Consider the following 61,670-nt stretch of genomic DNA (forward strand, 5'->3'; position numbering starts at 1 on the left):
CCCATTTTGCCACTTTTTCAAGCTTTTTGCATTTTTCCCATCTTTTTTCTGATTTTTGCCCATTTTAGTCACTCTTCACTCATTTTTCTCCATGTTTTTGCCACTTTTGGACCATTTTTGCCACCAGTAACTCATTTTTGTTTCCATCTTTTCACCCATTTTCACCACTTTCTGCCCTTTTTTGACACTTTTCTCCCAGTATTTGCTGCTTTCAGTGCATTTTTTCCACTTCTTTTTGTCTCTTTTCTCCAGTTTTTTACTCTTTTATCCTGCTTTTTGCAATTTTTGCTCATTTTTGCCACTTCCTGCTCGTTTAAGTTGCCATTTGCAATTAAATGGCATTTTTTTTGCCAATTTTTCCTTCTTTTTTCTGATTTTTTCCTATTTTAGTCACTCTTCACTCATTTTTCTGCACACTTTGAACTCATTATTTGTTCACTTCTTACCAATTTTTGCCACTTTTCTCCAGTGTCTGCCGATTTTTGACCATTTTTGGCACATTTAACTTATTTGAATTGCCACTTTTCACCACTTAGATTGTGGCTCTTGCACACACACACACACACACACACACACACACACACACATATATATATATATATATATATATATATATATATATATATATTTTTTTTTTTTTTTTTTTTTTAAAGGTTTATTTTGGCATTGAAGTGCCTTTATTTGATAAAGGGGGACAGTGGATAGAGTCCAAACCAGGGACAAGAGCACGAACCCCGGGCCGTCTGCCTTCATGGAGCGCACCTTAACCACTCGATTACCTGCAACCCACAAATATATTTTTAAAAATGTGGCTCTGTGGTTGAGTAACACAGGTCTGGACCGTGTCTACATGCCTAAAAGCAGGGGTGGGAGGCCAACCCGAGATACAAACTGATATAAAATCTATATTTTTGTATGACTAAAGTAATTTAAAAACATTATTTCCTTTCAAAACTAGTGGAATTTTTAAGCCTTTAACAATAAAATTACACCTTTACTGCAGCCAGCCACTAGGGGGCGATTGAGATATTTTAGCTACATATCTCTAGAGCCCTCTTCATGTCTGTCACTGAGTTTGATGCTAGTATGCTGTGTTGTGATTGGTCAAAAACACATGCAGGAAACAGATCTGCTAGGTTGAAGGTTTTATTTAAACTTCAATAAAAAAGGCAAATTATAGGACGCCATATTTCTGCTCTCTCACATTTTCTGAACTTAATAATCCTCTGGGGACCGGATGGGAAGTTGTGGGGGGCCTGATGTGGCCCCCGGGCCTCCAGTTGATTATCACTACCTTAAAGCATTGTTTCATTGATGCTGCAGCGTGATTGGCTGATTAGATATGGCTGGTGTTCCTAATAAAGTGGCAGTGAGCGTATTTGTAGAACAGACCAGGTCTCCACCGTTTTGCTCCTCTTGTTTTCTCCACGACTTCTTCACCTCTAACGTCTGTGTCGTATTTTCTTCTCTCAGGGACACGCTGATGCTACGGCGCTCCTCTGGGACGTCGGTGAAGGAAAAAGAGGACGGCGTCTATTTTTAAAACAATCGTCTGTTTTAAAAAAATCACTGAGCGGCCTTCTCTATCCATCGTCTCCACCTCTTCCTGCCGTCTCCCAGCACGCCGGGATTTAAACTTTTTTTTTTTTTGGATAAAGAGAAGGTCACCATCAGCCTCGGGGCTTTGACCCACTGCCCTCCCCCGCTCCACCCCTCCTCCTCCCCCCTGCCATGTCCAACGACAGCAGCCTCCTGGGCTTGTGGGAGGCCTCCGATTGGGCAGACACCTATCAGTGCCCTCCCTCTGTAGGCGGGGCCACCTTCCTGATTGTAGCGTACAGCGCCGTCATCGCCATCGGGTTGCTCGGCAATGCAGGCCTGGTGTACATCATCGCCCGGCAACAGGAGCTGCACAACGTGACCAACATCCTGATCGCCAACCTGTCGTGCTCCGACATCCTGATGTGCGTGGTGTGTCTGCCGGTGACCGTCATCTACACGCTGATGGACCGATGGGTGCTGGGAGAGGCGCTCTGTAAGGTAAGACGCCATCTACAGACGGCTGATGAACCTCCGCCTGGGTTTGACAGCTCGCTCTACCTGTCCACAGGTGACCCCCTTCGTCCAGTGCATGTCAGTGACCGTCTCCGTCTTCTCCTTGGTCCTGATCGCGTTGGAGCGTCACCAGCTGATCCTCCATCCCACCGGCTGGTCTCCCGCTGCAGGACACTCCTACCTGGCCGTGGGGCTGACGTGGCTGGTGGCCTGCTTCATCTCTCTGCCCTTCCTCTCCTTCAACATACTCACCAACGACCCCTTCCAGAACATCAGCCTACCCACAAACCCCTTCAGGTGAGCTCACGCATCTTCTTCATCAAATCACAGGAAAATTAACTTTCCATGATATTCGAATTCTCAGAGAGGCACCTGTACACAAGGACCTGCTGGTCCATATGAGCACACAAAAGCACTCCATCTTTTTAGGTTGACAGGGGGCCTCCAGGCCTGCAGGGGGCGCACTAGAAAGACAATGAGCAAAGTCTGAGCCTTTAAGGGTTGGTTCCCAGGGCTGAATCTCAGCCTCCTCCCTAAACCCTGAGCCCTCAAGGACTTACCTGGCTGCACCTGGAAAGGGATTGGGTGCATGAGTCTGCAAGGGTGCACAGTGGTATAAAAGGGGATTTTTGCACCTTTTCTTTGTTGTTGCAGCATCAACGCTGGTTGCACCCTGCATGATTTTTGTTACTATTTTGCCCTTTTCACTTCCCTTTTAAAGAGTTTGCTAGCAGGCATCCCCAGGGATTCCCTGTCATGCATCACAGTGCTATGAACTATGGGTAATTCCCTCGCATTACGTCTGCAGATATGCCCACTCATGGAAAGGGTGCAGGCCCAGAAGTCTCATGCATGTTATCGCCTGACAGCGGGACGGCCCTCAGCCCTCACAGACTGAGCAGGAACGCGCCTCAAAGTCAGTGAATGTGTGTGCGTGGATGTTGGAACTGGGCTCAAGAACAATCTGGATGACTTTTGACCTTTGACCTTCTCGAAAAGTCAGTTCTGATCCTAGAAAGTGTTCTTAAGTCAGTTTTTTTTCTGTTTCTGCTTCCTTTGGGGATTTTCTAGCCCTGGATAAACGTGTTTGCTCCGAGCTCAGGCTCCGCTGAAGCGGACTTTATGTGGACTACATGCAGGGCAGATTTTATTTGTAACATCTCAGACCTCTGATTACTGCAGCTTTAGTCTAGCGGCTTTACAAACAAGGTTCAAAAATTCAAATGCATCTGAAAATATCCAAAGGCAAAGAGCCGAGGATAACTGCAGAATCAGAAAAGTGAGAGAGTCTTGTAATCAGTGATACTCAGCGTGGCTCTTCGGCCTCGTGGCTCTTTTGTGTCTAAATTTGAAATATTATCCTCCAGGAAACCTTAGAAATGGAAACTTTGACCTCAGAAATGATCCATGCAGTCACATTAATCAGTTTGTTTCTAACACTTATACAGCAGGATTTAGTGGTCAAACTTCACTGTCAACATTTATTTTTTCTCTCTTTATTTTCATCGCCCTTTTTTCGTTTTTTTTTTTTATGTTTAATCAATTTCTTCCATTCTAACCACTATTTTTAGCTACTTTTTGCCATTTTCGCATTTTTCATCCGTTTTAGCCACTTTCATCATGCTTTTTTGCCAATTTCTCCCTTTTTTGACACTTTTGCCCATTTAAACGGCCTTTTGCATAGAAATGCCACTTTCCCCCCATTTTTCCAACTTTTTTAGAGCTTTTTTGCCCAATGTAGTCACTTTGTACTCATTTTTGCAGCATTTTTAACCACTTTTTAACCACCTGTTACTCCATTTTTGTGACTTTCCATGCATTTTTGCCACTTCTCACCATGTTTTGTCCATTGTTTACCTACTTTACCCCTTTATCACCATTTTTTTTCACTTATTTGCCACTTTTTTTATCGTTTTTGCCACTTTTATCTCATTTTGCCCTTTTTCATCAGTTTTAGCCACTTTCATCATGCTTTTTTGCCATTTTCTCCATTTTTTGCCACTTATTGCCCATTTAAACAGCCTCTCAACAACAATTGCCACTTTTCCCCCATTTTTCCACCTTTTTTCAGCTTTTTTTGCTTATTTTAGCCACTTTTTACTCATTTTTGCAGCATTTTTATCACTCTTTGACCACCTGTAGCTCCACTTTTGTGACTTTGCACCCATTTTTGCCACTTTCACCAAGTTTTGTCCATTGTATACCTACTTTACCCCTAATCACATTTTTTTTCACTTATGTGCTGCTTTTTGACCATTTTTACCACTTTTATCTCATTTTTGCCCTTTTTCATCAGTTTTAGCCACTATCACCATGCTTTTTTGCTATTTTTCACATTTTTTGCCACTCTTAGCCCATTGAAGCTGCCTTTTGCCAATAAATGCCACTTTCCCCCCATATCCCCATCTTTTTACAACACTAGTTACTTTTTACTCATTTTTACAGCACTTTTCCACTTTTGACCACCTGTAACTCAGTTTTTGTGACTTTGCACCCATTTTTGCCCCTTTTCGTTAGTATTAGTCAATTTTCGCCCATTTAATCTGCCTTTTGCCATCAAGTGCCACTTTCCCCATATGTTTCCACCTTTTAACAGCTTTTTGCCCATTTTAGTCACTTTTCACTCATTTTTAGTGCATTTTTGCAGCTTTTTGACCACTTTTGACTCATTTTTTTGTGATTTTGCTACAGTTTTTGACACTTTTCTCCTAGTTTTGTCCATTTAATGCCTATTTTGCCCCTTTCACCAATTTTTGACCTTTTTTGCCACCTGTAACCCTTTTTTGTCACTTTTTACCCATTTTTGCTACTTTCTTACCATTGTTTCACTTCCTCTCCCCATTTTTGCCCCTTTTCACCTATTTTTGCATTTTTTCCACCTGTAACTTATTTTTATTGCTACTTCAAGCCATTTTTTCCACTTTTCACTTCTTAGATTGTGGCTCTTGCAAAGGCATTTATCAAAAATTTAGAATGGAAAGAGTTAATATTCCAGAGTGATCATTTCTGTAAAATGCAGATAGAAACAGGTTTAAAGTTATTATTTCCTGTTATGAGCAGAGACTCCGGATCATGCTTCCTGATGAACACGTGTGTCTGACATGTTTCCTGTTCCTACAGCATGAATAATCCACTCTCTGTTTTATTATTCATTAATCGTACTGTTCTTTACATGCCACTGTGCCTGAGTGGAAAACTGCAAACATTTCTGACTGTCTTTGTGTCGTTTTTTTATTTAAAGGCTGCAGAATATTTCCATAAGCTTCCACTGCAGCTCTCATTGTTCTGCAGCTCTGGATTTACAACAGTACTGTCTCCTTCTCTCTGTTAAACTGATGGATTTAGTCTCTCAGACTTTTCTCTTTATGATCCTGATTTCAGACTCAGAGGCTGTAGATGTAAGAATCTGTTAAAGCCTGTAATTACAGATAAATGCAGGCTGGAGGACTGGAGAGCTGCTCTGAATGAGATACAGTGATGCTTAATTCATTAAAAATCCTGACTTATTAAATGAAAATGAAATTATTACCATGCTGTTGTTGTATTTCTTAATATTCGAGGACAATCAGCTTTGTTTTCTCAGCTCAGCTGTGAATCACAGCGCAGTCCTCTGGACCATGATTGAATATTTCCTTACTTAAGTCTTTCTACATGGTGTACACATGAAGTGACTCAGAGAAATGAAGGTGGAATCAACCGTCTGCTTGAAAAAAAGAGAAGGAAACCAAACCTTCTAGCAGGGCTCAGGTGCTTGTTAGATGATAAATGGAGGTTAGAGTGGCCAGGTGAATAAAGGTAAATATATAAAGACCATCTCTACAGATGCATTTGGCTGAAAGGTGCCAGTTTGTGCAGTCATTCAAATATGGAGGCCTAGAGTTGAGGTCTGGAGAAAATTATGACAATTTCATGAAAATGAGTAAACCACCATCATTCCAGTCTGCTCAGAGAGAAGGAAAAAGACATTTTTATATAAACACTCATTTATAATTCCCCTGCATGTGTGTTTCCGTCTGTCAGAGATCATCTGATCTGCATGGAGCTGTGGCCGTCGGACAAACACCGTCTGGCCTACACCACGTCTCTGCTGCTCTTCCAGTACTGCCTCCCTCTGCTGCTGGTGCTGCTCTGCTACCTCAGGATCTTCCTCCGCCTGAGACGACGCAGGTCAGCGTTCACGCTACCCTCATGTTTCAGCTTTCTTAAAACTAGAGCTGGATCCTCAATATGATATGGGACTAGTGGAATCCAACCTTATCACTGCAGCAATAAAATACAAGCTCCAGACATCAAATATTGGAAAATTTATCGTTTTTGATTCCCAAAATAAAAAGAAAGAAACCCCTGCACACTGCCTGTATGGTTAAATGTATCAGCAACTTTTGTTTTAGAAAAGTTAAAGGTTTAAGTCTTTTAGTGTCTCTTTTATTTTGCAGACATTAAGATGTGTGTAGGAGTCTTCTATCCATTTAACAAAACTCCATCCTAGCAAGAATGGGCTAAAAATGTTTCTAAAAAAATGGGTATAAATGGGTTAAACGTGGCAAGAATGGATTTGAATAGTGAAAAAAAAAGTAATAAATTGGTTGAATCATGGCAAGAAAGGGCAAAAAGTGGCAAAAATGGGTGAAAAATTGCACAAACTAATTAAATGTGGCAAAAACAGGAAACTCTGTCAAAAAGAAGTTTGAGAAATGTGCAAGAAGTGGCAAAATGGGGTAAAACGGCAAAAAGAACTGGTAATTTGGGCAAAGGGTGCAACAAAAAAGTGAAAAAATGTGCAAAAGAGCAGCAAAAAAGTGGCATTAATGGGCAAACCTGGATACAAAGTGGCAAAAGTGGCAAAATGGACAAAAAATGGGCTGAGGCTGACAAAAGATGGCTGCAATAGGAAAAAGATTCAAAACATAGCATAGCAAAGACAGCAAGATGGCAGAAATGGATTAAAAGTGGCATCAATGGGCAAACTGGGTACAAAGTGGCAATAAATGGGCAGAAATTGGTTTTTTAAAAAAAGAGAAGCAGCAAAGCAAGCAGGGCTAAAAATGGCAAAACAGCTAAAATAGGCAAAGTTGCAAAAATATTCTAAATAAATGGGCAAAAAGTGGAAGAACAATGGTAAAAGGGGGGGGGGGGGGTAAAAATCAGGGCTTAAATGGGTAAGAAAGGGCAAAATTTGTTAAAACTGGATTTTTAAAAAAATAAAAAAAAGTGGTGCAAAATTAGTTAAAAGTGACTAAAAAGGGAAAATAAAGACAAAAGTGGGCTTAAGTAGGCAAAACGTTGCAAAAGGCAGCAAAAATGAGTTAAGCATGGCAAGAATGGGGTAAAATAGTAAAAAGAAAAGTGTCATAAATTGGATTACTAGTGGCCTGAAAGGGCAAAAAGTGGCAAGAATGGCTGAAAAATATCATATATTAGTTTAAATTTGGCAAAAAATGGGAAAAGACTCAAAAATAAATGGCAAGACGGGCAAAAAGATGCATAAAACAATAACAAAAGGGCAAAAAGTGGCAAAAGGTTTAAGAGGCCAAAATGAAAAAATAACAGCAGAAAAGTGGCATCAATGGGAAGAACTGGGTACAAAGTGGCAAAAATAGGCAAAAGAGACAAAATGGACAAAAATTGGGTTTAAGGTTGCAAAAACAGGTGGCAAAAGACGGCTAAAATAGGTTGAACTTGCTAAAAGATGTTGCAGAAATGGGCAAAAAGTGGCAGAAAAGTGCAAAAAGGGGCAAAATTAAAAATCTGGGCTAAAATGGCAAAAATTGGATAAAATTTGATTTTTGAAAAAGGATATAAAAAGGTAAAAGTGGCTAAAGTAGGCAAAATGTTGCAAAAAGCAGCAAAAATGGGTTAATAGCAGCAATAATGGGTTAAAATAGTAAACAAGATCGGCATAAACTGGTTTAATGGAGGCAATAATGGCAAGAATGGGTGAAAAGTAGCATAAATTGATTAAATGTAGAAAAAATAGGCAAAACTGTCATAAAGAAATGGCAAAAATGAGCAAAATGTGGCAAACAGGTGGCATCAATGGGCAGAACTGGGTAGAAAGTGATGATAACAGGCAAAAATTGGGCACAGAAAAGCAAGATGGACAAAAATTGAGCTAAAGGTGCAAAAATAGGTGAAAAAAGATGGCTAAAATAGGTTAAAGTTGCTAAAAGATATTGCAGAAATGGGCAAAAAGGGGCAAAATAAAAAATCTGGGCTAAGATGGGTGAGAAGGGCAACACTGGAAAAAACTGGATTTTTAAAAAAAAAAGGTCCAAATAGCGATGGAAAATGCACAGAAAGTGGCAAAAAAGTGACAAAAAGGCAAAAGGTAATTAAAGTAGGCAAAATGTTGCAAAAGTAGCAAAAATTGGTAAATATTGGCAATAATGGATTAAAATCGTAAACATGATTGGAATAAATTGGTTTAATAGTGGCAAGAAAAGGCAGACAGTGGCAAGAATGGGTGAAAAATAGCAAAAAGAAATGGCAAAATGTTCAAACAATTGTACAAAACAACAAGGCGGCAAAAAGGGTGAAATGTGGCAAAAACTGGGCTAAAGGTGGCAAAAATGGGTGAAAAGCAACACCAAAAAAAATTGGCATAAGATTTGCAAAGATATAGCAGAAAATGGCAAAAAGGGGCAAAAAAATCTTCTTAAATCAGCAACTTTTGGTTTAGAAAAGTTCGAGGTTCAGGTCTGCCAGCATCTCTTTTATTCTGGAGACTTTAGGATGAGCAGGAGTCGTGGAACCAGACTGTCCAGGGTCAGACCGTGGCTCGCTAGCTGTGGTAGAGTTCTGTGATCTCTAGTGAGCGTGTTTATTTGTCGTCTAACTGATCAGAGTTTAACTCGGGTGACGCTCTGTTGATGTTATTGTGCCTGAGGTCTGCTGTGGTATTTAGAGAAATGTCTGACTAAAGGCCTCCTGCTGTGTCGTACAGGGACATGGTGGAGCGCAGCCGCAGGACTCGAGGCGCCCAGAGGATCAACATCATGCTGTTAGCCATCGTCGTAGCCTTCGCTCTGTGCTGGCTGCCGCTCAACGTCTTCAACACGCTGTTTGACTGGCACCACCAGGCCCTCCCGGACTGCCAGCACGATGCCATCTTCTCCGCCTGCCACCTCACGGCGATGGCCTCGACCTGCATCAACCCCGTGGTCTACGGCTTCCTCAATAGCAACTTCCAGAGGGAGCTGAAGAGCACGCTGCAGCGCTGCCAGTGTGGAAACAGAGCGGCGGAGAGCTACGAGAGCTTCCCTCTGTCCACCGTGGCTAGCGAAGGCATCACCAAGGCAACGTCCCTGAACAGGATGGGGTCCGTGTGCGTCCCCTCGCCCAGGTTTGAGATCAGCTCGGCGATGCCGGCCAAAACGATACCAGCCATCACCTAAAGACGGGACTACCAAACTCTTTTCTACCAGAGGAGAAACTCACTGACAGCAGGCTGACTGACACTTTTCTACTTCCACAACTCTCCTCCTGAGGAAGACTCTCACTCCGGCTGTCTGGAGAGGAGGATGGAGGCGGGATAATGTAGCTAAAAATCCACGAGAGGCTAACTCTGTTTACCTGACTGTTAAAGTACACCAATATGAAGTAGAAGAGCTGCTAGAGCGGACTGATTTCCAACTTCAGCCTGGTTTATGTCAGACCAAATGGAAGATTAAGTTGGTCCATACATCCTAAAACTGACCTTTACTCACTCCAAGGAGATTTTCCTCAAACATCAAAGTCAAGATGAGAAAATCAAACACTGAAATAAAGCTGTATTTTAATTGTAAATGCTATAAAGAAAGGGAACATGTCAGCCCATTTCCAATCTATCATTTCAGAAGCATCCTGTGTGAGCCTGGAAACTTTGAAATGAGACAAGCTGCAGACACCAGGAAGGATGCATTCCCTGGATTGAGACACAGCTGTCGTGTTGTGAGCATAGTAGCACAATTTTAAATGTTTTATCTTAAGAGAGCAGATTTAGGATGCTTTCATGCCTGGAGAAGGTATTCCAAAACAATTAGGCATTTCTTCTTTGTCCAGGTTTGTCAGGATATACAGCCCATTCAAAGTATCAGTTTGGTTATGTTGCAGCCTGATGCTACAGTCAAAAATATATATTTTAATTCTCATTAATCTACACTAAGTTTCCTATCATGACAAAGTGAAAACAGAATTTTAGAAATTTTTGCAAATGTATTAAAAATAAAAACAAAAATATCATTTTAGCATCAGTATTAAAGCCTGTAAATGTAGCTCAGGCTCCTCCCACTTAGATGTTTCTATCTCTGGTGCACCCTGGACCAGTCAGTGGTCAATCACAGGGCTGACATATAGAGACAGACAACCAGGCATTCTCACACTCACATCTACGGGCAATCTAGAGTCACCAATTAACCTAACGAGCATCTCTTTGGTGGTGGGAGGAAGCAGCAGGACTAAAAGGAGAACATGCAAACCTTGCACAGAAAGGTGAAGCTGGACCCTTCCTGCTGAGAGGAAACAGCGCTAACCGCTGCACCACCGTGCAGTCTCTAGGGGAGAAATACAACAATGATTTTTATCGTCTGATTCAGAACAAAACCAATGAGCTCCAGGTGTGAAAGCATCCTCAGTCACAGGTTCCAAACTCTCCTCTCTCTTAACCCTCAGGCATCACTTTCATTTACTACCCTTTAGAGCCATAAAGGACAAAAATCTCCACTTCAAAAAACTGCTATAAATACTAAACAGATTCATATTTTTTCTGCTTTTTTGGATTAATCTCTTAAACAACTTCGGCTGTGCTCAAAACTACCAAACATTCAATCATTTTGAGTATTTTAACCCTTAAATGCCAGTTTGATTACAGGATGGTGATATTTTTTCTAATAAAACACACAAATCTAATTATTTTCCAGATAACTAATGTTGGGGGGATGGGGGTGTTTTTTTTTTAAATCAGTCCTGGGTATGTCAAACATTAGCCAAAATATTGACTTTGATGCATTTTTAGTTTTTGTGTAGCATCTGATTTAAAATTTACTACCCTTTCAAGTCATTAAGGACAAAAACGTCCCATTGACTCCCATTCAAACCACATTTTTTGATCTCATAGCCACTGCATGATATAGTCATGCATTCTGTAATGTTATGGTTTTATTATTGAGAAAAACAGTCAAATTTGTCATTTTTACTGTTCATCACTAAAATCAGCCTTTTCACCATTATAGGCCTATGCATGAAAACCCTGTCATTTCATTAGTTTTTGTGCTTGTGTTATTGAGCTTATTAGGCATAGTTTTGTGTTTTTTATAGGATATATATTGACTTCCTGTAATCAAACTGGCATTTAAAGGGTTAAAATCATGAAGATTATTCAATTATTGATTGTTTCGATTAGAACTGATGTTAATCAAAAGATTTGACCAAAAAAGAAAAAACAAATGAATGTTTACTGTTTTTATTGCCATTTTTGGAAGTGGACTTTTTTGTCCTTAATGGCTTTAAAGGGTAGTAAATTTGTTTCAGTGTTCCCCTGACCTGTTAGAGCAATTAACATTTGAAAACTTGCCAAGAAAGAAACATTGTTACCAAAAATTAGACCACATGGACCAACAGACAAAATGGTGAGCAAAGAAAAACAAAAATTTGCCCAAATGGACAAAAAAGTCCCTGGTGATGCCTGAGGGTTAAGGTTTGTCCAGCAAAATCCAAGAGCTGATTCCTAAGCAGACAAACTCCAGCTGATAACAGATCAGCATTAATGAAGGAGTAAATATGGGAACTATTGAAGGGTTGGATAGAAATGTTTATATGTAACTTTTCCAAATGTAAATGAGCTGTTCTGATAGTAACCAGCTGAGGAGCCTCAGTGTCAGACATTATGGGGACATCAGGGCTCAGTGAGAGTAAAGTCTGCCGGTGTATTTTCTATCTGACATCCACTGAACAGCTGATAAATCTGCTGACAGAGCACGCTTACCTCTGTGAATGTATTTCTAAAAACCACAGTGTAGTCTATGAGAGGCTCGATGCCACTCAGCCTTACTCTCTCTGAATGAGACTCAACTTTCTATGAATGTTCAAAAAACTGTGGACACAGCAAGCTCTGTAGCAACGATCAGACCCTACACAGGACATAAATCACAGGAAGCACCATGGAAATCAGTTTATATACAGGCTCCTGGTGCTTTTCTTTGTCTGCTTCTTCTGTTGTGTTTGTAAAATTTGATCTGAAATTTTGGGGCAAAATTTGAAAACTTCTCTCTTGAATTAAAATTCCTGTTAAAGTGGCATTTAAATATCTAAATGTTAATTTGCTGATCAGTGTCATTGTTACTGCTGTCTTTATTCTGAGTTGTGATGCAGAGTATTGATTCTCTATTTTCATATTTGATTTTTATATCTCAGTAGTTATTCTGGGGCAGAATCAGGGACTTAATTTAGACCGCTGGTCCATCAGTGAGTGTTGGCTGTTCCTTTCTTTGCTGAATCTCTGTCAGTCTGTTGCTTTATTGTGGCATTAAACCGCTGTGGATAATATTCGCCTGTGTTCTCTGGTTGACCTATACAATGCAACAAGATATCAAGACTGAAGCAAAATCATTCATTCACAAGCTAAGTGTAGATGTGGCCTTATAAAGATCAGGTGCACCCTCTGGCCTAGTCCACGTGGGTTTTATTGGACAACCTAAGGTTTTCTCAGAAATAATCATGCTAGTTAGTCCTGAATCCCCCTGGTACTACTTTACTTTTGTGTTTCGGGGCATTAACTGATGGCCAGAGGTTGGACAAACACGTATCTCCACGCTTAACCCCTCCTGGACAAACACGTATCTCCACACTTAACCCCTCCTGGACAAACACGTATCTCCACGCTTAACCCCTCCTGGACAATCACGTATCTCCACGCTTAACCCCTCCTGGACAATCACGTATCTCCACGCTTAACCCCTCCTGGACAAACACGTATCTCCACGCTTAACCCCTCCTGGACAAACACGTATCTCCACGCTTAACCCCTCCTGGACAAACACGTATCTCCACACTTAACCCCTCCAGGAAAAAACACGTATCTCCACACTTAACCCCTCCTGGACAAACACGTATCTCCACACTTAACCCCTCCTGGACAAACACGTATCTCCACACTTAACCCCTCCTGGACAAACACGTATCTCCACACTTAACCCCTCCTGGACAAACACGTATCTCCACACTTAAGCCCTCCTGGACAAACACGTATCTCCACACTTAACCCCTCCTGGACAAACACGTATCTCCACACTTAACCCCTCCTGATCCATAAACCCTCAGATCAAAGATCTTTTTGTTTACCACACTTGATTGCCCCGAAACTTCAACCTGGGGGAACACCTGGTCAGACATTGTTTTCAATGTTTCCATTACACTTGATTTTAAAAAAGTACCAAAGATTGGCGCAAATTGAGGACAAAGTGTCAAAAATGGGCAACAGGTGGCTAAAGTATGCAGAAAAGCAGCAAAAATAAGGTGAGTGGTGGCAATAATGGATTAAAATAGTTTAAAAAATGGGATAAACTGGTTTAATAGTGGCAAGAAAGGGCAAAAAGTGGCAAAAGTGAGTGTAAAGAGGAATAAATTGATTAAATGTTTTTAATGGGGCAAAAATGTCTAAAAGATGTAGGCAAGATGTGGCAAAACGGGGAAAAGTGGCTAAAAGAAGTGGCAAAAAAATGGCAAAAGATGGCTACAATAGGCAACAGGTGCCTAAAGATATTGCAGAAATGAGCAGAAGTGTCAGAAAATGGCAAACTTGACAAAAATGTGATAAAACTGATATTAAAAAAAAACAGTTCCAAAAAAGTGGTGCAAACTCTGTAAGCCAAAAGTTTCCCCTTGGATGGAGTTTTCTTAAATGTGTGTTTCTTGGTGCTGGGCAGGAATCTCGTGGGCGGGGCCTGTGGAGATGTGATGAGCTCAGGATAAACTTCAGAGAGTAAAGCTGGAAAGGCAAACAGACGTCTCCTGTCTGCAGCCGGTCACATGGCAACCTCTGACAGCGGTGGATGTGGGAGTAGGAACAGGGTCCCAGTATCGATAATAAAAACATCCTTAGTAGCAGGAGGCAATCCTGGGAGATGTAAACATGACCTTATAGGGAGTGGCTTCTCTTCAGGTTCACTTCCTCTTACTTTGAGCACATCTCACACTGAGCATGCTCAGATGCTCTAAAGTGGATGCGATGGATGACCTTTTCCATGTTACGTTCACTGAACCAAACATTTCCATCCATGTATGAGAGCTGGGAGATGATATTCAAAGCTCCAGGGAAGGCTAATCAGCACGGCTGATCAAACTTTAAATTCCTTTTTTTTTATTCATGGATAATTTTACTGTAGGGATGAGAGCTCTGTTATTCTATCATTAATCCCACGAGACATCCTCTGGTCCTGCCTGGTCTCCTCCTGCAGCAGCAGCTCTCTGGAGACGTCCGCCGTCGTCTCAGAGCTTGATGAAACTCTTCACCCGTGCGTTACAGGAGGTCGGCGCCGCTGGAGCGGCACATCGGTGATTGCTGATGGCCATTATTGGTGACTGAGGACAGGCTGTACCCAAGTCAAACCCATAATGAAGTCAACACGTGCAGTATGAAGCCCTGCATGGGTCGGCCTGATGACAGATGTGGAACCTGAACCTCCGTCTCTATAAAGTTTAGGGTTTGCAGGCTGAGAGCTCTGTGAGGTTGTTACGGTAAATACTGGGAGGGTCTGATACTCCACCAGGAGAAGAGGAGTGTTGGCATTCAGAGGAAAATAAAGTCAGCTCTCCGTTCTCCTGGAAATGAAAGTGGAGCTGCAGAGCGACCTTGGAGCTGTGAAGTGGATGTACTCAGTGTAGCATCAGTTTAACCATGAGGCTTTGTAAAGGTAAAAACACCTGATGTTACGGAGCGTTCATTCTCTGAGTGTTATTCTTCTTCGTTAATTTCTCTGTTCTCTGGTTTTAGTTTCAGAGAATCAAACATAAATATCACTGTAAATGTGTTTGCTCAGATTTTTCCCTCTGAGAGTCTCTGACAGAAGCATTTCCCTCCAAATGAAGGCAGATTGATCACACCTGCGTCTGAGTAAAACTCATTCCAGAGCTGTGCTCTGATTGGCTGCTGGGAGCATGTGACTGGGTAGAGAAGGCATTAACAGACAAACAGTTTGGTCGGGTCTTTGTCTGCAGAGGCCTGGAGCTGAAATAACAATGGCACTGATGATGTTTCTGCTTTTTTGGCCTGGATTTAATAAAAATCTTTTTTATTAAAGCGTGCATGCTCTTCTTCTCATCCCGCTCACACTGAAGACCACCACTGAGTCGACATAGGGTCCTTTGATTTTAAAAGATCTTCTTTTTTCAGTCCAGCTTCTAGCCTTCGTCAGAAACTTGCCTTACCTTGGATTCTTGATTTTTTTTTTTGATTGTTTATGTCCTAAACCAAAGAGCAAAGAGTCTTTTTTCCCATACTTGTTACCATTACAACGCCATGTTAACTTCAAACTAGTTAGATCAAGTATGACCCTTGGAGCAGGCCCAGACCCTGAGGTTTGGTTAATCATTCAATAAGACAGAGATCTCCCCGAACTCATCTAAGGCCCCGTCCACACCGAGAAGAAAACGATATATTGCCGTTTCGTTTTGAAAAAGTTTTCTGTAAAGTTGGAATCATTGCGGGAAACATCCGTGTGAGCACGGAACCGCTAAAAAAGCTGTGGTGCATATGCCAAGCCTGTGCATGGTGCTGTAATGCTGCCACAGAAATTTGCCACACGAGAGAAGAAGATCACAAAAAACTGACACAAACTTTCTTCTAGTTGCCCTTCTGGTTGTTCTCCACATTGGATTTAAGAACATGTGCTGGTGTGCGTTTCCCGGTGGTGGTAAAGGAGCATCAGATTTTGCTATAAAATCTATAATAAGCTCAGTAGCTTCTGCAGCACGAACACAACCCTGTCTTCAGACATTGCTGATTTGCTCGGACCCGTGCAGGCGTCTTAAGAGAGCTAAGGTGTGTGTGACGTAATCGTTTCAAGAAAGATGCGGATAGCCATCCACACGGAGACAAAACGGTAGTCGTTTATGGATTTATACACTTTGAGACCTGTTTTCAAAAAGTACCATTTACAGTCACCTGAAACGCTGCTTCCGTGTGAATGAAACACCAATCCGACAAAAAACTTTTGCGTATACACCTGAATTCATTTCCGTCTGGACAGGGCCTAAGAAAAGCTAAGCGTTAGTAAGAACTTAGGGTCAAACTGAGCTACGTTTGAACTTACGCACATCTGGTGCAACCCATAGCGGCTCTTTCTTAACTATGAACCACCTTGAAGCTTAAAACTGAGTCTTACTGTCCAAAATTAGTCCTCATACTGATGATCTCAACTGTAACCTCCACTAAAACAGTATTAACTTTCTAAAGATAGTTAGATTTTCTGGCCTATAAAATACATCTAAAGTGTCACAGGTTTTAAGAAATTCTCTGCTCTCGTGGCGTTATTGTTCCAGCTGCTGGTGATAATAAAGAGCTTTTAGGAGAGAAGCTGGGATTCTGAGCTGCTCTGAGATAAACAGGAATCATGCAGCACCAACAGACCGGCTGCCAAGAGCCTGACCTCCGATGACTGGAAGGACGAAAAGCATCCAGATCAAGGCCTGATTTCCCACGGGGGCGGGGGGGAGGACAGTCCAGTCGTTTAGATCATCCCTTCTGTTTGAACTCAGAAACTGTTTTCAGTCCTGCAGCAGAGAGGGGACAGAGAAAACTCCCATCTCTGCTGGAGCAGTGATACCGTCTGTAAGGCTTGGTGACACGGACCTAACCATGCCCTGTGTGTCATCTGAAAATATATATCTAAAAAACAGATACATTTCCCAGCCCTAGTCTGTACAGCGAGCGGGGTGATTTATTTTTAAGCTGCACCCTGTCAGAGGAGCTCCAGAAATGTAATGTAACATGACAAGTACATGGAGATAAATATTTCCCAGCAGCGGTCTGAGCCCGAGATAACAGCGGCTGCAGGAGGAGGGCGGACGGCGACGGTTTGACATTGACGCCAACCTCGCAGTGTTTGAGTGTGAACGGCGGAGGGATTTTCTGGGCTTCTGCATTGTGACTCAGTGTGCATACATTAGCATGACTTTGTTTATTAAGAGACCAAAAGCGGAGACGTTTAACGAAGAGAAGCTTTGGGGGTTTTTATTCCAAGAAGACAAAAATCAGCTGGAGTTAGAAAGTGCTGCTGCCTCGCAGGAGAAAACAGATTTTCTGTCTCAGCTTGTGGCCAAATGGTAAAACGGGAAGCACTGCCAGCACCCCACCTCTCCGTTCCCCGTTTCCTTGGTTACCTGTGATGGCACCCACAGACACACACAGTTGCTATTTGTAAATTCACACACACATTGAGGGGAGAAGCATTTCAGCAGCCTGCCATGAAATGTAGTGGACATGTTTTTAATGTGAGAGCAGCTTTTTGATCAGCTGACACATCAGTTTGACTCTCATATACACGCGCTATCTTTGTGGGCACTGCAGCAAGCAGCCTCCATGACTTATTTTAGTCACTAGGATTTACTCTCTGCATGTGTATTTTAATGCTAATCTATTCCTTATTATGTCTCCTCTCAAGTGTTAAGTCTTTTCCCTTGTTACCCATCACTAATGCCTCATATCCACATCCGTACAGCCACAGAGGGAAGTCAACCATAGGTCCGTTTATTCCTGGGAATCTCTGAGATATCCGATGTTCCTTCAAAACTCCTCCCCTTTATTATATTTTCATGCAGAATGTGCTTCAAGTACACTGAAAAAATTTGAAGAGGACTTTGGAGAGACCGTATGGCAATGTGCTTGCTAACCAAGCTGCTAACTAGCAAACAGGCTATGACAGGTCCACCTATCAGCTGGATGTTGTTGGACTCAGCCATGTGGGCAACAAAGACACATGACATGAAGAAGCCTGAGTCGGGGTAGGTTTGGGGGAATTTATCAGTCATGAAAACCGAGGGATTCATCTCTCCAGCAGCCCTTGCAGCACTTCACACCAAGGTGTGAAAAGGACACATTCTCCTCTCTGATAGGAGGACACGAGGACAAACTGCAGGGTGTCCGCAGGTCCTACGTTGCCTTTCCAGCAGCAGACCAGCTGCCTTTAGTCAGCATTTACCTGGTTGACCACCAATATCTTCCTTGCTTTGACACCAAGGAACGCCTGAGGAGAGCTACAGACGGCCCCCAGGATCTGAAGGACACTGAAGAACCCATCTGCTTACCCCGGAAAGACCACAGAGCAGGGCTATCCCATTACAAATTCAACTGGGCCAAATTTTAAAACCAAGAAACATAGCCAGGCCAGACATGTTCGGCGCCTAGTAAGCAGCTGGTTATGTCAAATTTCGAACCAATACAGATCAATTTACTTTAAAATCTGCACTTTTTCATTCATATCCCCTCTCCCAAATTTGGCAACATGACAAAAGCACATTAAAAAGTGCTTAAAAACACAACAACAGAGCTGTATTTGAACAATACCTGCTGAGGTAGTCAAAATGTTTTTTTTCACTTGAATGAAAATAAAATAAATAGAAAAAATAAAAATGAAATTCTGTAAATAATAATTCTGGTCCCATCTTACCCAGGCATTTCTTAAGCGGGGTACACATATGAGGATTTTCTAAACCTTAAGAGATTTTTTATCTGTTAGAGACCCACAAATGAAGATAAAAATCAGGCACTGAACAGTTTTGATCGTACTGTGTGTGGTGTGCTCTGATAATCTCAACACAGCACACCACACACATCATGATTCTGTCCCACCACCGATCCAGAATCTCGTCCTCCAAGACAGAAATCTCACGTGATCACACGTGATCTAACAAAAACAAAGAAGAAGAAACATAGCAACAACCGGAAAACACAGCATGTAACATGGAAGAGGACATACAAGAAGAGGGAATGATGGTGTTCTTGGGACTATTTTAAACGGAAAAATCCCGAACTAAAAAAAGAACTTTATGATGCTTCACCAGGTCAGCCATGCTTAATTTTTTTACGCCTGCTTCCTTGTTCCTCAGTCAGCTCGCTTCTTGATTGGCTACATACCGTTCCACGTCACAATTCACGGAGTCATGACTCGGGAGTGGTCAACATTCCCCACACACGAAGATTTTTGGTTGTAAATATTGAACAAGTGTAATATTTACATTCGTTTTCGAGCCAATTATGGGGATAAATTCACTCTTAACACACCTCAGACCACAGGATAATCTTACAGGATAATCTTATAAGACATAAAATAACCGGGCGTTTGCCGTCCTTGGTCGGGAAGGTCGGTATCTTGGTCGGTATCTTGGGGCTACTTCTGTCAGCATCGCTAGCCACCCTTCAAAACAACGCAGTGCACTGTTGGTAGACTGTTGCTAGGCTACGCAGAGTGTTGGATTCACGGTCTGAAATACTGTGGGAATTTATGAAAACTTGCAAAGCAGGTTGCCCTCTGCATCTCTAGCGTGACCATAGTCCGGGCCATTTGGGGATTGGTTCTGGACCACATGTTGCCCCCAGGCCTGCCATAGAGCCTTAGGGCTCTATGGCTCACACCAGAGCTTTAAACGAACTCTGGTCCGTTTTCCTGGATAGTCTGGCTCATTTGGAGTGGTGTGAAAGCTCACACGAACTCTGGTGCGGACCAAACAAGCAGATTCTGGTCCGCTTGAAAACAGGGGGTCTCAGTCCGCTCCCAAACGAGTCGTGGTGCGGTTCGTTTGAGGTGTGAAAGCAAAGCGGAGCAACTTGTAAACCAAAGGCAGGAAGTGGGATAAAGCGTAATGATATACAGACTTATACGTGATTTAATACTCTCAAATACATGTCGGTACCTCGATTGGCGTCTGTGTAGCCATAGCAACACGTTGTAGTCGGGGCTGATTTAATCATCTTGTGAAAAATGACATGCTGGACAGCTCACCGCCTCACTGGCTGCTCATGACGCCCCAATGCAAAACTAGAAACCCCATGACAGTGTAAATTCAGTGTTTTTTCATTTTTCATTTGAAGAAACGTCAGTGGACTGACTCTTTTCACTCCTGGATCAAGTTGGGCATCAGACTCTTGGCACACATGCTGGGATCACACGCAAGAGGCTTTGTTCGGGCTGAAGTAGCTGCAGGAAAAGTACATTTGTTGTCTCTGCGTATGTGTCGTTGATTACTTTGCTGTGTCCATTTATATCCAGTAGAATGCGGTCAGCTACACAGAATCGATGCCCGGCCCCTGGGTTTCTGAGTGGTGAAGTCACCGTACTGAGTTTGAAACTGCAAGCTTGAGTTTCTGTCTTTGCTACATGGCTCCATCCTTTGTTCTCCGTCCACCATCTTTAAATTCACACATGCAAACACAACTCTCACTGATATATTCACCATGCTTTACTTTGTAAATGTATGTTGTATGTCCATGTATGTCGATCCCCACAGTGGTAGAAATAATGAGACCATGGTCATTGACAGTGGCATCCTCTCGTGTCGCTGCTCTCACTGTAAAAAAGTTTGTAGTTGTACGAACAGAAGTTTGGAATTGACTGGACCATTAAGGAGCAGCTGATCGGGCCTTGTACCCCATCATGGACCTGAATTTTAAATCAGTTTTAAGCCTTAATATTCAGGTCAGAAACAATCTAGGGTTTGCACAGTGCCATGGCAAAAGATGGCATAAATGTGGGATTTATTTTTACATGCAGTGAAGGTCATCTGACTGACCCACTGAATGCAGAGCGAGGGAACAGAAATTTCACCATTAAACACAAAAAACCTTTTTTATTTCTGCCTCTTTTCAGTGAGTCAGTATTGATACAGAGGCATTTAGAGTATTTCCACTCACGTTAATGTTTCAGTAGCACCGAGCACGTCACAAACACACACTCCATTATCCCCACTCATATCAAGCATTCACCTTTTTCACTCCAGACATTCCAGTGTGAGCTCTCACTGCAGAATATTAATACCAGGGCCCTGCTTTTCCACAGCTAAAGAGGCTGCACTTGACTGTGTGGTCTTCTCCATTCAGCAGCACTAAGAGCTGTTAGAACAGGCTTTTATACGCTCCGTACCAAACTGAGGGAAAAACTCTGAGTCTGAATTAGTGGAAAGATATAAACCACAAGTCTTGATAAAAGATGACAGGCATACTAGAGCTCAATCACATGACATCTCCTTCCTCCTGCAGCTGAGGAGACAGGAAGTATGGGGGGAGAGAGAGGGAAGACATGCACCAGAATAGAGACTCTATACCAGTAAGACCAGTGTGTCAGGGACTGGTGGGTCATATGGGGGCCTGCTGGACCATGACAGCCAAGTCAGACCATCCAACTGTCCATCCATCCATCCATCCATCCATCCATCATCCTTGCATCCATGCATCCATCCATCCATCCATCCATCATCCTTGCATCCATGCATCCATCCATCCATCCATCCATCCATCCATGCATCCATCCATCCATCCATCCATCCATCCATCTGTTGACACCTCCATCCCATTTCTTTCACTTTTTTGAAACCTTTTTCCTTCTTTTACATGGTTTTGTAATTTCTTGCCTATTTTAGCTGTATTTAACCCATTTTTGACCATTATTCCACTTTTAACACTCTTATTCATTCTTTTTTCATTGTTTTTTTTGCCAATTATTTTCTCCCCAGGGGCCCAGAAAGTTCTCCTCTTTTTCTTTCCTTATGGGGGGCCATGAACGTAGGAAGTCATCTATTAACTAATATAATATAATATATACATATAAATATAAACATTTCAGTTCAAAAATGAGAAATGCTGAAGCTGTGATTCATTTCTGTGGGTCCAAACTCTGGCCTAAAATTATATCTTCCAGTGAATAAACTCCTTAACTAGTCTCTCCTGAGGATTTCAATCCCTAGAATGTGTCTGAAGAAAATCACTGTATTTAGTCTTCAGCTGTGAAATGAAGCCTGACTCCATCAGAATCAATCAGAAACTCTTCTCCCTCCTCCTGTGGACGGCCCAGCTCTTCCATCCCTCTCTTGTTTGGTCGTATTTCTCTCTGTATATTTTTGTCCTTGACCTCGTGGTTCACTCTTACGGTCATCCTGGAGAGACTCCAGCTTCAGCAGAATGAAATCCTTGGCTTTAGGAGTCATTGGTCTGAGCAGAAGCTGCTGCCCTGGTAATTTACCCACAATCCTGCAGGATTTCAAGGTTTGCGTCAGAAGAGAAAAGATGAAGGAGCTGCCTGTCGGAGTGACAAACCACACGTGCAGCATGGAGTCAGCAGACTGATAAATAATGATGGAGAGGAGCTGATGAATTGGCTTCCTCACCGTTCCATCCCACCTGCTGACTTCCTGCTCCCCCTCCTCCTCCTCCTGTCCTTTCTTAAAGATCCTGATATTTATCTGACGTTGGATCCATAATTCATGGGGCTGTTTGCCATGAATCTAACACAGAGCTTAATATTTTATCAGGGAACAAACTCACAGGAAGTAGAGTCAAAAAACAAGAAATCTGAAGAAATCACAGCTGAAGTACCTCAGAAATCTTTATTCAAACCAGACTCTTGGATAAAAATGGTGCAGCCAAACGTGACTGAACAGAGAGACGAGTCTAGGACCGGTTTAGAAGATGATAGGGTCCGTACGTCTGCAGGATAAAATCACTGAAGATCTGAAGTCTAAAATCAGCCGTAATAATGAAGCAGTTCATTAGTACTGTTAGAGAGAACCATGCTGAAATATTTTGATTTTTCAGTAGATTCAGAATGATTAAGGTGAATAAACCACCCTATAAGTCTAAAGGTGGGATGTTTCCACTCTGGAGCTCCTAAGTGGGTCATTTTCTCCTCAGTATAATCATCTTTGTCACAGTCGGCGTGTTATCTGCTTTTTTCACTCAGCCACTGGATGTTTTCATCATTTCTGTCTTTGTGGAGTGGATTAAAGTGGACCTCTGCCTGTCCTTCAACTTTTGTTTCAGTCATCTGGGTCTGAAAGTCGACTCTGTGTGAAAACTGGAGGTTCAACAACCTCCAGGCTGATCTGATAGATACGAACACTCTGAACAGATGAATCTGATGCTAACGGCAGTTAGAGCTCAGATTTTTATCCTGGTGTCCTGCAACCACGGCCGTCCATAAGGGGGGTACAGGGGAGAACTTTCTGGGACCCTGACAAACTGGAGGACCACGGAGGTCAGGAGAATCATGGTCCACAAAGTTAGGTGTGATATTAATATTTAATATCACAATATAATATTTATTTAATATTTTTTACCTGAATGATAACCACTCTGATCAAAGCAACAAAAAAGGAACTCTATTTATTTACCCTGTACTATAAAAACAGAAGGACCTTTTCATTTGTGTTGTTAACAGTGTGGATGGGCACATTAAAATTAAAGAATAGGAAAATAAAATAGAAGAAACTGAGACAACTTTTGTTGGAAATACAGAGAATAACTGAACAATTGTGAAAAATGACAAAAAGTGGGTGAAATGTTGCATGGGGTAAGGTGGCAAAATGGGCAAAAAGTGGTAAAAAAAAAATGCAAAGATGGGGGGGGGGGGTATAAATTGGCAAAATGAACCAAAAGCTGCAAAAACAACAACAACAACAAAAACGGACTAACCGTGGACAGAAATGGGCAGAAACTGGCAAAAATTGGTGGAAAGAAGTATAAAATGGGTTAAATGCATCAAAAACTGAAAAAAATATGCACACAGATGTTGAAGAAATGGGCAAAAGGTGACAAAATTGCACAATATTTGATATCTGTGGCAAAAAGTGGCATAAGTGGGCAGAATGGGTCCAAAGTGGAGACAACATGTGTCAAAAGTGGCAGAATAAACCTTGACTAACAGAGGAGAGAAATGAGTGGAAACTGGCAAAAATTGGTGGGAAGCAGCAAAAAAAAGGGTTAGATGCAGCAAAAACTGCCTAATAATTACAAAAGACTAAAACAGGCAAAAAAAAAAAAAGATGCAAAAATATGTCACAGAAATGGGCAAAAAGTGGCACCATTGCACAGTGGATGAAAGGTGCCATGAATGGGTTAAAATGGGAAAAAGGGAAAACATGGCAAAAATTTGGGAAAAAGGGGCAAAAAAAGCAGCACAAATGGGGTAAGGTGGCAAAATGGGCATAAAGTGGTAAAAAATGCAAAAATGCGGGAAAAAAAAGCATAAATTGGCCAAAAGTGGCAAAAACAAAACAAAACAAAAAAAAAAAAAACGGACAATAGATGTTGAAGAAATGGGCAAAGGGTGACAAAATTGCACAAGGGATGAAAGCTGTGGCAAAATGGGCAAAAGAGACATAAATGGGCAGAATGGGCCCAAAGTGGGGAAAGCATGCCAAATGTGGCAAAAAAATACATTAAAAAATAACCCTCACTTTCAGTGGAGGAAAATGGGCAGAAACTGGCAAAAATTGTCATTAAGCAGCAAAAACTGACAAAACTGACAAAAGGCTAAAACAGGTGAAAAAAATGGCAAAAATGGGATAAAAGTGACAAAAATGAGCAAAAGGCACCGAAAGTGGACAAAAAAGTTGCAAAAGGATTTGCAGAAATAGGTAAGAAATGGTTAAAAAAAGACAGAAATGGGTGAAAAGGAGCAAAAATATGTGACAATAATGATGGAGAAAAGTGGGTAAAAGTGCTAGAAATAAATCGTTCCAACATTTTAACCCTTTAACAGGTTCATTCACTTCAATCCTACATTTTGCATTTTTAACTCGAGGGTTTCTCCATTAATAAGGAGAGTGATAAAATGCATCCTTGCATGGGAGAATGGTTTAGGGTTTATTCCTGCCAAGATTTAAAATTAAGAAATTTGCAAAATTCTGGTGGGCATTTGCTCCTGTTATAATTATTTCAGGCATGCTCCAGCACTACTTAAAGTCTAAAATCCCCTCTGATTAAAAATAACTCTGATTATGGACATTAATTTAATTGAAACTAATGCATAAATGCTGGCAGCATTAATTTCAATGTCTTCATGCAAATATAAAAAAATCTGGATTCTTATTCTGAATATTATTCTTGGTTTGTTTTTTCTGACATCTAACTGTAGGAGATGTTTTTGTACCTTGACATGTTTTGACCGTCATCTGCAGTCTTCCTCAGGACCTTATATGCTGTTCTCCTCCAGAGACCATCAGGCGGCGGGGGGCGTGGTCAGCCTGATAGACCTGTCAGATCCATCAGGTTGACCTCTCCTGGGAAGAATACCATAAGGACACGTCACAGCGGTCAGCTGACGCTTCTGAGGAAGACTGCGGGTGACAGTGGAAACATGTCAAGGTAAAAAAACATCTATGTTAGATGTCTGAGAAAAGAAACCAATAATGCAATCATTGATCGTCTCCAGAGATACCAAAGCTTTAGAAAACAAACATGTGTTAGAGTTAAATGGTGCCAGCCAACACCTGATCATGGTTTAAACTGTGCAAATGCATTGATTAGATTTGGCTGTGCAGAATGTTCTCCGTGCATTTTCACAATAAGACCATGAGCAGGAGTTTGTCTGTTTGCACTTTTAACTGTTGTGATATTGGCCATGTTTTTGATTGGTTTGATTTGAACTAAAACTGCACTGAGGCTTAAAATTCTGGTTTCATGATTATAAATAACTGTCAGGGTGTGTTCACAGGAGGAGCCCTCACCCATCCAGGGAGATGTGAAAGCATCGGTGTCATTGCAGAGCTGTACAGTCGACTCTAAACGCCCCCTGTCTCTGCAGAAACCTTTGTGTCTGTGCAGAACAAAAACCTGGTTCATCCTCTGAGCTGCACGTAGGGTGCAGGGGGAGGGTCGTTGGTGGTGTCTTAAAAATCCTAAAAACATCCCTAGTTTCAGGAGCATAAAGAAATGCACACCACCTTCTGTACAGGACTGTAAACGGGCTCAGACACTCTGCCAAACCACCTTTATAATTCTGATTCTAATGTGTAGTTGGGCTGTTTGGTCTCATTCCTGAGGCTGTGACTGTTGGATCTTTCTTTTTCAGTCTTATATTTTCTCTCCAGAGCTCTCAGTGGAGCAGAAACGTCTCCGCTCTGTCGTCTCTCACTCTTTCTAAAAGCAGCAGAGAAAAATCGAGCCTTTCATTGATGGGAATTCTTTGAGCTTTTTCATGAAGACGTGTGGAAGTTTGCACATAAAGGCTGAGAGGATTCACAGAGCTGTCAATCTGATCCTGGATTATTCCAGAACACAGATGAATAAAAAACCACTGTGAGCTCATTTAGAGAGCTCATTCTGTTCTTTAATTCAGTCAGGGCTGCTAAACCCTCGTACAGTTTCTCCTCATGTCTGATGGTAAAGACGGCTGCAGGATCCATGCAACAGTGAGATCTTTAGATGATGAAAGCCCATTCACTATTAAAACAGATACAAAAAGTCAACATAATGAGATAATTATGACTTATTATAAGATAACTCTAACTTTTAATACTCTAGTGTCAGCTTTAAATCTCTTTCCCTATAATACTAAACTATTTGCACCTTTTTTGCAACTTTAAATAACGTTTTTTAGCCACTTTTCACCCTTTTCCTGTCAATTATTTCCCCTGTGTTTCACTCTTTAACCCATTTTCACATCTTTACCAGGCTATATTTGCTATAATTCTGCCACTCTTACCTATTTCTGATACTTTTTGCCCCTTTTTGCCTCTTTAATACATTTCTGTCATTCTTTACCTCTTTTAAACAATTTTTAATGCATTTTTTATCCCCTTTGTGACACTCTTTTATCAATTTTTGCCACTTTCTTTTGCACCATTTCTGCACCTTTAAATATTGTTTTTGCCACTTTCCTGTCAGTTATTGCCCCTGTGTTTCACTCTTTGACCCATTTTCACATCTTTACTAGACTATTTTTGCTATATTTCTGCCACTTTTAACCTACTTTGATACTTCTTGCCCTTTTGTTGCCTCTTTAATACATTTCTGTAATTTTTTAACTCCTTTAAATTTCTTTTCCTGCATGTTTTATCCCCTTTTTGCCACTCTTCCTTTATTTTGCCACTTTTTGCCCATTTCATTACTTTTAAGCACTATTTTTTGGCCATTTTACCCATTATTTATACTTTTTCTTCTTTTTTCCTCTTTCACCATTGTTTTTGCTACATTTTAACCTTTTTTCACCACTTTTCCTGCATATTTTTGTCCCTTTGTGCCCCTCCACCCTTTGTTGCTTCTCTCTAACCCCTTTTCAATTCTTAATCTGGCCATTTTTGTAACATTTCTGCCAACCTTTACCCATTTTAAAATATTTACTAATAAAGTAAATTTATATAAAAATGATCAAATGTTAAATCATTTTAAAACTATCTAAATTGAAACTTTTATGAGGTGTATTTAACAGCTGCAGACATTTAAAGCCAAAGGATATTCTGAAAACCACAACATGTTCTTTTCTGGTTTTTATGATCTTCTGGGGTCTGGACAGGAAGCTTTGGGGGGCCTGATATGGCCCCCGGGCCGCCAGTTGATGATCAGTGCTCCAAAGTCCCATTCATGTTGTAATATTCATTTTTATTGTATCGTTATAATCTTTTATTTTCATGCTTTGTTGTTGCTTTCATGCATTACTGATTTCATTTTTCTTTACTGTGTAAAACAAACCCAGACCTTTGTTGAGCCCTGTGGATTAAAACCAATGATAAATGTATGAACACTAGGTTTAAATAACTCTTAAACATGAATAAAACCTCTGTTAGGTAGGGGTAATGCAGACTTTCAGGTCTTTAACTGCAGCAGTTTTTAGTGGGTCTTCAGATTTCCTTACTCTGTTCTCCACTGATGCTACGCTGACATCTGCTGGATGGAACAGAAACTGCACCACTGCAGTAATGCAGCAGAGTTTAAAAAAAGACCTAAAACCACAATCAACAGTACTGTGGAACAAGACTCTTTAAATCCACACGAATATTTTTACTTCCTCTGAATAAAGATGGAGAAAGGAGGAAAACAGAAACTGACCGTCTCATAGATGCTGAATATGATCATGTGATCAAGGACAGGAAGACTGTTTCTACCCAGTCTAATCGCCAAAGACTTCGCACGTTTCTCTTCCATTAAATCTGTAAAATAAACGACTGTTGAACTCTTTAAGTCTCTCCTGATTGAAGTCAAAGTGAATAAAATCTCAGTCATGTGGGGCTGTTCTAATGGACTCATGCACACTTACAGGTCATTCAGGAAGGAGTCAGACCCCCTTCATGTATTTCTTATGTTTCCATTCTGTTTCCACTTTGTCATGATGGGGTACTGAGCTAGATTAATGAGAATAAAAGTTAAGGTTTTTACTGTAGCATCAGGCTGCAGCATCACAGAATGAGAATCAGACCGAGGGTCTGAACTCTCTGAATGAGCTGTACCTGAGTAAGCAACGCTAATAAACAAAGGCCCAACCTTTTTATCGTCATCAAGAGTCCAAAAATATCAGAAATTAGAGGCCAGGCTAAAAGATGTTGAATTCTCCCTTACATAACAGACTATCTAGTCCAGTTTTACTCAACCCTGAGCAGGAGCCACAATCTAAGAGATGAAAAGTGGCAGAAACAGCATCAAGTAGCGATAACAATGTGTTAAAGGTGGCAAACGTGGTCTTAAAGTGGCAAAAACTTAGCAAAAATGAGAGGAAAGTGACTAAAATGGGCAAAAAGCAGTGAAGACTGGCAAAATAGGGCAAAGAAATAGGTATTTAATGGCAAAAGATAGCTGAAATGGTAAAAAATGGTAAAAAAGGGCAATAATGGGATAAAAGTGGCTAATAGAAGTTGAAAAATGGGCAAAAAATGAGAAAAAAAGTGACTAAAATGGGCAAAAATTAGTCAAGAGTACCAATATAGGGCAAAAAAATAGTGAAAAAGTGGTATTTAATGGCAAAGCATAGCTTAAATAGGGAAAAAATGGTGGTAATGGCAAAAATGAGACAAGGTGGCTTAAAGAAGTTGCAAAAATGGGCAAAAATGGTGGAAAAGGACAAAAATGGGACAGTGGCTAAAAGAAGTTGCAAAAATGGCAAAAAAAAGGAAACAAGCTGTATTTAATGGCAAAAGGTAGCTTAAATGGGCAAAAAATGTGAAAAAGGGCAGAAATGGGATCAAAGTGACTTAAGAAGTTGCAAAAATGGGGCAAAAACATGGAAACAAGTGGTATCGACTGGCAAAAAAGTGGCTTGAAGTGGCAAAAAATGGTAAAAAGGGTCAAAAATGGGATAAAATTGGCTAAAAGAAGTTGCAAAAATGGTCAAAAAATTGGAAAAAAGGGGTACTTAATGGCAAAGGTAGCTTAAATGGGCAAAAAGTAGTGAAAAAGTAGGGGAAAGGTGTTTTTTAATGGCAAAGGTAGCTTAAATGGGCAAAAAGTGGCAAAAAAATGGTGAAAAAGGGCAAATATGGGATAAATGTGAAATTAAGTTTGACAATTAAAGCCTTCTGTATAAGTCTGGGAAACAAACTGATGAATGTGATGGATTTCTGAGGTCAAAGTTTCCCTTTTCTAAGACTTTCTGGGGGAATAATATTTTAAATAGACGTAAAAGAGCCACACGTTGAGTATCACTGGTCTAGTCTAATCCAGTGTTTCCTCAGAATTAAATTAATACAAATGTCTGATAAAAGAATAAAGAGACATCCGAGCAGCAGCCATTAACTTATTTATTATATTGAATTTACGAAAAGTAAAAGCAAACACTTGAATAAACAGTATTGTACATTTTTAGTCGGTCGTTATCCTATGGTTGTGGCGTTGTTGGAAAGCATTCCACTGTACACAAGGCTGATGACGTTGGACAACCTTTTTGTTTTTTTTAACCTTTTTTAAAAACACGGAGAAGCGGACGACGTGGACGCTCTGGCAGCGGACGCTCTGGAGTAAGGCGGACACGACCCCTTCACTGCCACCGAGATGATGGGAAATCAGATGACTCTACTAGTACATAAAGAGGGAGGAGGGGATTCTACAAAAGCTGATGGGCAGCCATGTTGGTGTCATGTCTCTGTACACGGACATGCAAACTTTAAATAAAGGAGAGGGGAGTCAGACAGCTACTGGTGATCATATCCGCTGATTTTTACAATGAAGAATAAACATTAGGGGAGAGAGTCTGGTGTTTTTAACCTGGACCACATTCTGCTTTTACACTTAGAACAATTATGGTTGTTTTTATCCTGAAACAGTCGGCTGTAGGGTGAACTTCAGCATGCATTTCATGAAACAGTTTGTGTTTTGGTTCTCGATTATGTCCCTCTTCACTCTTTAATCCACGCCATGCAGCCCCGCGTCTGCATTCATGCAAAGGCGAGATCGTCATCACTGTCGGTCTCTGCTGCTGTGATGTGCATGTGTGAGGAAGAGTTTAGGGGCAGGCCATCTGAAAGTTTTGGCAATTTTTGGAAAGCTTCGAAATAAACATTGATTGCTTTAAGTAACACCGAGTCAAATATAGAAGAAACAAAACCCACTAAACAGCAACTGTTCCAGCAATGTGTTTAGATCTACAGTATCTCCGGCTGCTGACTGAAAAAACCTCTGTCAGCTCGTCTGCTGCAGGTCAGTCATCCTTTCACTCAGAAAGCTGCATAAGATCCTCAAACTTTGCAGCAAATCTCAGAGTTAGAAAGACTGATCCATTGTTGAAATGAGCGGGATAAAGCTGGTCGTTCGACTAGATTTGTGTTTTTTTTATTATGTTCCCCTTCCACCAGTAAAAGGCCCCAGTACACCTCAAGCAGACTGACTAACCAGTTAGCCAGCTGCTGTAGGAAAAGCACAAACTGTGATTGGATCAACAGCAGATATCAGCATCTTCAAACGTTACCAACGTTGCCATAAATGTCAAGGAAGTTTGAGGTTTTGAAGTAAAAAAGAGTGGCTAAACATTACAACAAAGATGTTTAATACTGAATAAAAGCTCATTTAGTCAGCTTCCAGTCCAGTCTTATCCATAATCTCCACTAACACCAGCTGCACCGGGCTTCACAGGGCTACGGCTTTGCTCTGACCTATGGCGAGCAACCTCGCACACTGGAGGCGTGTCTATAGCTCGGTGTAGCCCCGATCCGCATGAGCCAAGAGGGCAGAGATCACGTTAAGCCAACTGTAGTTGATTTAGACATGATTCTATGATTTTATTGCTTCTAGCATGGGTGAGAACTAGGGCTGAACCGAACTGTGATTGTTTTCCCCCAATATTACGATTTGATACGTGATAATTCCTTAACTTTTACTTTGAAAGTATTGCATTCCGATGATTTTGACTCAGTTGGATATGGACTGCTGCACGAAGGGGGTTTTGTCAATCTCATATTCAATGAGAAAAATGTACAAAAATTAAGAAGGTGGGATTTTTTATCAACTATTCTAAAAACTGGCACTTATATGATACATGATATATCATGCATAACATCTCTGCTGCAAAAAAAGAGTTTAAAACTGGTATTTTAACACAAATTTCAAGTCAAAGAAATATTGCACCCTTTGAGGTTTTATGTCGCAGCAGGCTGTGTTGCAATTTAATATAATTTTTGATTAATTGCCCAACCCTACTGAGAACATTATACAGTTAAGTTTCTGTTTTTACATCAAAACCTGTGGCTTTTTAACTCAAAAGTGATTCCCTGACTTCCTGATGACCTGTTGCTTGTGCTGCAGTCAAAGACATAATGCTCTTACAGTGATAGTTTAGAATCAGGATCATATTGTGCTGCATTTGGAAGTTGACCGGATATTTTGATGGTTTTCCAGCTGTTTGGATCGATCTGCTCTGTGAGGATTGGCACGGTTTTGCAGCAGTCAGCATCAAAAATAGACCTGCAGCAAATCTGCAAAAAAACAGAGCGGACTGGTGCTTCAGGAACACGACGAAGCCGGACTGGAGTGGGCTCAGATTGACTAAAACAGGGGAGATTTGCACCACAGTGCAATTCACCAGTGGATTTTGTTGCAGCTGTTGTTTGTGGGAATTGGATGTTAGGCTGGAGTTACACTCCCCCCGTCACCCTGTGCTTCCTGCGTCATGTACTTGTAAATATTCTTGCTTTAATGCAACATGTTACTAATCAGCTGTCCCACCACCTCTACCAGTTGAGTGAATACAGCATCTCACCTGCAATTTCAGAGCACAGGATTTGACTATCAAATCATACTATCCATCGTTTTAGAGCAGGGGTGTCAAACTCTAGGTCCGGGGGCCAAATCCGGCCCTTAGTGCAGTTTTATCCGGCCCGCAGGATCATATCATATTTTAATCAGAACTGGTCTGGTCTGAGGTCTGCAGATTTCCTCCAGTATAGAAAAGTAAATTTAACCTCGAAGATTTAAAATATCCTTTGTTAAGTCATAAAAATGTGAAAAATTAAAATAATAAGAAAGTAAGGATTGAGGGAGGGACATGAATTTGTGTTTTCATTTAATATTTTCAATTTGCATTTAAAATTATGACTTAAACTTGGGATTTTCGACTTTGATCACATATTGTGAACTTTAAGATTTCAATTTTGAATTTCAAGCCATATTTTGAGATTTCAAGATCATAATTTCAAATTTAATCTCTCATTTCGCTCTTTTAAACTCCTAATTTTGACTTTTAATTGAATATTTTGACTTTCTAAACTCATGATTTAGAATTTTCTCATATTTCAAGACTTTAGAGTCACAATCCTAAATTTTAAGTCACACGTCAACCTTTTAAACTCTAATTTTGTTTTTTATCCCATATTTCGACCTTTTAGACTTAATATTTTGAATTTTATCTCATATTTTGAATTTAAACACGTTTTTGGATTTTATCTCCTGTTTTGAGCTTTTAACTCATGATTTTTACTTTCTATCTGATATATTTGCCTTTGAAAACATTATTTTGACTTTTGTTTTTGTGTTCTGACCTGTTGAACAAATATTATACATTTTATCTCAGATTTTGAGCCTTTAAATTTATCATTTTGACTCTAAAAAAATCTCAAATTCATTTGTCATCAGTTTCCCCATCTTAGTTAATTATCTGTGAAAATAACGTTTACAGTCCAGGTTTAAATTTAAATAACAAATCTTTTCTCTGTTCGGCCCTCAGGTTAGAGCTGAATTCAGATTTCAGCCCCCGCTGTGATTGAGTTTGGCACCCGTTGTTTTGAGCGAAAATGCAAAAAGAAATTAGCTGATTTTGAGCTCTTGCATCTTTGGATTTACTTCCTGCTTGTTGCTGCCCACATTTTAGCAGTCTGGATGATTTTTTGATGATGATTTTATACACTTAAAGTTTCAATCCTGACATTTTTTGACTGCTCTATTGATAAGGCAGACACACGTAAGCTTTCAAAGTTTTGCAGTGCTACATAATTTTAATTTCTTTTGCAAATGTCCTCAAATCCTAATGACTTAAAACTTGGATCCAGGCTCTAAAACACCAAATTCCTCCTCGTGTTAGTGTGCATTTTGACTTTTGTAAACTTTAAATAAAAATCAAGGCATTCTTCTCCACTTTGTTGTCTTTTAATCCCGTCAGCTGAGACAAAAAGCCGACTCTATGATTGAACATTTTCCTCATCGACACAAACACGAGACGCCATGTTCATGTAGAAACATTTCATTGGTAATAATGACAGAAAAGAGAATTCAATCAGTCGGGAGATAAATTAACCGCATTCAATGTGCAGTTCAGGCCAGATATATAATACAGTGGTCACTATATTCATAATCCTATAGTAGTGAAAACGTTGTTCTGTGCGAGCTACGCCATGTCAGAAACAGACAAAAAGTCGACATCAAATAAAAATCTAAATCTTCGGTCTGGAATGGAAACTTTAACAGTAGCAAAAAGAAAAAAAAACATTCAGGTTTATGACATGTCATGATATTCTACACCTCGCAGGGCTTCTGTAGGCGAGAGAGCAACCCCAATACTTCAACGTGGACTAACTGAAAGTAACACGGCCTGCAGGAAGAGTCCACAGTGCTAAAATCTGCCCTCTCTGATACCCTGACGGCCCTCTGTCTGTCTGAGTGTGGATGTTTGGGGGGGTTAACAGGGTGGAGGACGCCGCCGCCGTCACCCTGCAGCAGGAAGAAGAGGAGGCGCAGAAGAAGGAGGTAAATACGGAAACCTGCACACGTGAAGGTGTGTGTTTCTCTGGGTGAAGGAGGAGAGGGAGGGGTGTAAAGCAGAAGGCTGACAGGAGGTTTAGATAGAGATGATGCAGAGGTACCGGAGACGACGGTGCACGAGTATCTCCGACAGTATGATGATGGGGGGCTAAGGGTGGGGGGGGGGGGTTTGAGGGCAGTTCTGGGGGCAAACACAGGGTGCAGCCCCACGTCTAGAAGGTCTTCCTGTGGATGGCACGTGCTCTGTCTTCTTCATATTCCCGCTTCGACACCCACATCTTCTTAAAGGTGTCCAACGACGCCAGGATGGAGCCGCTGTCGGGAGAGAGAGGACGCATTTGATCACCATCATCCTTAAAAGCAATGTCAAAGTGGGCTGCATCTTATGCATCTTATTCAGTGACATGAGCCCAAGTGGAGCTGCTACCATCACATAGTTCATGCCACCTGATGCTGTTGAAAACTCATCCCCTCTGTGTGCTCCTAGCAAGGTTTCTGCACACTTCAACAACAAATTTAAGATTTTTCTTATTAAAACCTTTAAAGATCCCCAAAAGATGACCTTTTAGAGGCCTGTGCACAAAGAACAATGCAAATAACTGCAAATGATTCTGAGGTCTGCAGGGAGGGAGCCAAATACTGGGATTTTTGAGCAGTGTCTGGTGAATTTGTTCAACTTAACCAGCCACTAGGGCTGATGAATAAAAGTTCAATGACAGACTGAATTTATAACAGTACAGGGCATAAACTTAGTCCTGGTTTTCTGGTTGTTTTTACCAATTTAATGATCAGAACTAATAGACCAAAGAGCCTCCCTGTCCCGGTGTAACAGCTGCTGTCAAATGTCTGCAGTCGGCTGTGTGCTGGGAGGATTTAACTCTGTATCAAATGAGCAGTGCTGCTGCTGGTCTACCTGTTAAAACTCTTTAAACCCATGTTTCGCTCATCTAACGCCAAGAATGTTAAACAAGGCATGAATTCTGTTGTGAGCTTGCAGAAATCCTGCACAAGATGTTGCAATCAGACACTGATCATGCAGGAAAATGCAGCATGAATTTCCAGCCAACATTTGCACAGAAAAATGAACAGTAAAAAGAGCGAAGACACTCACACTTTCCAGCCCATTTTCAATTATCGTGATAGCTCTCCTAATCAGGGCTCATAAAAAATTGATCGGAATCTCTCAGTTGAGGCTTAACCAGTTAAATCTGTATTTTTATGACCTGAATGCAATGGAGACTCTAACAAGTCTCAAAATAGTAAGAGAAAGACGGAATGCATGCCAGTTCTTCTTAAATACTTGTACATGTCCCTTTCTTAAATCGCCTAACTTAAAAAATCCAAATCTTGATTTTTACACATTGTACTGCTTGTTGAAATAAAGAAGCCGGTGTCAGTGGCTGGTGGATATTTTTTACTTCTTACCTGAAGTAAGATTTACATGACTGACTAGTTACAGAACAGAGAATCAGCTGATCTAAAGCTTGGCATTCTCAAAACTTCAGCATTAATTTAGTTTCACCAGGCTGATGTGAGCCTTCAGGCTCTGCTTTGTGTTCTTAAAGTCAGGTCCAGATAAACGTCAGGGTGATTCGTAGCCACATATCAGTATCCACAGACCCACAGACTAGGAAACAGTGTGGATCTCTGTCAAGTCCAAATATCCCTGATTTTAACAGATACTAGTTCATTTTTCTCACATTTTTGCCCGCAGAGAGTGTTTTGCAGCGTGGAGCCGAGCAGCTGTGTCGTTCGCTGACGTGTCATCAGTGCAATCCCCCGATTGTTATGTGTGTAGCTCCACCTTTTAGGATGGATAGCTAAGATCTGCATCCCTACGGAAAGGTGTCAAAAAAGTGGGACAGTACGGGACGGTTTTTTTTGGGATCCTTTCCAACTTTTGTGCTATGAAAATGCAAAAAAAAAAAAAAAAACACGTACCATGCCGTACCAATCTGGACCACCTGGTGGAAACGACCTATAACAGTACCCCTGAGGCCCACCAGTGTGCCCCAGCCCACACTTTGGGAAGCACTATTAAAGTATCAGTGAAAACTGAAGTCTTACCCGATCCATGTAGAGTACAGCCTCTCCTGGGGAGCAGAAATCTGCAGTGGAAAAAGCAACAAAGTGTCACAAAACGAGGTCTTCTGAAGGCGTTTCATCATGCATTCTTACAAAAACATCCCAACGAAGCTCTGCAATCATTACACATTCTCACATTCATACTGATTCTGCAATGATGTGAGGTTTGGTGTGTCTGTCTGTTAAATCATATTTCTTACTATGTTGCAGGAGCGTGAGAGAGCGCGGCACAGCAGGAGCTCCACAGACATGCACACACACAGCTGCTCCAGCTCACTCATACTATCTTGCCTCTGCTACTACTTCTGAAGCTGACAGAGAGGGAAACACCTCATCCTCCATTTACACCTCATCAGCGTTCATAGTGAGGGAGTAATGCTGCAGAGGTTTAAATATCACACCTTGAAATGTCAGTGTGAATATGTCTTGAGTTTACAAAAGTTCAACTTGTCTCCTGTTCACATTTATACATTTTTCTAAGGAATTTTAGTTACGATACTGAAAAAAAGATTTGATGCACTTTTCTTGTTGTTTTCTAACTGAAAAGAAGAAATCAATGTGTTAAAATAAAGCCAGCATTAAATTAAGGCATTTATAAAACATTAGAGCCATTGCAGATGTGTGTACAGATTTACAGATTCAAAAGTGAATTTCTGGCTGTAACAACACATGTGGCATGGACTAAAGTTCATCATCAGTGTAAAGACAGCAGAGCAGAGATTATATCTGTCTGCTGAATGAACGACTAAAACATCACCCACCTTAATCTTCACGTCTTTGGGTGCCAGCTTCTTGACCTCAGTTAGTAGTCGTTCCCCAAATCCTGAGGAGAAAACAGATCAATTCAGTGAGTCAGGAGTCAAACAAAAAAAGAGAGCTAATCCAGGAGGAGCTAATCTAAGAGTTTTGTAATCCCATATCACAGTTTTATAGTTTTTCTATTGTTGGAACCACAAGGGAACATTTCTACATCTTCTCAGAGATCTCTGAGTGCCAACCAAACTACACAAACCCACCTTTGATGAGCGTAGATCCTCCACACAATACGATGGTGGAGAAGAGCGTGCGTCGCAAGTCCATGTCAGACTTCTGGATCGCGTAGGCCAGGACCTCGTGGATCCCCGAGCTCTCATCTCCGATCAGGTCGGGTCTGAAGAGCAGCTCTGGAGCTCTGAACCGGGCCGGACCAATCTAAAGAGGAGGACCAGGTTAATAAACGAGGCTTTTCCTGAGAGGAAGAGGAGGAGGAATGATGGAGAATACGGACTCACATTTAAAGTGCTTCCATCTGGGAGGACGTACTGAGCCTTCTCTGTTTCTAGAGTCTCATCCTTCTGTGGGTTGAGGGAGAGATAGCATGCTCTCTGCAGGACATAGGAAGACACATTCGATCAGTCAAAGAGAAGCTAGGATCATTTAAAGATAAAAGTCCTCCCCTGCAGCATCCTCTCACCTCTTTGACGGTGCGAACGACCTCAAACTCTGCAGACGTGTTGAAGTTGTAGCCTTCTTTACGCAGGAGCAGACGCAGGTACCTTGACACGTCTCTACCTGCGATGTCCACGCGCATGATGGAGTGTGGGATGGCGAAGCCTTCGTAGATGGGCACCACGTGAGTCACACCGTCTCCAGAGTCCAGCACAACGCCGGTGGTACGACCTGTGGCGTACCTGCATGAAACAGAGGCAGACTTCACTCAGAGCTCACACCTTTCCTCTCCCTGAAAGCACTTCAAAATTAAAGTTAGGATTCATGCTTATTTGATTTAAAGTGTAAGAAAGAGCGGAAGAAAGAAGAGAGAAGTCTCATGTTTTGACATCTACAATCTAAAGTGAAAGAAAAGTGTAGTCAAACTGGTCTTGACGTGTTGATCCTGAGCAGAGGGCTCTTAAAACATCTCCCTGAGGTTTATTGTCATGTGCAGATGGAGGAGCTGGTTTTGCACAGTTTTTGCACATTTTGCAGGACTCATGTCCACCTCTCAAGTTTCCAGTGTTTCATCCATGCTTCTTTGTTTTAATCGAAAGTGTGCACTGCTTCATGACATTTTTCTGCTGTCGTCTGTTTACTTTTTTTTGGACCACAGACGATATGTATTTCAAAACTGCAATCACGGCATTCTAGGGCTGCAGTGATCAATTCTTTTAGTACTCAAGTACTCTAATAAGAAATATATATATATTTTTAATCGATCACTTTTGCTTTTTGTCAGGAGAAACAGGACAAGACAAATGAGAAAAGAATGTGGGTCCCTTAAATGGACTACTTGTATGTTAAAAATAGGAGTTAAAAGGTTATCTAAACAAAATATCTAAAATAGTTCTAATGGCAATTTACATTTATTAAAGTTAAAAGAAAATGAAGTTAAATAATCCCATTAGATTATGCCAAGATCAAGCCCACATTGGGAACCACTACATTAGTGTAATATATTACATTCTAGCAAGAAATAAATCTCCATTATTCACACAAAGGTCGGATAATGTCTGAAAGCTGGACTTTTAGATGACAGGAATTGGATATATTCTCACTTTTTTGTTCACTTTTAATTTTTGCAACCACATTTTTGTTTGATCCACTTTGACTTTTAAACACCATATCTGGACCTGGGAACAGGTTTTAGGGTAAAGCTGCATCTGTGATCTGTTGAATCCTGACTGTATGATGATGAACTCTGACCTATTTGCTGTCTCTGTCTCAGTCACTGTTAGTAGCAGTAATGTTTCTATTTGACCGGCATCTAATCACCAAACTGTGGTCTTATGAAACACTTGGGGGTGCCAAAGGTTTCTGAAAAAATACACTGAAATAAAGATGTGCTGAATTTTAATTCAGTCATAATCAAACATATGATGTGTACATGCAGAGGAGAGCGAGAGAGAGAGAGAGAGAGAGAGAAAGCACCAGAACGAGGCTTGAATCATGAAGCCTGTATACGGTCGGGTTAATCAGTGAAGTTTATAAAATCCACTGAAGTCTGCAGACATAAAATGACCGCTGTCTCGTATGAGTGCGTGGTGCAGGCTGTGCATAATCTTGGATATCTGCGTACTTTCACCCGTTAAAGGCTCTTCACTCTCCGTAGAAACCTTTGTTTTTCTTTATTTTGACCTTTTTTACCATTAAACATCGCTACAGCGCCGGCATAATGCTGCATTTGCCATTATTCCACAGCCAGTGGATGCATAAAAAATGCAGCAGGACGAGTTCCTGTCAACATGAAAGCATCATCTTTCATCATCTTTACTGCATGTTACATTAAAGTAACAGTGAAAAAACAAACACACTGTGCCACAAAAATAGTTGTCCGTGCAAAACGCAGCACGCCATGCAACACGGCACCAAGTCCAAGCTTACGCCACAGCATGTATGGATACATGACTGATTTAAGCAAAGCTGCCTCGAGGAATTTTTTTTAATCAAGTCACTCGAATTATTCGAGGAATCATTTCAGCCTTACAGCATTAACAGTCGTATTGATTCCTCATCATCTGTATGGATACACACATTCACAAGGAGTAAGTGATGATAGATTGACATATTGATTTTTAGGCCCACTGGGCAGCTTCACTTTCTCTTGTGTGCCTAGTTAAACAGTAACTATAGGTTTGGAACGACTTCTGTGGTATTTATGTTTTCTTAAAGAGAAAATATCTGTTTTTCTTGTGTCTTCACTGTTTTGTTTTTCTCTAAAAGTAGACTTTATAAATGTGGAACACTGGGAGGTCATGCTGCTCAGTGTGGTTAACAACACAAACACACTTCTCACCACATTCAGCCTTGGCCTAACTTGAGTATTAAGTCAGCAGTAACATGACAGAGCATCGTTCCTGTTCTCAAACCACTAAAATAACTGCAGAAGGAGACTTTACAGAGAATTTATACCTCATTAAAGGACAGAACAGGTCTGTCTCTCTCTTTAACACATCCACAGACACTGAGGAGGCGTACTCACAGGCTGAGGACGGCCTGCATGGAGATGAAGAGAGCAGGGACGTTGAAGGTCTCAAAGAAAACCTCTGCAGCCTTCTCTCTGTTCTTACTGGGGTTGAGAGGAGCTTCAGTCAGCAGCACAGGATGCTGCCAAAAACAAAGATGCATTCAGAGTGGGATCACCAACAGCCCGGTACCAGATCTGACAAACATGTGACCCTGTTATCATGCAGTGGGAGGAGGAGGAAGAGGAGCTCACCTCCTCAGAGAAAGTCTGCAGCTGCTCCTTGGAGTAAACGTACTGCCAGATCCTCTCCATGTCGTTCCAGTCCTTCACGATGCCGTGCTCCATCGGGTATCGAACGGACAGCAGGCCCCGGTGCTCCTGATCGGCAGAGAGAGGAGGCGCGTTAATAAACTGGAATTTAACACCAACAACTAAAATGTATTCCAGCTGCATCTGTCTGCTGCTGCAGGGTGTTTTAGAGGCCTTCAGTACTCTGTGCTGCCTGCTGTCCAGTCACAAACTGCAGAGATGATGAAAGAAACATGAAAGCTCTCAGACTAGCAGCAGTGATGCTCACCAAGACACTGCAGTGGTCGGTACTGTCTAAATGACATATTAGCTTAGTCTGACAATATCTGCAACAATCCAATAACATCCCTAACAAAGAAGATCTGGGATGGATGTGCTAGCACTGCTTCTGCAAATTCTACAATTTAACTTCACATCACTTAACCTCTGTCTCTGGGATCCTGCCTTATATAGTAAATCTTAATGGCACTTAACTTTGCCTGCTTTTAACTAGATTTGAAATGATTTGCCCTGAAACAGAACTAGCCCCCAGAGGTGATCCTGAGAAAGCACCAGGTACCAGACAGAGGAAGATCACTAAAACAAATCAGGCACAGTTAAGACTAGATGACCCGGTACTACACAGTAATAAAGCACCAAAAGTGTGATAAAGTCCCTCCAACAGAGCAGCTGGTGTCTGAGTGGATCATAAGTTTATATGGCAGTGTGGCACAGAGAGAAGTCACATGACACCTCAGCTGATGTTTGCCTGAGGATATCTTTGAAGGAGGCTGTCCCTGATATAAATGAGCTCTCAGGATCTCACACTTGTAAGTGTGCAAGTTAGAGACTTGGACACAGACGGGGTGTTTGATGTTGACGGCATCATCTGATGTTGCTCTTTAGACAGAGTAAGCTGCTGTCATTCTGAAATCAGTGTCCTGCTGCAGCAGACCTGAATCCAGAATCCGATCCCTCCTGTGATGACCAAAGTTGTGTTTTATATTCTGGTGTAAAATCCACACTAAATCCTACTTTCAAAACTAGTTGGCCTTTACATTAAGTTTTGTCATTGTATAGCTACTGCAAAGCCACAAGGTTCATCTTAAGAAGGAGAATTTAAGGTTCCAATTTGCCAAAATATTGTAAAAAAATGTGGTTTTAAGTTAACATGACCCAGTGTTGCCCAGACTATGACAAAAATATTCTTATGATGCAATAAGAGAGTGTAGACTGGATAACATATTCAGTCATTCAAGGTGTCAACTAAAATTTAAGACCACTAAAAAAGCAAAAATTCAATTTTTTACGGTATTTTAAGAACTTTACTTAAAAAGTAAGACTCTCTTAGACTTTTTAAGGATTCATGTGAACATTTTACATTCAAAGTAGACTGCCTTTGAAAGAACACCTCATGGGTGCACTCAGTTTTACATCACATCCAATGAAACCAGCCCTGCTCTGCCAGTTATTTACAGACTAGGGCAGACTAGAGCCGGGAAAATAAGACTAGGGCAGAGAGATTTGGGAAAATAAGACTAGGGCTGAGGGATTCGGGAAAATAAGACTAGGGCTGAGGGATTCAGGAAAATAAGACTAGGGCTGAGGGATTCGGGAAAAAAAGACTAGGGCTGAGGGATTTGGGAAAATAAGACTAGGGCTGAGGGATTCAGGAAAAAAAGACTAGGGCTGAGGGATTCAGGAAAATAAGACTAGGGCTGAGGGATTCAGGAAAATAAGACTAAGGCTGAGGGATTCAGGAAAAAAAGACTAGGGCTGAGGGATTCAGGAAAATAAGACTAAGGCTGAGGGATTCGGGAAAAAAAGACTAGGGCTGAGGGATTCAGGAAAATAAGACTAAGGCTGAGGGATTCGGGAAAAAAAGACTAGGGCTGAGGGATTCAGGAAAATAAGACTAAGGCTGAGGGATTCGGGAAAAAAAGACTAGGGCTGAGGGATTCGGGAAAATAAGACTAGGGCTGAGGGATTCGGGAAAATAAGACTAGGGCTGAGGGATTCAGGAAAATAAGACTAAGGCTGAGGGATTCGGGAAAATAAGACTAGGGCTGAGGGATTCGGGAAAATAAGACTAGGGCTGAGGGATTCGGGAAAATAAGACTAGGGCTGAGCGAGTCGGGAAAATAATCTAATCGCCTTATCTCCCCCTCCAACATTGCAAATGCATTTCAATATGCAATTATTCTTTAAGTTACACATTTTTAAATGTTTTTCTCAATAAACAAGCAATATCATTCTCTTTCAGGAGTGTCAGACTCAAGGCCTGGAGCCCAAATCCGGGAACGTTTAAATCTGGCCTCCAAGATGATGTCATATTCCTGTTCTAACTGGTCTATCAGTCTGAGGTCTGCAGATTTCCTCAAGTATAAAAATGTGAACTTATCCTCGATGATTTAAAATATCCTTGTTAAGTCATAAAATCTGAAAAAGGAGTAAAAATATTTACATAAGAAGTCAAGGATGTGGAAAAAGACATTAATTTGTGTTTTAATTTCAAATTTTCAATTTTGAATCTCACAATTGGGACTCAAACTTATGATGTTGATTTTTTTATTTCATACTTTGAGCATTTCAACTCATAATTTTATCTTCTTATATAATATTTTGAGCTTTAGGATTCATAATTCTAAATTTTAAGCCATATTTTTTATTTTATTTCATATTTTCAACTACGAACTTTTACTTCATAACCCCATAGTTTGACCTTTTAGACTCAAAATTTTAAATTTTAAAATCATGATTTTGACTTTCTTTCTAATGTATTTGTTATTTAAAACATTATTTTTCAATTTCAATTTCATGTTTTGACCTTTCTGAACCAATAAATTTACTTTTCTCAGATTGTGAGCCTTTAAACTTACCTTTTTAACTTTTAAATGTCAACATCATTTATCATCAGTGCTGTTTTTTCATATTTTATTATTGGTGAAATGAGGTTGACAGTTTCTGGTTAAAAAGGTGACCCTGTTAGGACCTCAGGTTAGACCTGGATCCAGAATCCGGCCCCTCCTGTGATGGAGTTTGACACCCCTGCTCTGTATCATAAAAATGCAATAAACAATAAAACAATTAAAAACAAATTTCTAATTGCAATTCTTGTATTATAGTGTTGTACTGAAGGGAAAGATCATTTTGTGTCTCATTTTTAAAGAGACAAACGTACAAAAACAGGGAAAGCAGCATTTCTGCAAATTATTCAAGAAAAAAATCGACGCTGACGTGTAGACAACAACATCTCTGTCACAGAACAATTATTAAACTGTTATTTCAGCTCAAAGAAATGTTACATCTTCTGTGATTTACAAACTGCAGAAGGACATGTTGCTATCAGTCTAAATTTACACTAACTGCCCGGCCCTATCACAGACACAAACAGAGATGACTAAAAGAGAGAAAGGATGTATCAAATGTGTTCCTGCAGACTGGTAAAGTCTGTAGTTCATAGACAGGTTAACCCTTCAGCTATGCAAGTTGAAACTGGTAATCTGCTCATTCCTCATTGATTCTATTTGCAAAGAAACAAACCAGCCAATCAGAGATTTGCAGGCAGGATTTAGCATCAGGTCAACATGGCTGCAAACATGAGCAACAAGGAAATGGCGAGAGCAGCAATGCTAGCATGAAGATAAAATCCTTCTTCAGTGTCAGGGGTGGAATCACCATAGTTGGTGACATGTTAAACTTTGATGGAGTAAAAGCAAAAATCTAAAGTTATAATCTTTCTGACTGCACAGCATCAAAAGTAGAAGTTCTAGATGCATAGTCCTGTGTAATTCACAGTGTTAATTGGTTAAAAGGAAATCTTTATCACCTCTAAATTGCACAAAAATATTGACATTATTCCAGAGCCGAAGGGAAGTTTGCCTGCAATTCTTGACGGACTCACTCCTCTCTTAAGTGTGTCTTATAGATACACTTCAAATCCTCTGACAGTGTCAGTCATTAATAAAACAGACTGTAAAACTCCAAAGATATGCTGCACCAACAAAGTATGGGAAAGTGAATAAAGTGTTAAAATTTGCTGATAAATGCTGTAGAAAGAAGTTGTACATTTTTAGTAAACTTTGATTGTTTTTTTCATAAGATTTTTGTATTTTCATTCGACAGAGAGAAAGTTCCTGTGGTGTTCTGTTGTTAGTATGAGCCCTGCAGTGGTGACTGTGACTTTTAATCAGTCTGTACAGGACTGAAAACATAGGAAAAGCTTTTCAGAGTTTTATAGTGTCTCACATCTTCCTACTAAAACCACTGATTTGGCTGGAGGGGGATCGTTCTACTGTGGGAGTGGATTTGAAAGGCCCATTTTACTCTTAAACATCATCTAATTTTATCCAGAAAGCACCATTCTTTGTGATTTTGGCCTGTTTTCTATTTTGTTGTGTGTGTGTATGTGTGTGTGTGTGTTACCTCTGCCTTGGGTCCAATGAAGAGGTCTCCCTCTAGGGCTCCTGCCATCACGCGCACATGCTTTGGACGTCCCACACTGCACCAAGAACACGCAAAAACTAAGTCAGATAACAGAATTAAACAAAGAAACACACATGACAGTATCACAGAAAATTAATACTTACTAAAAGAACAAAACCATCTTAAAAAGGGAAGAATTTCTGTTCTATCTTTAACATAAGAGTTGTTAAAATGTTTAAACAGCTAAATAAACAACACAACTTTAGTCAACACGGCCTCTAAAATCTATGAATGTGTAATATCTCCTTTTCTGAAATGTCAGAGCCTGCATGTCAACAATCAGGAGAAGTTCATATTAGAATTCTTGATGAATCTGACCGCTGATCTGAGTGTAATGGGAAAGATGAACTCTTACTAGTTGGGGAAGCAGTATTTGGGGATCTGGTCTCCTGCAAACCCAGCCTTGATAACCCCCGAACCCTGCAGAAAAAGAGAGATATGACATTTAACATGAAAGGATTAAAGTAGAACTGCAGTATTTTAATCTGTGAGCAGAGAGGAGGTCATAAGACACGGCCTGAGGCCTCCAGCAGTCACACACTGTGCTCTACATCGCTCCCGTCTCAACAGACACTTTGTCTGCGCTGCCATGACTCGCCGGGCTGAGGCAAAGTTAGAAACCACGTTCCTGCTGGGTTCATTCATTCCTCAGTACTAGAGCACCCATAGGAGAAACACTATTTACAGGACAGGGTTAAAACCTAAAGAAGAGCAAAGAAAAGTATTCACAAAGCTGGTGCTACACTAAAGTCTGCAACCCCTCAGACCTTCTGGTCTCAAAGCCCCAAAATATCTTCAGAATATATGGTGGGAGGTTTAAGTAGCCCAAATAATACCAAGTACAAATCTGAGTACTTATTAATAACATAACTGTTTTTTAAAATTATACTGTCTTTTTTATCAGATGTTCTTCATCCCTCCACTTGGCAATCTATCAGTGCATACTTGTCACTCTACTTCTGTCATCCTCATTTATGCTAAAATATCACCAAACCACAGACACACACCACGCTTTAAAACCATACTGAGAACAGGATCTGCGGTGTTTTAGGAGTACAAGCACCAGTAACTGATACTGGGAGTGGTATCTATGCATCTTTGTTAAATACTTTTAATGCGACAAGTGTTAAAACAATATTCCTTTCATAAAGCACCAAAGCTTTAAAATGAAGCAAATGTTCAGCTGTATTTTAACCAGAAGCTTCCACGAGCAAGAGGGAGAGCAGCGGTGGGTACAAGCTGGGAAATACTGAAAACTGAGAGCAGAGGATGTAGCCTGGTCTAAACCAGTAATGTGTGCCAGGAAAAAAACACGGCTGAAAGTCTAGAATGTATGGAAACCCTAAGTGGACATGCAGTACAGCCATGCATTTTTGGGAGTTTTTCTGTGATTTCTGGTCTTTTTTCTAAAGATTTATCTCATTTTTCCCAACAACATAGCTGGTTCCCCCAAGATAGTTAGGAAATTCTTTGGGAAACTACCAAATCTCCTGCTGTCTTGAGGTTTATAACCAACCTTAAGTCCTTAACTCATCATTCTGTATGATTGAGTTGGTTGGCAAGATGGTCTCTTTAAATCTTTTTGAAGGTAGATTGGAGGCATTGGAGGATGATGTATCAGGTTGTAGGTGTTTTGACTGATGACTTTCTGCTCTGTGACTCTGGATTTGTTTTTTTTACTATGATTGTAATTGCTAGTTTTTTATGTCTCTGTCTTTGACCGTGCTGCTGCCCGTCTTGGCCAGGACACTCTTGTAAATTAGATTTTGGTTCTCCTGGTTAAATACATTTAAATAAAACAAATGATGTAAAATAAAATGTATGCATGCATGTCCTTCTGTAATGCCGTCCTTTTTAAGCATGTGTATTTTATCCCCTCTCAGTTCAGTCATGTTTTATTTCATTTAGGGCCCTAACTGCAACATTTTTTATGAAATCAATTGGTCAGATGAACATTTTTTTTTTAATTTAGAGGTGGTGGTCCTGATGCCAGACCAGTTGAGAACCACTGGTCTAAGCTGCACATATGTAATAGTGAATATGTACTGTAAAGTGCATTTTATCCAGCAAAGTTTACACAAACCTTATTATTGAGAAATTTCATTTCCTACCAACCAGTCAATTTGAATTTTGCTATGCTGTCTTCTAAATGGTAGGATCTTTGCCATAGCAGAAGTGGGAAAAGTATTGTTCTCAAGTAAAAATACAGTGATTTTGGTTAAAACGCCCTTAAGTCGTAGTAAAATTACTGACCAATGTATCTACTCAAGTTAAAGGAAAAAATATTCATTAAAAATGACTAGTACTTAACTATGGAGTCCCAGACATGACATGGTCAAAAGAATCTTAATTGTGGCCACAATATAGCTATACCGTGCACACAAAATACTAATTCATGGCCACAGAATACTAATTTTTGGCCACAAGGTAGGTATAATGTACATACGAAATACTACTTAATAATATTAATATCATTCCTGGACAGCTTGGTAAGCAAATCCGCCAGTAAAGCAACCTGGCTCTCACTATTCTGTTTAAATGCCTCTGGGTAATAATGGTTCCTTACAATGCCAGGCTTTTCAGAATGTCTTTGTTGCTCATTCCCAGCCTAAAGTAAAATTCAATCATACTATCCATGTCCACCGTGTAGCTTTAGCCCCTCTACTGCCTCTACCATAGTCCTAAGAGAAGGTGCGCTCGATTTGCTTACCCAGCTCTCCAGGAATGATATTAATATTATTAATTAGTATGTCCTGCGCACATTATACTTATTTTGTGGCCATGAAATAGTATTTCGTGCTCTTGTTAGAGCTATATTGTAGTCACAGTTTAATTTTTTTTGACCGTGTCATGTCTGGGGCTCCATACTTAGCACTAAGAACTGTACAGTAAAATATGATCTTTTTATATAAGTAATAACAACAGGAGAATATGGATCTCCAACCCAACGCTTCAGATGAAGTCACAGCTTTATAATAAAGTGAACTATAACAGCTGTGTTAGGATGTTATGTGGACTTGATCTCTAAATATGTACTACTTATGTGCTAATCACAGTTTACACAAAATTACAGAGAACTTTCTAAACTGTACAAACACGTTGACAGTCTTGGTTTAGGTGCAATTTATACAGTTTGCATGAGTCTGACTGCAATTTCTGACTACTGAAAAAAAGTACTCCCTCGGTATTTGGTGTCTATGTCTTCTATTATTACTACCATGATGCTGGAACAGTTATCGATAATGTATGGTCGTTTCATAGTCCTGTTACCATGACAACCCTATTAAAACACTGAGGAATATGGGAAACATGCGCAACTGCAATGTTTCTAAATGATACGTATATTTTCTTTACAGTTAGCGGCTTTCTCTCTGTTATTGTTTTAGCATCAATGTTAACATCCATGGTGGTCAAAGCTAACCTTCCGTTTGTGCTAACAATACAAATGCAAACAGAAGTGAGATGAATCCTGTTGAGCTAATGCCTCCGGGCGATGACTGTCCCATCCCTGCTGACAGCTCAGCTCGCTATGCTAGCTATTTAGCATTACGGACACGAAGCAGGTCCGTATTAATAACGGCTACAGAACCAGCTAACAGTTTTGATCTAGACAGCCGACGCTTGGCTAGCTAGTGTTATGGTGTAGAGGGAGACCGTGTTAACTGGTGACTTACAGCGGAATACGTCAGTAAATGTCGTTGTTAACAGCTGGCGCACAGCGTCTTCAGGGCTGTCTCGTTGTTTTCTTATTAGTGTTATTAAAATGTCAAAAGAAAAATCCAAAGAACAGCGAGACACGAATACAACCACGACCGGCAGTCGGCTGAAAGTCGCCAGTCAACACGGTTACTCATTTAATCATTACACCACGAGTGCCGTAAGCTAGCTACAACAGCAGCTAGCGCTAGCGCAGGATACATCTGCATACATTAGCTACCAGAGCAATGCTTGAGAGTTTTAGGTGCAACAACGTGAATTAAACTGCATCCTGTACGGTGGCAGTCGAGGTCGATCATCTATTATGTTAGCCGACGTTATAACACAATAGTTAACCTAGCTAGCCGTTAGCAGCATTCCCTGACAGCGGCCTCGGTTTGGGTGTGGATGAATGACATCATCATACTCACATTATCAATCACAACAGGCTGGTTAGCTAAAATGTCATAGGATTCCATGACGGACTGGATATTTCTGGTATTTTTCTATCGATCCGTGCGTGTATTCCTCTCCGTTTAGTGTTTTAATCATGTAAAAGATAACGCCCTGTCACTCTGCACTGTGCCGTCTCGACGCCGCCGCTCCTCTGTGCTGCTTGACCCCGCCTCCTCACCACAACAACATCAGCAGCGAGGCACCGGTTGATTAACTGAGGCGTCAGCCAATCACGAAGCGGAGAATTTTGACTGACGTCAGCTTTAGCCAATCACAGTGTTGAATCGGGTAGCCATGCGTCCCATCCTTGTTTGCTCTCAGCAGCACCACTTTGTCATCCTTGTGGAAACCATGGCATTTCTTTGTGACAGTAACGCTGAAATTTAACCGATTTTTTTTTATTATACACTATCAGTAATAACAAATTTAAGTGAAAATCTTCTTGTAGTACAAGTTTATTATTTCAATAATTACATATTTCAAGACAGGAGGAGGAGACAAGCCAGTGCACATGACAAACTATTTTCTGAGTCAAAAATGCCTGTAGAAATCACATGCATTTGAGTTTTTACTGCACCATCATTCATCAATTCATTTTATTATTTTATGTTTAAATATTCTTTTTTCCTGGTCATCTTTTTTTCACTTGATATAATTTTCTTTAACGTTTTACAAGATTAAAAAAATCTTTTCTCTATTTGTATTGCACTTTTAAAACAGGGAACTACAAAGAGCTTTGACGAATGTACAAAGGCAAACATTAAAGCAAACCAAGAACACAACAAACCCCAACTGCAGCAGAGACCAAGTAAAACAGAGCCGGCAACGTAAACGTGAAAAAGTTCTCTGTAAAGTTTTGAATTTAATAATTTCATCAATATATCAAAATTTCATTGTATAATTGAAATATCTAAGATATATTTAATATGTAATCTAATCTGTTTTGATTGTAATTGTGCACATTGATAAACATATACGTAGTTATTCCTTTAAGAAATACGATTTTTAGGGATGCTAGTATTAAGTCCAAGATTTTTTTTCTGATTTTGATTAATACCAATAGATAGATAGATAGATAGATTAAAAACACAATGGAATTTTGTTTGGAAGTCTCCTCTGTATGGAGATGAAATGAAATGAAATGAAATAAATGTAGCATGGAAAACTTTATAGCACTGATCATCAACTGGTGGCCCGGGGGCCAAATCAGGCCCCCCAAAGCTTCCTTTCTGGCCCCCAGAAGATCATTCAGTTCAGAAAAGCAGGAAAAGAAGATGTTGTGGTTTAAAGAGTATCTTTTGGCTTTAAATGTCTGCAGCTGTTAAATCCACCCCAAAGGCAATTGATATTCAAATAGTTTTAGAATGACTTCACATTTGATCTGTTTTTACAGAAATTCAATTGTCAGCTTCTATTAGTAAATATTTAAAAAATGAATTAAAACTGGCAAAAACAGTCAGATAAAGTGGTGAAAAGGGGTTAAAGAGTGGCAAAAATGGGCGATAAGATCCAAATAGGTTGTAGAGTGGCACAAAGGGACAAAAACTTGCAGGAAAAGTGGTGAGAAGAGGTTAAAATGTGGCATACCATTACTTTTAAAGGATAAAAGGGGCAAAAAGTAAATCAAAAATGGGTGAAAAGTGGCAGAAATGGTGACAAAAGTAATGAAAGGTGGCAAAAATAGACAAAAAGTGGCAAAAATGGAAAAAGGAGGGATAAGACAGGCAAGAAAAGTAGTTGAAAGGAGTTAAAGAATGGCAAAAAGTTGGGTTATAGAGGCAAAAATGGTCAAAAACGATCAAAAATGGGTTAAAGGTGGCAAAGTGGTGCAGAAATAGCCAATGGCAAAATAGTAAAAAGGCAGGAAAGTGGGTTAAAGAGTGATAAAATTGCAAAAAGAGCCAAACACCTGGTTAAAAGTAGCAAAATGGTGCAAAAATAGCCAATGGCAAAGTAGTGAAACCGCAGAAAAGTGGGTTAAAGAGCGATTAAATTGCACAAATGGGTTAAACATGGCACAAAATAATGCAGAAATGGCAGAATGAAGCAGTGAAGTAGTGAAAGTGTTAAACATGAGTTCATATTGGTGCTAAATCATAATTGTTGAGGGAAAATTCTCTGGGATTTTCCGGAGCCCAGCCAACTCTGTGGGCATGCCTGTCTCCTTGTGGTCTACAGCATTATATATTGGGATATATCTCACTGGTAATGCCTAGAAATGTCCTGCGTTTTGAAAGAAAGTACAAATACTTAAAAAATAATATGTTAATCAAAGCAAAATATTGATTTAAATTTTTATTTCTTGGAAGTCTGGCCCAAAGAGACTCTGCCGAGACTCAATCTGGCGCTGTGCAAATGTACTTGATGACCCCTGCTTTAAAGGAAACGTAGAAAACGTTAAGAAGCTGGTCAAACACCGAGTCTATTACATAAAATTGTACTAAAGGCATTAGGTTACACACTTCCATACACTAGGTGGCGGCATGGCCTCTAACCTCCCTCTGTAGTCCACCAATAAACTACAGAGAAGAAGAACCTGTGACATCACAGCCGCCGACCAATCAGAAAGCCGCTAGCAAGCCAGCCCAAGCACTCATAACTGTCAGAGCAGAAACAGCGAAGAATCTCAGTAAACCTGTAAAAATATTTAGTATTGAGAGATACTGGTATTTTTCAGGTAGGTTGTGTGTTTTTATTGTTATCAAACAGCTGTATGATTAAACTGCCGTACAGTTAGGTCTGATATTTTAACTGTTAAATCGGTTTTAGTTGTCGTTTTCCACGTTAATGTCAAAGTAACAACTCATCCATGCTAACGTTAGCATTAGCTGAGGTCAGTGTTAACTTTCAGGTAAAGATGTCGCAGGACAGATTTCCACAAACAGGCAAAATTTAGGTAATTATGGTGTTTCCCCGGCCGTTATACCTTTGATATTAACGTTTCTGAATTATTTAGTTACCGCGTACAGTTTTAGTATCTGTTTCGTTATTAGAGAGATAAGTTGTGTTTAAGGGCTTGCCACGAGTGTCGAAATTTCAACAATTTGTTTGAGGACGAATTTAATAGCAGTGATTTGGTTTCCTGTTAGAAAGGAATTGATGGTCATCACTGCCAAGAGCTTTCAGGTGATGAATTAAAGGAGTAAAAGTAGAACTATTTAGAGCTAAGCAGTTTTATCAGATTGTTTTCACAGGTAAAACATTTCTTCAAAATTCAGATTTCGCTTTACTGAGAATCTGCTGAGGAGTTTAACAGTTAAAGCTGGTCAACAAGACCAAAGAGAAAAGCTCTCCCACCAGGTTGGTCAGGTAAAGTCACACCTGTGTTATAAAGTAAAATCTTTACACACACCTGAAAGTTTAACCCTCAGGCATCACTGTCATTTACTGCCCTTTAAAGCCATTAAGGACAAAAATGTCCACCTCCAAAAACTGCTATAAAAACTTAACAGATTCATATTTTTACAGTTTTTTTTTGCATAAATCTCTTAAACAACTTCAGTTGTGCTCAAAACTACCAAATATGGAATAATTTTCAGGATTTTAACTAGGGCTGGACGATTATATAAAGAATAATAATCACAATTATTTTGGTTGATATTGGAATCACGATTGATAAACACAATTATCCATTGATTTCAAAACTTGAGTATTTATTGAACCACAACTTAAAAGAACAATCAAAAATAAATTAGTAACAAGTAAAATAATAACAATATATTAAATAATAGCAATAAAAAGCAATAAATAAAAATAAATATCCAATCTACATGCACTCCTGTAAGACTTGCAAAATTTGCATGCAGAAACCACTAATAACAGCCAAAAACACAACCCAAAAATACTCTTTGAAGCACACATTAATCATTTTTCTTTGATTATTATGTTTTTATGATCATGAGAAGCCAAAATTGAAATCATGATCAAAATTCAGTAAATTGTCCAGCCCTAATTTAACCCTTTAAATGCCCGTTTGAAGACTTACAGATCAAAAATGTGGTTTGAATGGGAGTCAATGGGACGTTTTTGTCCACAAGTGAATCAAAAGGGCAGTACATTTTAAATAGGATGCTACACAAAAACTAATAATGCATCAGAGTCAGTATTTTGGCTAATGTTTGACATACCCAGGACTGATTTAAAAAAAAAAAACACACACACAAAATGATTGAATGTTTAGTAGTTTTGAGGACAGCTGAAGTTGTTTAAGAGATTTATGCACCAAAAAAAAAAAAAGGCAGAAAAACTATTAATCTGTTAAGTTTTTATAGCAGTTTTTGAAAGTGGACATTTTTGTCCTTAATGGCTTTAAAGGGTAGTAAACTTGTTTCACAGTGTTCACCTGAACTGTTAGAGCAATTGAAATTTGAATTAAAAAATTTGCTTAGAAAGAAACTCTGTTGCAAAAAATTAGACCATATTTATTAACACAGCCACAATGGTGAGCAGAGAAAGAGGAAAAATTTGCCCAATGGACAAAAATGTCCTTAGAGATGCCTGAGGGTTAAAGAATGAGCATTTCCCAAAAATGGCAGGAACCGACAGAGATCTGTTGGTCCTGCTACTGCTACAAACGTGTGTTCTTGCATATGACAGATATCTTAAGTTAATGTATTGGTTGTAAAGCTCCAGTAAGTTTCTTTTAAGGTAATATCTGCTGATAACGATTGAAAGCAACTGAAAGCAAGAAATCAGTCAGTATTGGGTGCATATGAATTGTATTCTCATGTGTAGTTTGATTTTCTGTTGACTCTTATAGAAGTATAACATTCTGCTACAATGATAAAAGTTTTTCTTACATTCTAACCAAAACACAAAATGCCTAGCATCGAGTTTACCCTTAATATGATCTATTCTTATTTCCCAGGTTTTATCTGAAGTCTGACAGGTTCATGGTCACATCCAGGAGAGCAGAGCGTGCTCAGAACCATGGCCCTCGCTGAGGAGCAGCCTGAAAAGTAAGAACTCGTCCCTCATGTCACGTTCCATTATTCAGAATGGGAATCTGGGTTATTGCTTGTAGATTAATACATTAAAGGAGTGTGCCTCAAGAAAGCTAACAACTGCAATCCCATGAAGTAAATATACTAAGTTAAATGCTGAATTATTATTGATTTACTGCAGCATCGCTATTCCATGTTGTGGAGTAAGGCTGATTGTTTGTTTAAGATTCATAGAAGTTCAGAAAACTGTTGAAAAATGGAAGAAAGTTGATAAATAAGAAGATTTATCACAACTTGTAATTTGCGACTTCAGAAAAAATCTGATTTAAGTAAGGGGGTGTTTTTGCATGATGCCAATTTTATTAGTAAAGTTGAACTCCTGCAGGATTATTTTAGCACACTGTTACTCAGCCCTGATCATCCAAAGAGCCTTTGCAACCTTTGCAGGAGCCACAATCTAGGTTAAGTGGCAAAAAGTGACAAAAACAGCTTGAAGAAGCAATAAAAATAAGTTAAAGGTGGCAAAAATGGTTAAAAAGCAGCAAAAATGAGGAGAAAAAGCGGAAAAGGGTCAGAAAGTAACAAAAATTGGGTGAGTAGTGACAGAAATGAGTTACAGGTGGCAAAAAATGGCCCAAAATTGTCAAAAGACCATGGCAAAAAAATTTCTGAAAAGTGACTACAAAAGGCAAAAGCAATCAAGAGTGGCAAAAAATGGACAAAAAAAGGAAACAAGTGGTACTTGATGGCAAAAGGAAGCTTAAATGGGCAAAAAAATGTGTAAAAGTGGCAAAAATGGGGGAAAAAATAGGAAAAAAGGGGTATTTAATGGCAAAAGGTAGTTTGATTGGACAAAATATGGTGAAAAGGGGCAAAAAATTGATAAAAGTGGCTTAAAGACGTTGCAAAAATGGGTAGAAAAATAGGAAACAACTGTTATTTCATGGCTAAAGGTAGCTTAAATGGGCATGAAGTGGCAATAAATAGGGCAAAGTGGCAAGAAGAAGTGGCATAAAAGTGGTATTTAATGGAAAAAGGTAGGTTAAATGGGCAAAAAATGGTGAAAAGGGGCAAATATGGGCATAAAAGGGGTATCTAATGGCAAAAGGTAGCTTAAATGGGTGAAAAGTGGCAAAAAATGGTGAAAGTGGCAAAAAAAATCCTTTTTTAAGGTTTTCTGGGGGAATAATTTTAAAAATTTAGACATAAAAGAGCCACAAATAATTTGAAAAGAGCAGCATGTGGCTCCAGAGCCACACGTCCAGTATCACTGGTTTAGTAGCTTCTTAAATGCTGGTTATTTTTTCTTCATGTAATAGCCATGATTGCAACTTATTTAAATCCAGAGAGGGAAGTTGCTGTGATTTGTTTTGCTATTTACACAAACAAAAATTCTGGTGTGTTCCTGGTTGTTTCAGAATCATGACTAATCAGATTCTACTTTATAGACTTTGTAACACGTTGTTTCTTGGTGTTTGTCTTTGTGTTTGTTTAGACACTGCTGGGTGTGTTTTGCCACAGAGAGAGACGACCACAGTGCAGAGTGGGTGAGTCCCTGCAGGTGTAAAGGCTGCACTAAATGGATCCATCAGTCATGTTTGCAGCGCTGGCTGGACGAGAAGCAGAAGGGGAACAGTGGAGGAGCGGTGAGCTGTCCACAGTGTGGCACCGAGTACCTCATCACCTTTCCCAAGATGGGTGAGTTCTGACGTGTGTTGATTTTTGCACTGGCAGTGCCCACAACGTCAGCTCAGTGTTGTGCTGCACAATTAATCTGATCACAGTTGCTTTGGGCTTTAAGTTTTTCAACTGTGCAACTATTTGACTATGTAGAAGTACATTTATTTTCAAAACAGGAAAAAAATAAAAATCTCAAATTATTTTCAAAGCAGTACAGTAAAAAAATGGGGTTTGCATTTTTTTATGCCACTTTATTTTTTTTTTGTTTTGTTTTGAGTTGAGAAATTCACACTTCTAAACTATTCTCTGCTGTACACCTCAAGTATCTTGAGAATACCTTTCCCCCAGACCAAACAAATTCTCTAGTTTTCATCTATCATAAAAGAAAAAAATCAAGAATCAGAATCAAAAATACTTCAGAATTTCCTTGGAAGTTTTTACACTTTCTCTTCTGCACAATAAAGCCAAGGAAATATTGGAATTTAAATCTGAATATGGCATAAATAAGAAATATACTAAAGTAAAATGGTAAATACAGAAAGGGCAGGGTACATTGGTCAGACACATTTCTAAAAATACATCAGTTGTGGATCAGGTGATGCACTTTATGTCAAAAGTCTCACACTTTAGATCTAAAAGGGGTCAGTCTGTCAATCAGAGTTTGTATATGTATACTAATAAACCCATCATAATCTGATTTCTGGGGTTACCTGATAAGTTACACATGTAGTCATGTAAACAGCATATTTTAATATATTTTATCAGATAAAGGCCATTATGGGATTATAGAATTCAGATTGACACACCCAGCCCAATAATCTGCTTTATTCAGTGCATGTACATCACCTCATCGCATGAGTGAAGTAAGAGAGCAGAAGTAAAAGAGACAAAGAAGAAATGAAAGACATGGCAAGAGCTGCAGAGGCAGCATTGACCTTTAACTTCAATGAAATGAAGGTTATAAATACCTTTAGTCTTGGGGGTGGGTAAAATGTAGAAATGCCAAATATTTGAGGAACCATCAATGAAATTAGCTTAGATGGGGTTTAAAGGAAGCATGGACCAGGGTCATCACACTTACATGTTTCTGATCATCAAACAAATTTTGATATTAGAACAAAAGATAACCTGAGGAAATAAAAAAGACAATGATTGCATATATTTAGAGAAAAAAAGCCTTCCAAACGTACCTTAAGTTTTATGTGTGAACACAGCGTTTGTTGACAGGAACAAGAATGATAAAAACAACCTTACATTTCCTTTACCTGTAAGTTTTCCTGTTCCTCTCCAGGTCCTTTGGTGTATTTCCTGCAGCAGGTGGACCGAGCCCTGTCCCGTGCGAGTCCTTTTGCAGCAGTCAGTGTGGTGGTCGGGACGGTTTACTGGTCCGCCGTCACATACGGGGCGGTGACGGTCATGCAGGTACACAGAGACAATGATATTCTTCACAGTAGAGCAGCAGAGCGTTCAGTTTGCTCACATGTTTGTGCACCTGTGCAGGTCGTGGGACATAAGAAAGGCCTGTACATCATGGAGCGAGCTGACCCACTCTTCCTGCTCATGGGTCTACCCACCATCCCTGTGGCTCTGGTGCTGGGGAAGATGATCCGCTGGGAGGATTACATCGTGAGGCTGTGGCAGAGATACTCCCACAGAGGGAAGCTGCATCCAGGTACTACAGCAGACGATCAGCAGTGATTGGATGATGTAAGGGTTCATAGTCAGGGGTATCAGCTGTGTATTTCTTTAAACACAGGCACAGGTCAGTATCTGCCCCGGATTCCTGTGGATGGGCCGGGATCTGGAGACCACCTATCTGTGTCAAGGACGCTCTGTGGAGCGCTTATCTTTCCCTCCATCGCCAGCCTGGTGGGGCGACTGCTGTTCAGACGGATGGACTCTAACCTTCAGCGCACCATACTGGTGAATATTCCTCATCCATTCCATATTTAGGAAAGATGGCCCATATTTGATGTCACATTTGTGGAAGGAAGCTTCCAGATTGTTAGTCAGATAGAGAGAATCTGATGCTGTCTTTATACTGGGATGAAAAGGAAACACAGAAACAATGGATAGTGAAAATCCAGAGAGAGATCGACACACTTTCTTGATAACCCCAAACCCATTAGCACTCCCTAAGATTTGGTACCGATTGTATTTAGGAGAAAATTTGACAACCTAAATACAATCGGTACCAAAACTGGGGAGTGCTAAATATATGATTATGTTTTTGTACAATTTAGACCAGGGGTCTCAAACTCAATCACAGAGGGGGCCGGATTCTGAATTAAGGTCTAACCTCAGGGTCCACATTAAACCACACTGTCAAGCTTGTTTTCTCCAGTAATAAATTATGGGGAAAATTCGCTCTGGTGATAAATGATTTTGAGATTTAAGAAGTTAAAAGGCTGAACATCTGAGATAAAAAGTCTAACTTATTAGCTTAAAAGGTCAGAGCATGAAATTATATGTTAAAATAATGCTTTTTAAAAGGTAAATATATAAAAAAGAAAGTCACAATCATGATATGAAGGCAAAAAATATGACTTAAAATTTAAAATGGTGCACCTCAAAGGTCAAAATATTAGAGAAATGTCAGAATAATACTGCAGACCTCATATTTTAGGGCCAGTTACAATAAGTAACTGTGTAACCGTACCATGGGCCAGATTTGGCCCCCCGGAGTTTGACGCCCCTGATTTAGACAGTTTGTTGGAGTTCCAATTTTTTGATAAATAAAGAAATATTAATTTCCCTCATACTTGCAGTCTAAAGCCCACTTTAGACTAAAGATTTGCGACGAAACGAGTTGAAACTTGCAACTGCTCACGACAGGCTGCTATGTGATTTTCTGAACATCTTCCAGTCCACACTGCTGTGACTGAAGGAGATGATGCTTGGTCTCCATAATCTCTCCCACAGTCAATTGAAACTGCTTTATTTTTGCAATAAATTTATCTCTACAAGAGGGACAGTACTGCACAGTATTTTTTCCTGCATCTTTATCATCCTGATAGAGCATAACATCAGGCTGTTTGATTCCTAGCGCATGGTTGCCTCACAGCAAGATGGTTCCTGGTTCACTTCCTGGACAGGGCCTTTCTGTGCAGAGTTTGCATGTTCTCCCCATGCATGTGTGGGTTCTCTCCGGGTACTCTGGCTTCCTCCCGCCACCAAAAAAAAAATGCTTGTTAGGTTAATTGGTGAGAGTGCCTGGGTGTTTGTCTTGATATTGACTGAAAAGACGAGGTCAGTGGCTTTTCACCAGCAGCCAGGCCTCCCTACACCTCAAACAAAAGACGGCGCTAAATTTCTTCTCCTGTGCTCTCAGAGAGAGCTGCTACAACAGCAGCCAAGATGACAAAAACAGTTTCATCATAGCATCACTCCCTCAGCATTAATGAAGTATTTAGTCATCTATCTGTCTTGATTTCATTTGTTTTGTGTTGTTTATGAGTTGCACAGCTGACATTGGCCTGTCCTCTTTCCTCACAGGGAGGCATCGCGTTCGTCCTGATTAAAGGAGTGTTGAAGGTTTATTTCAAACAGCAGCAGTACGTCATCCAGGCCAACCGACAGATCCTCAACTACCCCGAGAGGAACAATGATGGACAGTATGAGGGCGGAGACGAGGACACGGAGGACAGCGGGAACGAGTAGATTTGAATTCTCCGAGGTGAAAAGAAAAAACTGTGGAGCATGATGACATGACCGTTCAGAAGAAAGGAGTGTTTTTGCCATAAATCACAATGCAGAAAAACTGTTAAACTGAGGGAAGAGCTCGTGCAGAGGAGGACAGGGGTTTCTGAGTGAGAGTCATGAGTCTGTTGAAAGTGACGACAGCGGTTTCTGGTGCAACTGTGGACTTTTTTCTCCAGAATCTAGTTTTAAACAGCCAACTCTGATCACAAAATACAGGAATAGTTAACGGCTAGAACCACTTCAGTGGATGTCAAAGGCAACAAAGACACAAGAAGTTGTTCCAAAAATCTAATATTTCAGCCCTATTGGTTTAAACAGGGCATTGTTAGTAAGTTTAGATTTATATCCATTAAAATTATTTTGTTTAATATGTTTTCAGTTTTGCAAAATCCCTATCAGGGCTGCAACCTTCCTTTAAATACTGTTAAACTTCATCATGCCAGAGTTCAGTTATCAAGCTGCTGATTTTTAAAATAAAAGCAGCATTAAAAAGACAAACTCTAGTGCCTCCTTTCATACATAGAAAGTATATAAGTTTAAAACAAACCCCAAAAATCGTCACTTTAACATGGGTGTAATTTATTTTTAACAAAGTTAAATAATTGTAGAAATACTGAGCGTGTGCAGGACAATTAAGACTCCAGACAGGGAATGGGACAGGGAATTTAACCAGGAAAAACCTCGTTGAGATAAAAAGTCTCTTTTTCAAATCGTCGTGGCCAAAACAGGCAGCATCACATTACAGACAACCAATGACATGGCAGACATAGAACAAGATAACGTAGACAACATGCAGAAAATAACAGGAGCCAATATTTGCTCAAAGCAACCACAGATGTGATAAATAATACTGTGCAATTGTAATTATACTGGACAATGCTGCAGTTTATATTGTAGAGCAATTATGATATTATCCAGACTAGGACTGGGCAATTTATTGATAATTAGATAAGAATTTGGCCTGCTGGAATTTTTAAATTATAGAGGGTGCTATATTTCTCTGAAATTTGTCTCAAAATACCAGTTTTAAACTTTTTTTGCAGCAGAGACATTATGCATTACATATCATACAGTCATTCAGGTGACATATTTTTTTAGAGTAGTCTACCAAAAAATCCCACCATCTTCATTTTGGTCCTTTTTTCTTATTAAATATAAGAATGACAAAAACCCTTCAATGCAATAATTTCTATCCAATTTGCAATACGAGTCAAAATCATCAGAATTAGACACTTCTAAAGAATTGTTCAGCCTTTGTTAAGCAATAAAAGAAAGTTAAGGAATAATTACATAACTAACTGCAATTAGATTGTTTTCCAAAACTGTTCAGCCCTAATCTAGAGTTTAGAAGTGTGTATTTCTCTATTCAAAACATACAAATATTGATTAGCATAAAATAAAAACCCTGAAGTTTTTACTGTGCTGCTTTCAAAATAACTTCTCCAATTAGAAAAAGGTTTATCTTTTATTGAAAATAAAGGTTCCTCTAAAAAAGCAATAGTGGCACTATTGTAAACTTAATGGTCTCTCTGCTGAAATGTATGTAAACCTTTCTAGTACTACTGAATTGAGCTGGGCAATTAATCACAAATTAGATGAAATCGCAATATGGCCTGCTGCAACTTTCATTTGCAGAAGTTTCAATAGTTCTTTAACTTGAAATGTGTCAAAATACCAGTTTGATAAATCATTTTTTGCAGCGGCAGAGATTTTATGCACATTATGCAAACATTCAAGTGTCATTTTTTCATAATGGTTTACAAAAATCCTCCTTTTTGTGTTTTATGTATGTTTTTATTAATCAAAATGAGTGACATAAACATGATAACGCCCTTAAACAAAGCAAATGACGTCAAAAATAGTTTGCTTATTCTTTTTAAAACTGATGAAGCCTAGCGTTACTTCACGAAATTCATACCCCAGCCACACCTCCCCCACCCCAGCCTCCTCCTTTATAGCTTAAAGCTTGTTGCACCCCCATATTCAGATTTATGCTACTATGGATTAACTGCTTCTGAAATAATTTCATTGTTTTCAATACACAGTCTTATTTCTGGAATTATTTATTGCTTTAATTTGTCAAAACTTACATAAGATTAACCCAAGAATACTCGCATATTAAATTGCAATATTTGGGGAAAAAAAACGCAATGAGATCATTTTTGCAAATCGTTCAGCCAAACTACAGAATACTAAAATAACTGCA

At 40.0% G+C, this 61,670-nt stretch overlaps 3 protein-coding genes across 3 annotated transcripts; 2 read left to right on the forward strand and 1 right to left on the reverse strand.

The window, feature by feature from the left end:
- Positions 1–1,731: 1,731 nt before the first annotated feature.
- npy8ar (neuropeptide Y receptor Y8a) lies at positions 1,732–9,599 on the forward strand. The gene is made up of 4 exons (XM_041811551.1): positions 1,732–2,040; positions 2,111–2,352; positions 6,076–6,222; positions 8,999–9,599. The coding sequence occupies exons 1-4, from the start codon at positions 1,732–1,734 to the stop codon at positions 9,447–9,449; spliced, it is 1,149 nt and encodes a 382-aa protein (XP_041667485.1). The 3' UTR covers positions 9,450–9,599.
- Positions 9,600–33,655: 24,056 nt separating this feature from the next.
- On the reverse strand, positions 33,656–49,300 carry actr1b (actin related protein 1B). The gene is made up of 11 exons (XM_041810305.1): positions 49,115–49,300; positions 45,343–45,407; positions 44,928–45,003; positions 40,467–40,592; positions 40,230–40,354; positions 37,728–37,944; positions 37,546–37,638; positions 37,291–37,465; positions 37,036–37,097; positions 36,257–36,297; positions 33,656–34,504 (listed from the first exon to the last, which is right to left on the reverse strand). Exons 1-11 carry the CDS (start codon positions 49,160–49,162, stop codon positions 34,402–34,404), a joined length of 1,131 nt encoding a protein of 376 aa, XP_041666239.1. The 5' UTR covers positions 49,163–49,300; the 3' UTR covers positions 33,656–34,401.
- A 2,412-nt stretch (positions 49,301–51,712) lies between these two features.
- march5l (membrane-associated ring finger (C3HC4) 5, like) lies at positions 51,713–60,719 on the forward strand. The gene is made up of 7 exons (XM_041810172.1): positions 51,713–51,816; positions 54,007–54,097; positions 55,578–55,780; positions 57,054–57,184; positions 57,263–57,434; positions 57,519–57,685; positions 59,258–60,719. Exons 2-7 carry the CDS (start codon positions 54,069–54,071, stop codon positions 59,420–59,422), a joined length of 867 nt encoding a protein of 288 aa, XP_041666106.1. The 5' UTR covers positions 51,713–51,816; positions 54,007–54,068; the 3' UTR covers positions 59,423–60,719.
- Positions 60,720–61,670: the final 951 nt, after the last annotated feature.

This window comes from Cheilinus undulatus, linkage group 17 (genome assembly GCF_018320785.1).
Source record: "Cheilinus undulatus linkage group 17, ASM1832078v1, whole genome shotgun sequence".
Lineage (NCBI taxonomy): Eukaryota > Metazoa > Chordata > Actinopteri > Labriformes > Labridae > Cheilinus > Cheilinus undulatus.

Excerpts from the sequence above, each read along its gene's own strand:
- actr1b (XM_041810305.1), bottom strand. The coding sequence starts at position 49,162 with ATGGAATCCTATGACATTTTAGCTAACCAGCCTGTTGTGATTGATAAT. Across the intron at positions 40,593-44,927 it reads TCATTGGACCCAAGGCAGAG|GAGCACCGGGGCCTGCTGTC; the intron begins GTAACACACACA and ends TCTGCCGATCAG. Across the intron at positions 37,466-37,545 it reads CAGATGGAAGCACTTTAAAT|ATTGGTCCGGCCCGGTTCAG; the intron begins GTGAGTCCGTAT and ends CCTCCTCTTTAG.
- npy8ar (XM_041811551.1), top strand. The coding sequence starts at position 1,732 with ATGTCCAACGACAGCAGCCTCCTGGGCTTGTGGGAGGCCTCCGATTGG. Across the intron at positions 2,041-2,110 it reads TGGGAGAGGCGCTCTGTAAG|GTGACCCCCTTCGTCCAGTG; the intron begins GTAAGACGCCAT and ends ACCTGTCCACAG. Across the intron at positions 6,223-8,998 it reads CTCCGCCTGAGACGACGCAG|GGACATGGTGGAGCGCAGCC; the intron begins GTCAGCGTTCAC and ends TGTGTCGTACAG.
- march5l (XM_041810172.1), top strand. The coding sequence starts at position 54,069 with ATGGCCCTCGCTGAGGAGCAGCCTGAAAA. Across the intron at positions 54,098-55,577 it reads GCTGAGGAGCAGCCTGAAAA|ACACTGCTGGGTGTGTTTTG; the intron begins GTAAGAACTCGT and ends GTGTTTGTTTAG. Across the intron at positions 57,686-59,257 it reads ACCTTCAGCGCACCATACTG|GGAGGCATCGCGTTCGTCCT; the intron begins GTGAATATTCCT and ends CTTTCCTCACAG.